We start from the raw sequence: 60,768 nt of genomic DNA, 5'->3' as shown, positions 1-60,768 counted from the left end.
TTTAACATCTTCAGGTTGCATTTAACAATGACTCTTCTTGCAGGGTCATCCTCTAACAGAGCTGCTGCTGTTAGCTAACCCTGCCTCAGCCAGGTCCTTAGAGAGTTCAGGTTGCAGCAAAGCCACCACGTCTCGAGGCAATTAGTGGACAAAGCACCTCATTCTATAATAGATGACCAAAACTCTTGGCTGTCGATGTATGACAACTGATCCCTCTTTTATCCACTTCAGAGATGATGCGGCTGTTGTGGCTCACAAAGACCAAGATTATAGCTGGGTTTTTTAGAAGAAACCAGAAATTGAAAAACTACACAGGTTTGGAATAAAATCCAACTGGCCATAATGATGGGTTGGAAGTCTAATTATAATGCAGTTTTTTCAGGTTTCAGTGAAGCATACAGACTGAAAAAATTCATAAATCCACAAAGATTTCTTTGCAGTACAGCAGAAATGAATGATGTGGAAAATATGAGATGTCAGTGTACCAAGGAAATAAAAACAGACACTTCCATTCTTGGGAAAAAAAAAACATGTAATAATTATCCACATGAAAACTGTAGTGTGAAGTTACAAATCAAAAAAAAAAAAATTAGGGTTCTTAATCAGTTCACTACAAAAATATATTCTAGGCTGACACTAAATTACCCAGCATTCTGAGAGACAGTACCAAAATATTTCCTTGTACGATCTAAATAGCAGCCAACCCCGTTACAACAGGCCCACAGGTACAGTCACATACATACTGTATATATATATTAAAAACATTTCACTACAATAGCTTACAATTACATTCCTAAATTACATTATCCATTGCTGGCATTAAAAAAAAAAAAAAGGTTTACATAAAAATAATTAAAAACCAAACCCCATAGAAAGCTGTTCCCCAAAAAAAGTACAGCATTGTGATCTCCGCAGTAGTGGAGAAGTACCTATGGCCGGTTACAAAGTTACAGAGTGGACGGGAGGGGGCAGGGTTGTGTTAGCAGTATACACTTTGTAATGCTATTACTAATTTAACAAATGTTGACTGAAAAAAAATAATAAAATAAAACATGTTAACATGAGTGTGGTTCGACATATACAAAACAACTTTTTTCTTTTTTCTGGGGCATCACTGATAATGTTTTGCCTTAACAGTTCATCTGAAAAGTATGGAAGCTCATTTATGCAAAAAAATGAAAAGGTAAGGAAAAAAGTAAGGAATGACAAAAATAAAAATCTTGATGCCAAGTCAAAGTTTTGACTTGTCAAGATAATGAAATTGCAATGTCTGAAGTCAAAATTTTAGATTTTTTAGATCAAACATTGCAATATTAAAAAACATAAGGAGATATTATTATACTAAATAAAGTAATACAAAGTATCAGTATTATACTTAGTATTATCAGAGTCCAAATTTAGTCTTAATATTTCATAATTGCACCTTTTTAACCCCCTTTAAAAAAAAGAATAAAAATAAAAATTATCAAATAAATTTTGACCACAATACATTTTTTTTTTCCATTCCTAACTTTTCATCAATTTTTTCCTTTTTCCTAGCAGAAATGGGCTTTCACAGTATAAATCTGAGGTTTCTTCAAATAAAATAATCAGGCACAAATCACAAAATTTGAGATACAAAATATTTCCATCAACATCATTCAAATCATCCCCCACATTTCTCCAAGCTGTATGTCCATGTGGGGAGATGAACTGCCAGTGAGACTGCACGGCAGAGACTGTTGACTGGACCGACCGTTCCACATGAAAAGGCTTGTGGTGATAAAGGCTTTCAAGATGAAGCGGGTGTGGATGCTACGTGAGTCAAAACAGCTTCAACAAGCGGCATCTATGGCAGATTTGAGATGCTGGTGTGATGCTGGCATTGATCTTGGTGTAATGAATTATGGCATTGGTCACATGTCGGCAATGTGCTTCATGTAGCTTTGGGTAAAATGGTTGTGACCATGTTCAGATGATCTGTGTACAGCTTGTGGTCTTTAGGCACAGTGGTGTCTCTTCCTTCACCTTCTGTCTGCACCGTTAGTGAGCCTTCAAACAGCCACAGGGTGCTCTGGCAGCACTACTGCCAAGAGGCTTTTGGTGTCTCTATGAGGGGCCATTGTGAACTGAGAGTAGGGAGGTCCGTCACTGAGGCGAGGGGTCGGGGGTCAGTAGTGGTTGTGTCGGCTGAGCAGGAGGTGAGTGCTGCTACAGGACTGCAGTATGCTTCACACACATCAACATGCCAGTTCATTCTGGGGACACACAGCAGAAAAACACTGTGAACAGTCAGACATCAGTGATGACAAAACGGTCAATGACGTTTCACTTCTTAGTACCAAAAGTAAAAATGTGCCTGCGATGTGCAGCTCACAAGAAAATATCTTTGGTTCAGGCAGGTGGGTTGAGTTCAGAGTAAGTTATTGATAACTCACAGAATAACTTAAGGAAACATTAAGCTCAATAGTTCACCTTCTAACTTCTCTTTCCTCTGTAGCACATCGCTGTGGTGTGATAAGAGAAAGAGGGGTGAAAAAAGAAAGACAAGAGTTCATGTCTTTAATGAAGGGTGGCTTGTTTTGCCTCTACTGAAAAATAAGGAACAATGGAACAAGTTGAAAGAGTAAAAGAGAAAGAGGGTTCCGCTGCTCTCAGTAACAAGATCAGCACCGTGGGGAGTAGCTCAGCGCTCAGTCCTGAAAACAGCTAACATACTGCATATGGATGATAGACTGCTGGTCGGATTCTAGAGGCTGATGAGAGCATATTTTTGGAGGTCAGGTGCAGACTGGCCGCCGTGATGGGTCGAGAGGGCGTTGAGAATTAAAAAAAAAAAAAAAAAAAAATCTCGCCCGGCTCACAACTAATGTTAGCATACAGCTTACCTCACCTCAACTGTCCAGAGATGTCTCTCAAGCTACAGCACTCTTCACATTATTCTCCAAGAATGACCTGCGGCAAACGGACAAAACAGCTTCCATCAACGTGACGAATTAAAGCTTTAAGAGGTTGGACTGTTTCCAACTTTACACCGATTTCACATCAAAATCCAAGTCAAACGGGTGTCTAAAAACAAACAAATGTGTCAGCCAAAGCCTGTAGTTTAAAGAAAATAAATGTTCATTTAGTCGCTGTAGTGCTGTGAAGCTGACTATCACCATTCATGTTCAAATTATACTTCACAGATTTAAATGCAGTGTTTTATGAGCAAATAATTTGTTTACTAGACAATATTACTAGGATATGTATATTTCAAAAATACATTAAATGATTTTTGGCCAAATGAAGGCAGCAGAACAAGCTAAAAAAAAAAAAAAGCCAACATTTTCACACTTTATGCGACTGAATGTGAAGTTGTGAACACATTAGCCTGTTGAAAACAGCGCCCTGCTGCTGTTAAACGTGAGGTTAATGCGAGCAGCGTTAATGAGAGTTGGTGATTCTTCTCCATCCTCTTATCTATCTATCTATCTTTGTTTCTCTGTCTTTGAACAGAAACAGGGGTTATGATCCCGACCCCATACAAGAAAAAATATTGAGCCTGGAAAGTTAAGGAATAAATATGTAAAATGTACTGCACTTAAGATATAAAGAATTTAAAACTGCTGCCATGTGATGACAACTGAGGCATGATGCACCTGAGAGCTCCCTTTTCTGGGGGATTACCAGCTTGTAAGTGAACCCGGAGTTATGAATTCTTTTTGTCAGATATTCAACACTAGTATTAAATCTTTTTGCTATGCTCTCAGCCCTGTTGGGATATCTTTTATGATGTGGTGATATAAATCGGGGGCAGTCATGGCCTAGAGGTTGGAGAAGCAGCTTGTGATCGGACGGTCACTGGTTCGATTCCCCCTCCGGACGGGCAGGAAAAATTTGGGTGTGGTGGAGGGCACTTAAGGGCAAGGCACTTAATGTGTGTGTTCAACTAAGGATGGGTCAAATGCAGAAGACAAATTCAGTGTGTGTATGTAAAAATATATATACTGTCAATAAAGCTGACATAATCTGCTTTTAGAAAAGGACAACCCCTCTCACTGAATTAGCAGTGGCTGATACTTACGTCTGGTCTCCTTCTAGTGACTTCTGGATCTCCTGAAGTACTTCTGAAAGGAAACAAAACATGATTGTTACTGCTCTCTAAACAACACATGACACTACAGAAGAGACCAGTAGCAGCAGTTCAGTCACATTAGGATACAGCTGGGATCAGGGAAGTTACACAAATCATGCGATGGAATGAAGTTTGGTAAACGCTGCGGGGTTCCCAAGCTGCTGCTGCAGGCGTGTCTGATGACAATGGGAGCAGAAAGCCGACATAACCGGAGAGGCGGCACATGGTGCTAATGCAGCCGAAGCCACGCTTGGAGGGTTCAAACATGGTAACAGAGCGGCATCGTGAATGATCTTCTACTTGATAGACTCAATACATTCCCCTCTCTGTCTCTTTCTCTCAGAGTACTCACTCTCGTCATTCAGCAAAGCATGCTCCATAACGCGTCTAGCTGCACTTTCTGGAACACACAGGCAGCAGGCAGAGGACAGGTCAGTACAGTTAGCCACAAACAAGGTGTGTGTGTTTGTGCGTGTGTGTGTAAAACAGACAGCACAAGCACAGACATCAAACACCACTACATCTGGACATGTAGTGTTCTCACAGCCACTGGCACATGCATGTTTAAGTTTTATGAGGTTTTGTTTTTTTAAACTTAGAGGTCTGAAACATTTTACCTGCATCCTCACTGTCTTGTCTGGCATTTCTAGAAGAACAGAGAGGACAAATGAGCACTAAAAAGAAACGGAGTTTCTCGAGTGAAATAGAGAAAATTGTATATACCTATGAGCAGAAGAAGCTCCATCAGGCTGCGACCTGTGTTGGTTGGAGGAGCCTGAACGGAGGGGAACCTCCACCAGACAGCGAGGCTCCACCAGGCAGCGGGTGGACAGAGAGAAGCGTTCAAACTCAGATGGAGAGATCAGGTAGAAGCCTGAAGGAAGACAACAGTGCAGGTTAGAATTAAATTTAGGTTAGAGTAAATTTCAGGGTTATGTGTGTAGTTGTGATGGTCAAGGCTGTAGTTTAAGAAATAGATTTTATCATTGAGGGTCCTAAGAAGTTTAGTACAAATGAGCGTTGGCATGTCCTCACCCTGTCCGTGCTTTGTGAAGACACAGGAAGCAATGCCGCTAACATCCTCTCGGCGGATGCAGGGGTACTGAACCTGCATCTTGACTGTCGGCAGCGACACCACGTGGAGGTCTCCCTGATTGGTCAGAACCACTAGGCCGCTCTCGCCGTAGTCTTCTGATCGACTGCTGCCGAACCAGGCCACGCCTACCCTCCGCACTCTGGAGCCGTCGATGGCCGTCAGCTTCAGCTTCATCTTAGCGCTCACCTTCGGCAGGGTGAAGACCTGGACACACAGCAACACGGTCACCTCGAGAGCTATCAGTGTGTATGGCTTAAAAATCATTATATTACATTACTGGTAGGAAAAAATAAACATTTTAACAAATTAACTGTTTAAACATCTTAGTTTTAAATTATCATCTTCCGTCTTAAATAGGTCTTTCAAAATATCTTCATTTAAAGGCTCCACAGGTATGAAATAAATAATTTATCTTCTTGTCCTGTTACAGGAGTTAGCTGGTAAAAGAAACCTAGACAAACAACCATTAACCCGTTAAATGAGCGTGTACATCAAAGCAACAATGTGTGTTTTGATGACTCAGCAGTTCCCATGTTAAAATGCAAACTCTGCCACAAATTATCATGGTCCAATGTAAGCTGCAAGCAAGTGATATTTTGTGCGAATATTCAACGTCTTGATTATAACATTATATGGGGGTTTGTGTGTGTGTGTGTCTCTTACCTTGAACTGTTCCTCAGATATGACCAGGAGGTGGTGTGAGCCCTGCATGTCCGGTGAGCGAGCCAGGTCGTGGGCCACCTCCAGAGGCTCAGGGAGGGGGGCTCCGTGGCCATCCAGCACCACTATGCCAACAACAGGAGCCCGGTGCATCAGCTGGATCTCCTTAGCTGGAATAACAGAGGAGAAGAAACAACGTTACAGCAAAGAGGAAAGTGAAAACAGCCCGCCCGCCCCCCCCAGTCAAAAACTGCTTCTCACCCTGCTGGGCTGTGACTGGTTCGTCTGCTCGTTGCTCTACAGGAGGAAGGCGGAGCATGTATGCAAACACGCAGCCCCCATTGGTCCCTGCCCATAGGGAGGGTGTGCTATGTGAACCTGCAAAAAATAAACAAAAAGACGTGTAAAAAGCCAGGGCTATGGCTAATGTTTTTATGGGCTACCTTTAGTGTTTGAAGGCGTGACTCACTGTCAGAGAGGAAGGTGTCTGCAAAATAGAGCGTCCGTACAAGACCAGTGAAGGAGTCATCCGAGGAGCGAGCCTCGATCTTCCTCTGGACAGGGGCCAGCTCCATCTCTGCGAGTTCGGCCTCCAGACGAGCGTTCGCCTCCTGGAGCTTCACAAAGAGACGTGCGATGAGGAACAGTAAGATTTGAGAGGAAGCCGAGGTTACTCCCCTCTTTTGTCCCCGTGGTGCTCTGATTCACTGTGAGAGAGCTGGAGATGTACCTTGGCAGCGTTGTTGACGTGATGTTTCCTTAGCGAAACTCGGCTGCGTCTGATTCTCCTGAAGGACTGTCGGAGGGACTTCTTTATGCTCTTCACCCTGGACAGAGGACCCTCCATGGCCAGCTGGTCACTGGGGTTCAGGGTGCACCTACATTTGGGGAAAAAAACAGTGTTAACAAGCGTTATGGAATTATGTATTTGTCAATATAATCAAACAAAAATAACAATTTGAAGATGAAAACAACTGAACTGAAACAAACAAAAAAAAGTCATCTTAAAAGTAAAACTTAGAATTGGCTAACAAATTATCTGTGTAATCATGTACAGCTTCTTTTTCACTCATCAGAGTTAAAGTGTCAGCTTTCTTGTTTGCGTTGCCTGGCTTCTTGTTTGCAGTTCTGATGTGAACCTCCTTGGTGAGCAGGTTTTTGTTTGTTGTTGTTTCTCGCCCAAGGGTGCGTCCCCGTTTTTATTTTTTCTTTCAGTCTTATTTTTGATGAATATTTATTTGTTTGATCATCTTGGCAACACAAGTGAGTCCATAAACGAACCGCTTCATGTAATTCCTGTAAACTAAAGTGAACTTCACTGAGCCGTGAAGCCAGCACTTTGAGAGAGATGGCCCCAAGTGAAATCCCTTTGTCAGAACAATTAAATAACTACTCCTGAAATCCTGCAAGTTGGAAATAATTGCTTTAAGTTTTGTTGCATGTTTGTTTTGAGCCTATAAAGGTTGAAAAACCAACTTGTTTGAACCGATTCCCTTTCAAGCTTCATGTGCTTCTCTTCTGACCGCATGCATCCGAAAACACCACGACTTAAGTGGTGCAGAAGGAACAGTAAAACCCTGTATCAAAACTCAATCAGCGAGTGAATCAAACTCTTTGTTCCCCCCATCTTGTATGTATGTAGATGCTGTATTATCCTGCACACATTACTTCTTCTCTTTTTAAAACCTCACTTGTCACTCCCAAGGTCTATAGTCATTTTTGGCTTATTTTTTTTAAAACTCTAGATAGCAGGTACAAAGTAACTCATTGTAGAATAACATCATGATTTATTTACTCACAATAATCATAGTTAACACCATACTGGAGCAGGTATGGTGATATCTGTGCTTCATTCAAAAAGTCCTAAGGCTGAGAAAGGGTTCAGTGTATAACAATCAGCCTAAACAAAGAAAGTAGATATGGATGTGTGTCACCGAGTCACAATATAATGCTTAAGCAAGGTTTGTCTCGACTGATATGCACTGCGTTTTAACCTGGTTCGTTTTCTCAAGTTCTTTGAAAAGATGTGTTTATATGCGCTTTGGTACGACAGTCTCGGGGGAACTGTGACTTCGAGCAAACACTGGATCCACAAACCTGCTTAGAAAACTAGCATGCAACTTCTAGATACAAGATATAGATAATCCCTAGAATGTGAGAACCAAATTAAAGCTGTATTTGTACTCTTTCTTGGCATTTGCTTACTTGATGAGGACGGTGTTCTTCTGTTGGTAGTCGTATAGGCCAAAGCCATGGCTGGTGCCAAAAGCTACCAGCTTCCACTCTGAGTGCAGGGTGAGGGCTGTGACCACAGCAGGAGGCTGGCACTGCACCAGAGAAAAGGGCTGGAAGCCTGGAGGAAACAGCACCGGATCCTCTCTCACGTCCAGCCGAGCGTGACCCTGATCAACAAGAAAACCAACGGTGTACTGAGCGCATCACTTTAACCCTGCGCCGCTGCTGGCACAGTTCTCTGTTGTTGGGTTATGTTACAAAATGATGACTCGAGAGAAGCAGCAGGAAGGTAATATACACTGTAACACACACTGTAAGATACTACAGACTTCAGGGAGTGATGAGTAAAGCATTACGTATGAGTTAAGTTATGAGTAATGTATTTGCTCATTACTTTCCAGCGGAAGCCCTCTTGACCCTGCAGCAAATCCACAACTTTAGCCTCCACTGTCTGCTCTGCTGCCTCATCGTTCAGCTCCAGCACCAGGATCTGGAAAGACGGACATGAGTGGAATACTGGCAAATTCAAAGCAGAACAAACCTCTGTGGAAACTGATAAAGATTCAAGATCATTGAAGAAAAGGAGAAAAGTTCAGTGGCACTGTGGCCCCCACATCCTCAATCTGTTAGCTCCGCCCATGTATGTGGCAACCGTGTTTTCTTTTCAGTGAGTGCCATTTCAGACGAGTCAGTGGGAGTCACGTCGACAATTAAACATTCCAAAGTTGAGTGTGTGCCAGACGGACTTCTCACGCTTGAAAGACAAGCACACATTCCAGAGAACTGAGGAAACATGTAAGTTTCCTCTTCATACTTCAAATGTTTGTTTTTTTGTTTGTTTGTTTTTTTTTTTGCTCAAGAGTATACTGGAGCTGCAACAATTAGTCAAAAGAAAAATTGGTTGCTATTCTACTATTCTATTCTTTATGTTACTATTCTGATAACTTGATACTCATTTAAGTCATTTTTCAAAAACATTTACTCATTCAAGCTTCTTAAATGAAAGGATTTGTTTCTTTGGGCTTGGGTTCTGGACTGTTGGTTGGACAAAAGAAGCAATTTGAGGACATAATTTTACATTACATTTTACAAACTAAATAACTTATCAATTAAATGCAAAACTACGTGTCATCAAATAATTGTTAGTTGCAGCCCTAGTGCGTACATATCCCTCAAAGTGTCATTTCATTGGTGGAAAAGACTATTTTTAAGAGATATTTGTGGAACTTTGTCATATTTCAAGTTAAATCATCATTTCATTTGTTATTTTATAATTATTCTATTTTATTGTTATTTTTATATTCAATTTAAACAAGGGGAAACATAACTTTGTCTTCTGCTTCCATATATACATAACCCAAACTGTCCATTTCACAGAACATGTTGTCTTGAGGGATGGATTTACAAGTTCACAACACAACGTGGAATAACAGCCCTTAACAGCTCTGAACATGACTTCATGTAGAGTAACACTGATGTGGTATTGTTACACAGTTCGACAAAGCTTTAGTACGTCATCCATGTTACAAATTACTGTCAGTGTTGAGAAATGTTCGGTGGGCTCACCTGTCCGGCAGTGCCAGCCACAGTCAGATAACCGCTGTATTTACAAAGGTGGATCTTCTGAATGCCGAGCCTCGGGTCATCACTGTATGGGTCGAAACAACCAACCTGGACAACAGGCACACCAGTGATTAGCGAGGAAAATCATCGGGGTTATGTTCTCTGACAAAGCCTCCAGATCCTCAGAAGACACTGTACAACTGTCTCCACAGACTGAGCAGTACTACTGTGAATAGCAAACTGATCTTTATGTCTAACATTGGTGAACAGGCTCTTTAAAATATACACTTGGTATGTGTGAAGCGACTCTAGTGTTTTTTCAAGCTCAGTTGTAGTTGAAAGCTCCAGAAAATGTTTGTAAGATGACCTTGAGATTACATCTTTTGTCAAACCACCTTAGCTTTTTATGTGGTTTGGGTTATTAATAGGATTATACAAGTTCACACAAAAGGCACTTTGGTGCAGACTGCATCACTTGCACACCTTCCTGAATGGTGGCCACTCTCCTTCAGTGCCTTGGTTCATGTTGTCATTGGGGTCAGCATCTGTGTGGAAGACTCCAGCTGTGCTTAACTTGTACATGGGATACAGACAGACTCCCGATGCATCCCAGAAACGCACCGTCCCATCCTCATGCCTGTGCGCACAAACAGGATATTGTTAAATCTGACAAATGGCTGTTCCAATAGAGATTTCCAAAGTTCAGATGAACTGACCCCGTAAGAAGCAGGTCTCTCTGCGGAGGATCTGAGGCCAGGTTCTGTCCTCCAGTTATTGGCCATGGCTGCATGGAGGGAGAGGAAATTCGAGTTTAACAGTAATACAAACCATCTGTTCAGGGTACAACATACCATATATGATGAACAGCTTTAGAGTTTTCAGAGTCAAATACAAGTTTTGTACTTTGGGTGCTGTGCCAAACTCCCTCATCAGACGTACCATTATACTGTACTTCAGACTGCAGTACACAAACATGTATTTTAACAAAATGTTAGAGATCACTATAATCTTACACTCAGATGGAAAATCAAAATGTCTATTTACAGCCATGGTTCTAGTCAGAACATGAGCAAAACTGACAAATTCACTGGAACTATTTTTTTTGGAACTCTTTCCCCCACCCGCCCCGATCAAGAGATCTACTTTCAAGTCCACTGTTATTTGATAAGATAATGATGCTGGTGTGTACCCTTTTGGAGTAGTGTGTTTTCTGCAGGTCTCCAGCAGCAATGACCCTTTCCCACAATTTGAGGGGGATAGCAGAGACGTGGTGGGAGCAGGTGATGGCTGAGCTGTGAAGGGGAACCAAGTATGGCGTCTGAATGACCGGCCAGCCCTCTGTCTGCAAGTCGATCACTACCAGCTCTTCCTCTACCAAGACCACCAGTGCACTGGGATCTCCTGCACAGGACAGGACAGAGAAATAACAGTACTTTGAGATATATATGAATGACCTGGGATAATTAGCCTCATTTGTCCAGACTTCACAGTACTATTCCAGTGTCTGAGGTTGCAGTCTAGCAAAGCACATGAAATTAAGGACTGAATTTAAATGATATAAAACATCTCTTTGAAAGTAAAATGTCTGCTCTAACAGATTTCACATTTCCAGGCTTTTAAACACTCTCCCCCAGGACGATCGAGTTACAGAAGGCATTGTGCGTTCACATGTCAGAACACAAACCCTCTCGTGATCTTATAAATCCAGCTGCACTGCAAGGAAGAATGAACTGGACAGCAAGACTGCTTACCACACTGTCATGAGACATAAGGACAGTTGGTGGTGGGAATGAATTTTATTTTTTATTGTGTTGACTGAGGAGAGGCTGGCATTTATTTGTCCCAGTTGACCTTAAAGCACTTAAAAATATTCTTATATGAACCTAAAGCATCCTTTCAAAAAGATTCAGTGTGTAGTTTTACTGCCTGTTGTCTTTAACCAAAGGGTTATCTCAGGTGAGGCTGGATTACTGCAGAAATAACTTCAATCACAGGAATCACAGGAGGAATACAAAGGACATCTGAATCTGACTTCTTTAGTAATAACTTTGTGAATAGCTTCCTTTCCATAACTGTACATGTGAGCCATATTCCAGTTTTGTGTTGGTGTGTTTCCCCTGCCTGTGTGCTGAGGCCCTTCTCTGATGGCGAAGAAGTCGATAATTCTGGAGGTGAAATCCAGAGCCACATGCGTTTTACTGTGGATCACTGTAATACAGTGTCTGTCCCCGTAACTGGCCCTGGGCATACCACCACTGAACAGCAGGAACGGAGGCCTGAGACACAAACACAAACACACACACACACACACACACACACACACACAGGTTCAAGTTCAGTTCAGCTCAGTTTACACAGAGATTAATGTGTAACAATGGGTCATGTGACGCATCTGGGAAATAAAGTTAAACATCAGAGCTACTTCCACTGAGGGAGGACAAATAACAGATGTCACATGTTGATCTCACTGGTCAAACAAGTGAACTCACCCTTCTTTCGTAGGAAGCTGAATTATTTTAGAAATGGCCTTGCAGGGGAAATGTCCTGCAGCGGTAAAAAGACACCTTGGTGAAAACAGTCCTCATACTGACAGGAAAGACAAATGTGCAGGGTGAAGGAGAGCTGTTTATCCTCACCGTAAGGAATGTCTGATTTCTCCTCCTCCTCCTCCTCGTTCATGTCCTCTCCACCCACCATCCATCGACAGTAACTTCCATCACTGTGCGAACTGAGAATGTAGCGTCCGTCCTCTGTCCACCACACACTCTCCAGTTGCTACAGTGACACCACGTCACATGGAAAGGCAAATATTCAGATTTGTGCTCGTTAGAATCGTGTTTTGGACTGGTGTGTGTGTTGCGTTCAGGTCACTGAGCTACAGTGCAGTTACCTGTGTGGCAGGGATGTGCTGGAGGGCACACTGTTTCTCCAGATCCCAGATAACCATAAGACCTCGTCCATAGCCAATAACAACCTGGTTCGGGTTGACTGGATTCTCCTGTAAGGCCTCTACGTGTTCTAGATTCCTGCGGCCGATGTAGTCATCTGGCACACTGTAGGAGACAGCAGAGTGAGGAAAGAATGTGTGAGAGACAACGGAAAGACTGGAGACAGAAAAATCAACCTCATTATTGATCTGTGTGGGCTGTGAGGCAGCGTGCACAGAACTGATTTGTTGATGACACAGTGATGCATTGTGTGTGTGTGGTGTGAGACAGCTGTTTAGTCCAAAAGATCAATACACATTTACGTTGTTTATGGTCAATCCATCTGAGACAAAAAAAAAAAAAACACCAGATGATACAAAAAGCCAAGCTACCAAGTATCAATATAAGCTTGTGGTGTTTTTCAAGCCTGTGCATTTAAGTTGAGTGCATCTCGTTGTAAATCACTGACTTGTAAGTCCAACAATTTAAAGCCAGCAAGAAAAGATTTGTCTGAACAAACCGTAAAAAGCTCCACCATTAACTGGAATCTACTCTGGAGGTACACACCGTTCGGGGATCGTAAAATACAAGAGACCTCGTATCTCATTCTTGGGAAAACATGCTGTCACCAAGATTGGATTAACCAGACTCTCAGTGGGCTTTGACACCTAAAGCACGTGTTTAACATTGCCAAGAGCCAGGCCATAATTTCCAATGAAGAGAGCAACGAGCTAGAACAGCCCGAGTTGAGAGCTGAACTTTGAGCCCAAATACACATTTGCGGGTCTCTGAATTTCAGTTATGTAACTCTACTATCCCATTCTACGATTACTCTGGGAAAAAAAATCTCTGGTTTGGCAGACAGTATCACCAGATTATACTGTGCCTGTTTACTTTCCAGTGTAGTCTGCACCCTCCTACTTAGCTGCTACATGCTCATGTCTCTTGAGGTACTGTCTTATTGAGGGGACTGTGTCAAACTCAAAGTTTGGTTAGAATTTTGCTTGATGCTTTGCAAATTTTAACTACATAATCTGAATAAATTGTATAATCAACCAAGATAAATTACCCTTCCCTGTGTCAGAGCTTCAACTCCCTGACCAGAAAAATAAATAGAAAAATTCACAATCAGTGCCTACAAAAGGACTTCATTCCTCTTTTACGTTGCAGTCTCTTACAAATTTGAACTAAAATAGATGCAATTAAGCTTGACGATGATCAGTATCAAATGTAAAACTCTATAAACTGATCTCAATTAATTAGTGTTGGTGTGTTGTTATTTGCATACCTGTTGGCCACTTGGTCGAGACTGATGTTTCTCTCTTCAAGCTCTCTAAAGCCCGGGACTTCAACTATGAAGACATGTCCTCCTTCTGTCCCCAGCAGCAGCAGCTCCCCTGAGGAGTGGGCCAGCACTGCCGTCACCCTGGTCACACTTGGAGGGGCGCTGAGGTGGAGAACATGAGAGAAGTGAGATCAACTGGCGGAATGACGGGCAGCTACTGTTTGTTTAGAGTAGTGCTGCAGCCATATGGATTGTAGTTGTAATTAGTCTGTAAAATGTCAAAAATACTGAAAAAAAAAAAACGTTCATTATAATATATTTATTTCACATTTATTTCAGCATAATGTCCCAAGCCCAAGCATATTTAGGTTAACCAGTATACTCAGATTTAGGAAGCTGAGCCAGGAAATTTTTTTTTTTTGATTAATTTTATGACAATCAACTAATCAATTAATTGTTGCAGCTGCTGTGTCGAGAATGTCTATTTGGTATTTATAAAACTGGGTTCGGTATGTACTAATATGGAAACCCATTTCCCCCAGTGTGATGAAAGAAAGATCTTCTAAGTCATCAGACTGAGAAGCTTTCTCAAAAATAATGAATCAGTAGCTCAATAAAGTGATAATTAATTCACTTTTAGAAAGTGTATCATTATTTTGAGATACTAAGTAATTATGTAACAAAAGCTTGTCATCATAATAAGTTAAAGGATCTTTTTTCATTTTTATCCCATCTCTTGTGAAAATGGGATTCCAAAAAGGGCCAAGAAAAAAAATAAAAATAAAGTAGCACCAGGAACTCAATTACCAAAATACCCCCATTCCAAATCTTAATACTAATAAAGGCAACAAGCAGTGTCTGACAGTGTTCCTATCATTCCAGGCTGGAGGTTTGATCAGCTCAGACTGAAAAGACTTTTGGATCAGAGACTTCTGGGAGGAAAGAAACTACAGCCCAGAGATCACAACTAATATGCTTTGGTTGACACATAAAATGTTAAAAACGAGAAAATTCTCAACTTCTCAAGGATTCCTTAAAACTATCTGCTCTTGAAAAGCATCAGGTGGATGTGTGCATCAGTGTGTTTTACCCAGGTGGTCCAGTGAGAGAGAAGCGTCCTATCTCCAGAAGTTCAGAGAGTCCCTGGTGGGCTCTTAAAGTCCACATGTGCAGACTGTTGTCATCCAGCAGAGTAACAAGTTCAACCTGAACATTAGCCACAATTAAAATCAATGACTAACAAGTGTGGCTACTTTAAAAAGCAGAAACGCTGATGGGAGTGTGTTGTGAAAGCTCTCAGACTGTACCTGGTGAGGGAGGAAGTGCACCTGTGTAACAGCAGCATTCTCATCGTGCAGACCCATGAACTCCACACCTGGAGCTCCATATCTGACCACTGGTCAAGGAGAGACGGGATTTATCATAGACAGTCCGAGTCCTATTAGACACACTCACAGCAAGTGCTAAAAGACACCAGATGGTACAAGGACGGAAATCCAACTTTATCACTGACTCCAACAGTGGCGATACTGGTGGATGACGGGCAGCAGCCAGCAGGTTACTGGTTCGCTTGACTTTCGGTTTTCCTATCAAGCCATGAGCAGGCTCACATTAAAGAGGCTGCATTTTTGCTTAGAAGCTAATCACAGTGCGTGATTGGCTGAGTACAGTGACATAATATCACACGGTATGAAACGGTGACACAATGCTGCGATGGCATGTGATAAAAAGACAAACAGCGAAGTGCTCATATTAGCTCTTCTCTTCTCTCCTTCCTCGACCATCGTGCTAGCTAACCTCGCAGTCATCATCAAACGGACATTAGTTAATGTGAAGGTAGCTCATGGCTAGCTGAGGCCTCGTCTCTATTTGTAAAATAAGACAAGCAAACAAGTGTGAATGCATAGCCCATGTATCCAGGGCTCTATCTGACAGGACAAATGTTCACGCAGCGAGTGTGAATGCATGGTGTGTGTAAATAAAAAAAAAGACTTAATTCATTACACATTTCTTTTCTTTTCAGTCTTCTGCAGCGTGTTCATAAAGCAATGACAATGAAAATATGATTTACTGACAAGTACTAATTTACAGATGGCTGTAATGCAGAAATGTGCCAACAAAGGCAGTGAAGAAGACTGCAGGCAAGTATACATGAATGATAACGGCGCTGGATTTAAACACATGGACACATAGCTGTCTATGGGTAGCTTTCTCTCTTACATTATTATTGAAAGCAATTTTACTGATCTGCAAAAATGTTTCAACTATTTTGTAATACTTTTCACTTTATTGTAAACTCATGACTTTTGTCCATGTCAGATCCTGTAGAAATGATGACTTAATTTTTCCAGTGATCTGATTAGTCAGTCTCAGGACGGACGATTGCTGTTCCATCAAAAATCACAACTTGAAAGAGCAGTTTCAGATATAACAGATAAACGTATTGGCATGAATAACATTGTCTTGTAACAGGTTGATCTTCTGAAGTAAACATGCTAAAACTTAAAGACAGCTAGCTATTAATATAATATGCTTAAGTGTTGATGAGCAAATCACTGACCCCGACCTCCCTGTGGAGAAACAACAGCGTCTCCATGGACACTGATTCAAGCCTCATTATTAAATGATTTGCGAGCTACATGGAAACAACAGAAGCTGCTCTGTTCTTTGAAGCACCCTGCACTTTGACTCATAATGTTCACTCACAGATTCTCCTTTCTCTGTGGCCTCTGTGCCTGAACAATCTGCTGCCCTGTATGAATGGCTTAGCCTAGTGAGGGAAGGTACCGTGGTTATCAAAACCAGCGAGTGTCTCTGTGTCAAAGAGGAGTAGTGTACCGACTGGCTCCGCAGCACTGTCAACAAGCACAATTGCGTGAAAAGCTACGGTGACACAGACTCCACCGCCTAACAATGCCAGGCGGTGTTGAGCAACAGCGTGGGAAAATGAAATACCTGAACCAGATGCCCATGCGAACCGCAGACAAGGATTTAGCAGAGTCAGAGCCGTTCATTACCTCTGCCTGGCTCAAGTTCAAACACGACACCCAGATTCCTCCTGACAACCATTTACACACAGGTACAGTGAAGGATACAGTTTGATGGCCCCGGAGCGGGTGCCAATGGCCAGCAGCTGCAGGGAGGGACTGTAGCTCAGAGCACTGGGCTGGTGGGGGAATCCATGCTCCACCGTCTGAGGAGGACACAGAGGACAAACGGAGGATTGGGGTGAGACGGGGCTGTGATAGCAGAGACAATGACAGGATAGGATAGAGACAGGAGACTGCAGCAAAACACAGTGCAGATAACAGCAGGTGGACAAGAATTAGGAAGGATGACAGATAAGATTGAATGCTGTCTCGAATGCACCCTCTGTCATCATTCGAGTGAAAATGTACAGTACTATTCATGTGATGCAGCTGTGTATTGCAGGAGAACTTAGTTAGTTAAAATAATCATCAATAATAATCAAGATTTCAGTTCTTTTATAGCGCGTTCAGCTGTTTGCACACAGAGTAGGGCTGTTCCTGACCGCAGTACGCCGTTTCTGCACACGTGTAATATACTCCAGGGTGGGGAGGTGGCAGTGTACCACTGAACTGATGGTTAAAAAAAAAAGAAAAAGAAAAAAAAAAAGATATGTATGTCAAGTTTGTATGAGTTTCATGTCTCTCAGGCCACAATGCTTTGTGAAATTAAAATAAAGCGTTTGTTCAAGCAAAATCCCCCCCTTTGTTTTTATTCTTCTATACCTTATACAGTGAAATTGTGATACTTTTGGAAAAGGTTAACGTACCATAAAAATCTAATGCTGCAACCCTACTCCGGGGACCAGGTGTATGAACCTCTGTGTGTCTAAAAGCATATGCTCCTTGTCAGATTTCTAAAGCTGCCCATAAAGCATCTCTCAGCCCTTCTGGCCAGAAACAGATGTAGACACAGCCTTGATCACGTCTGTGTATCAATAACTCTGAGCGATACTCTGCCAAGAAGGAGGAGGAGTGCACTTTAATCAACTGTGTTTGTCCTCCAACGAGGCAAGAGCCGCTGCCATTACACATGACTGTAACCCACAGCTTAGACTATTTATAGCATTCGATTCATCATTAATTCACTGCATGGACGTCTAAAGCATTATCAGCTGTGACACCACACCCCATCATCAAAGTCAGAAAGGTAATCAGTGCCTTAGTTTATAGCACAGCACATCAAGGCCTAAAGGAAAATCCATACACAACTAGCAAAATTAGTTGACAACCTTCATTGCTCATCATCAAGGCCTCAGATTGTTCTTGAAAACTGTGTGTATATTTGGGCTAAAGTGCACGCAATCTTAGTTCAGAGAGTGTATATTTTTTGTGCGTATGTATTTGCACATCCGGGCCCTGGATTCAGCCATGATTGCAGTAACAGTGCTTAGCAATTAAAGCAGGGCCATCCAAAGTTTGCTCATGGTGGAGCACTGAATCTGGTCCTACACCTTACACAAAATCTCTCTTTTTCCACACGCAACTGTAGCTCACATAAACGAGGTGCACCGAATTGTATTTAATTTCAATTTCAATTTAGCATGTCAGCATATTTAGCATGTCTTAGACACACTATAGTTGTAGTGAGGTTATAAACAGAGGACTCAATAAAACAGGAGCTGAGGAAACGCTATTCTAATATGCAGGAAACGCTACAAGTAGCATGATTAAAAATAAAAAATGTAGAATAAATTTCAAAATGCAAAATAATGAGAAATAATACAGAAGAAACAAGTAAGGTATAAATAACTCCTAAGACAATAGCTTGATTAATACAATACTAAATACAACCATAAAATAAATATGCCAATTGAAATCCCGGGCCAATACTGGTGTTGAGAACAACAACAACTGATTTGGTGAAAGGCCAATAGCAGACTGCTAAATTGGTGCATCCTCACATGTGACCACAGTCTCTTTCTTTGTTTCTTTAAACAGGCCAAAGTAGGCGTGTAGGTGTAAACACAAAATGACAAAAACAGTAGCTTGAGAGGCCACTGCTAAACACCAGCTAACTTAGTCAACCCTGTTCAGACTGTGACAAAGCCCTTTAGCTTTCTGCACTGCAAATGCAAACACTGAGGAACAGCTCAAGTACGCTGACGTCATGATGAAGATGTTGGTTGTAGAGCAATTGAATGGCAAACATGGCAAAACTATAATTAGGCCAGATGAACTCTTGGAGAGTCTGCTGATACGATCTTTGCCTTCACTTTCTTTCCTGTCCTGTCTGTCAGCTAGCGTGACGTGTTCAGCTCCACTTGCCTTGTTGAAGTGGAAGAGCTCCTGTTTGAGTCGATCTCTCTGGGACTCCTGGCCGTGTCGCCTGAACCTCTTCATCCTGTCTCAGCACCAGCGTGGAGCCTGTGGGCCCACTGACGGACGCTGCAGGGACAAAGACAGAGGACACGATGAGCAGTGTTATAATGCGAGTCTTCCAGTTCACCTTTTATTTTGTCTAATGGCACTTATCAAAAGTTTGGTTTTTTTTTTCCCCTTGAAGATGTGTTTAATAGTCGATTTTGACGTGTACAGCTTTTGTGTGGATGAGTATGAGACGAGGAGTTGAAAAGACCTACACACTTTAACTCTAGGGACATCAATTAGTTACAGTCAAAGAACAAGAAAATGAAAGGTCTAGATATTAAAACAGAACCTTTAGTTTATATTGTTCCAATTTCATAACTTGTATTAAAGCCTCAATTATACATGTTGATCGCGAGTATGAAATATGCAGAGGGAGATTAAACGTAGATCTCGTTTCGCTTTCTAAAAAGAACACAGTAATTATTTACAGTGTGGTGTAGCCAATTTGAATTTCCCCTTTGTGGATCAACAAAGGATTACCTTATCTTATTAATGTGTCACTCAACTGTTGTGGTCATCAAAATTTGGATTATTTTTATTGTCTCTTTCAGGTCACTGTAGTGGAGAGGAGGCTTTATGGTGTTAGCACCACTTGGTGACACACTGCTCTCCTACATTCATATTCTTCACATGTACTTTATTGTCTTCATGCATCAGAAATGTCGTCACTGTAATGTGATCATTCTGCGCTTTTGACAGTCTACTCCGTACACACGAGGTCTATTTCACGTGCGTTTGGTTCTGGGAGAGGCATTGCTCCTCAGTGACTGTTCCTGTGGATTACTTCAGGAAGGACTTCTTCTTCACTCACATCAAACGAGTAGGATGCTGATATCAGAGAACACATGGCTAAAAAATTTAAACGACTAGGCAATTATCAGAATAAAAAAAATAAAAGTTGCTTATTACTTCTCTGTCAGTCAATTAATCGATAAATAAAGCGTCGCAGCTCTAACCTCAAGGTGTAAAAACCCATCACGGCAAGATAAAATTTTTAAATTCTCTGCTCACCCATTGTCAGTCAAGTGAGACAGCAGCCGCAACACTAAAGAACAAAGAACTTCAGTTTTATGTTTAGGATTAGTCCTTTGAGTGGAGGGATAAATGTGTGCCCGCCTCAGCACTCACACCAAGACTCGGTGGAAAGCAGGGCCACAGACTGTACGGAGCCTCAGGTAGCTGACTGTGTGTTTTCTCTGACGAGTCTGCCACTTCATCCCTAGTCATGGAACAAACCAGAGAACCCCCCCCTTTCCACACACACAAACAATAGATAAGGGACAGAGGTCAGTCAGGGCACAACTAAGAATCCATTGTTTGGCTGCTCAGACACACACAAGCTGATGAAAACACCTGTCACACATGCAGATAGTTTCCACAGAGGCCACTTCAGAGAAAGAAAGACATGGAAGGAAATGGGCAGGAGGAAAACAATGGCAAAAATAATAAAAAAAAAATAACGTCTTTGCATTCTTTCTTGAAGTAATACAGAGAAAATCACTGACAAGACTGAATATTGTAAGACCAGTTGTGGTAAACGGGTAGCTGCACACGTTGTACAGAGAGAGTGACTCACTAAGCTCCACCACGTGAAGGAAAGGTTCAACCACAGAGCAGCAGAAAGGCCTCCGTCTGTGTGCTGTGTCTGCTCGAATGCCAGGCCCTCAGCTCTCTGGCTCCTTCACTGACACTAAGCTATGTCAAAAAAAAAAAAAAGGAAAAACCTCCGAGCACAATGTTTCAGACAGAGGGACAGGAAAACTCATAACTGCAGTCAGACATACGATCTCCAGTGTCACAAGTCCATGACAAAGGCCTGCGCCGTGAGTCACAGTTTTCCGTCTGAAGCAGCTCAACTGCCTGGGTCCAAATCGAGACATAGTTCTGTCATTACCCTCATATCAGCAGAGCTGTCCTGAATCACTGCCCGGGCTGCGTCACACGTTTCCAACTCCGGCTTCCTCAAAGAAAAAGGCAACACCGCTCTGGGACAGCAGGCCCACTGAACTCAAACTGGACAAGTTTCTCAAGTGGACAAAGAGATTTGTTGCATCACTTGATGGTTATTTTCACCTTTACAATGCATTTATGTACCATGTGTAGCTTTCTGTTTGAGTTTGTCAGATATATTTGAATTTTACTGCTCTTCAAGAGAAACCTTTAGGCAAACAGTGAGTTGGAGTTTCTCATGAAATCAGCTGACTCAATGCCGAGATCAGGTGTTACTAGGAAATCACTCAGAATAACTTGCTAACATTAGTGGTGACCACGACCACGGATTTAAAAAAAAAAAAAAAAAAGCTGAAGCTTTGTAAAACATCAACAAAAACAGAAAGCAACCTTTCTTGTGAACAACTGAGCCTTCCACGGATGCCCCTTTCATAACCAATCATGATACTATCACCTATCACCAATGAAACTGTTTACATGTGGAATGTTCCAAACAGGTGGTTTTAGAGCAGTGCACATGCTTCCTAGTCTTTTGTTTGACCCTGTCACAACTTATTTGTAATGTGTTGCTGCCACCAAATTCTGAGCTAAAACTTATATATATTGTAAATTTGCTGTTTTCCCCTCTGAGACAAACGCATTAGAAAATTATCATGTTTTACACAGCATCCTAACTTATTTGGAATTTTGGATTTTACATAACTCTGACATAGAGCTGACACTAATTGGTGCTAAGAAGATATCTTAAAACAGTAGAAAACACCTCATCTTTTGGATTTTTTTCACCCTCGGTTTCATCTTCACATCAGGTGAGCCATGTGTGAAAGATTCCTGTTGTTAATGATATAGCAAAATGATCTAAACAGGAGTGGTACCAGCATCTTTTACCAAATAAATAAATAAATAAACACAAAAATGTACATTATCAAAAATAAAAACTACTCGTGATGATGGCTCAGTGTTATATCAAAGTATATATTATTCTGTCAATGTTATATAAATACCTGTAAGCACATTTTCATGTTATAGTTTGTCAATGTCAGACCAGTTTTAGATGATTTCCCCCTCTGTCCAGATGTGCCACATAGAGGGGGGATAATCGCCTCACCTCAGGGGAGATTGCCCCACCGCTATTTAGATTTAAATTAGCTTTATTCATATATTATAAACATGATAAGGTTGTTGAACACATTATGACGACATTAATGTATGCAAACACAGTCGCTAAAATTTGGCAAGATGTAAATACAAGCTCAATATAACTATGGGCCAATAGCCATGATGTGATCAATGAGACAATTATGACCCTCACTGGTAAAATACAAACAACTAGAGGTTCCTTAACAAGTAACATGCTTGTTGTTGCAGCAGGTGTGTAAGTGTGTGTGTAAGTGTGTGTGTGTGTGTGTGTGTGTGTGTGTGTGTGTGTGTGTGTGTGTGTGTGTGTGTGTGAGAGAGAGAGAGAGAGAGAGAGAGAGAAACAGTCCCCAGAGAAGCAATGGAGCAGAAAGAGGAGCTCAAACCATAAGCTCTGCTGACAATGGCAGGGTGGGAGGTCTCCTTCACAACCACAACGGCTTCTAAGGGCTACGAAAGGAATCTGCTGATGGAAAACGAGAGCAGGAGTACAGCCCTCACATATGCATGCATGTAAACACTGAAGCCAACAACCAGTATGGAAAGCTTGGGCTCCATCAATACAAACTACATGTCTAGTGTGAGTTTCTCTCTGCATTTTTCAGACATCTTAATCCCACAGTTGTTTCTCTCAAACCAGATTAATTGTGGCCTTTCAAGTAACCTGACAGACATTAGAGCACAAATTACCCATTCATTAAACACACTCCAGTGTTATTTCTAAACCAGCTACTTATCAAGGGCCAAGGATGGGAATGAACATCACAATTACGTGAACTGCAGTGATGTTTAAGGCTGTGTTCAGACAGAGAGATTAAACTCCCCCTCTCGCAATCTTGCAGAGTCTGGCTGTGACCAAAAGAAGAAACAACTGAATGCTCAACAAGCCAAGTCAACAATTAGCACTTCAAAACAATGCACACCAGCCCACTTGGATCACGATTCAACAATATGCACTGAATAGATGTCCTTTCTATCCTCAATGAGACACATGCAAGGCTTCTGTCAGAGACCAGGTCACCACGTTAGCAGGCGGGAGTTCTGCCGCACGGGGACAGGGATGGAACTGATGGTATTGACACCAAATTCCTGGTCAGATTCATTACACTTAAACCAATACTTTCAGGTATGTAGGGTTTTAAAAAAATCATAATTTTACCATTTTGTCACCATTTTATCTGGGCCAAGTTCTTGTCTATGTTTTCTTACCGTTACCAAATGGCCACAAGCTAACAATTATTCAGTGCTGCAACTGAATGATTTTATTATCCATTTATACTTCAGTAATTTTTTTATTGTGACCATCTCAATGACAAGATTTCTCTTAGCCATATATAACCCTGTAAAATTAAACAAACAAGATATAATGGGTTAAATAGTGAGCTTTAGATGTCTTTGTAGGCAGATTTTTTTTTTTTTACATTTGGATAGACAGGACAACTGTTTTCCCTGTTTCAACTCTTTATGCTAAGCTCAGCTCAGCTAAGCTAACCATCTTGGACAGATATGAATTTGGTGCTGAACCTTTCATCCAATTATCAGCAAAAACACAAAAAAGGTGAATGTCTCAAAATGTGGAATTAACCCCTTAAAGATTCAAGATCTTTAGTTGGAACTGGTTAGCTTGGCACCATGTCTCAAAAAATATGTCCAAAAACAATGTTTTGGAAGACATACATCACATTACGTTCAAGTTCATCACAACGCTAAACTCGCTAAACTCTAAACTCTGCTTTGTTTTCATATAAAGTTATATGCTGACTGGTGCTTAGTGTTTTTAAAAAGGTTCCATTTAAGCTCATCGTAGATTAACAGAAAACTTCCCCATCATTCCCCAAATGATGGCAAATTAACATAGTCAAGGCTGAACAAGAATTGTCAGGGAAGTACCTGTTAGTATCAGGTTAATCAGGAGAACAAAGGCAGATAAAAAGTGACACAGAAACACAACTAATCAGGCCAGTTTCAGCAGAGCACAGCACTGTTACATGCCCTAATTCGACATCACATATGGATTTTCCCTGGAATTTCACTTGGCAGGACAAAAGCAATGAACTTGTATTGAGCATCAACGGTAAATGACTGAACTTTCGTCACACTGTTTGGACTGCAGTGAGCTCATCTCTAAGCAAGATAAGGCAACATTTCAGTATTTACCTAGCAAATTCCCCTGGCTTATTGACTCTTGTCACAAAGTCACATTCAGCAACACAGACAGTCCTAAATGTGCTGTCTCTGCTGTCTAATATACCATCCCAAATGTCCTTCGTTTAAAGTTTGTGCACGTTAACTCGGATGCCATGCGTTATCTTTCCCGGTTCAGTGGCGTCATCAAATTCCCAGCATATCATCTGAGCCATCTAAGCTGAGAAGCGATTCAATGGAGGACAAAAAAAAAATCCATAAACGTGCCTGGACACGACAATAACAACCAAGAGAAGGTGGATCAACCAGTACAGCTGCTACATGGACTGCATCTCTCCAAGACATAGCTAGAGTAGTACCTCAGCCTCAGTAAGAATGAATGACCAGGAAATTCCTGGCATCCAAAACATTCTACTTATGGACTTATGCAATCATCAGCTATGCCACCACTTGCTGCAAGACAGGAAAAAAAAAAACAAAAAGGAAGACAATCAGCTCCTCCCTGACTGACATCTGATCATAAACTTGAAGCACACAGAGTCACATTCATGATGACAGAAAATGCTGCTAGAAAGTAAACCATATTCAGACGGGTGGAGCTGAACCTGTTTGACAGCTGCTGTTAGACTGTCGAGCCTGAGAGAACTGGCTTGCACACATGGCTTGATCACACTGATGAAAACACTTGTGACTACACCTCCCGCACACGCTCACACGGTTAATAAGGCACCGAATAAAACCCCTCTGTGAGCTTGAGGTGGACGTCACTGAGCTATTCTCCGTTGTGGTGATGTAAACGAGTCCTCACAAGTCAGGGTTTGACGGTGCGCTGCGGGTTAGTATGTGATTGGTGTCAAGTCAGTGTTGTGAGAAAGGAGGGTGGCGGCATCGGAGCAGCAGGAAACAGGAACCATCAGGTGTGTCACGCTGACACTGGGCTAAGACCGAGCACTGGTGAACACACATGAGAGTGTTTTCCTGTATATTTTGATCTAAGAATGCAGCTAACAAAGATAGAGCAGTAGGAGGAGCCTGTCATATCCACTACAGAAAACATTAGAGATGCTTCCTTCCACAAACAAAACAGAAACGAGATCTTGTCAGTTTTGGGTGTGGTTGGCAGGATATCATGTCTCCCACCAATTCACTCCCGTTTTCCTGTAATCAGAGACAGGGACACAGGGGGGAGGAGGGAGGAGGGGGCAAAACGCTTACTGTCACTGACACTGAGGAATCACTAGGCCATTTTTGACCTGAGCCTAACCGCACTGCACTCATAACCCTCATGACAGGACAGCTAACATAAGGAGAATTTAATGGTAGTCCCTTGCCCAGTTTCTATGTTTCCTTTACCAAAACATTCCCATAGAGGAATAAAAACAAAACCCATATCAAGAGCGTTGTGTTTAATGCATCCCTGCAAACTGTAACTGGGGTGGCAGAAATGGCGCGTTCTCATTATCAGCAAGATGTGGTACACATGACAGCTTAGACAAATAATACAGGACAGCTACTGCTGCTGCTGCTGGAGAATACAGATGACGGGAGAGTCAGAGCACTGATGTTATGGATCGGTTAGTGCCCCACTTAAATGGTGACTGGTCAAAATGTGTAACAACATGAGTTCCGAGAACATGATGGCAATGTACAATGTAAAGGTGTTCTTGTGAATAATTTTGCATATTTTCATTCAAATTTCAACCTAAACACGTATACAAATGGTTGATTTTATGGTCAAATATTAAATGTGTTTACTGAGCTTCAAAGGGGAGTCAGCAATTCTAGAAAAAGAAAAAAAAAAAAAAAAAGATTGTCGTCACCATCATCCCCAGGTCTGAGAATACTTGACAGGCGTGTATAAAAACGAGGCGAGGCTGCACACTGAGGAACTGTATCACGTAACATAAATAGAGTTATTAAGGAACGTGCTCGTTTCTCGCCGCTGCCTGCGCCAGTGTTTGATATACAGGGATTCTGTGGTGAATTCTGGCACAAAATTTACTACTACTGCAAAAACAGATGAGGTCTGTAAAATAAGTAATGTTTTAATTTGGCCACTTTGAAGTCATTTCCTTAATAGTGAGGACCAATTTACTGTAATTTAATTTAGTTCAAGCAGCTACATTGCAAAGGCGTCAACAGCAGCAATATGTAACTTGCCAGCAACTTGTCACTATTACCATAATGGAACAACTATACTGCCAGTATCAATAAACATAACACCACTTCTGAATATCATTTTAAATTTAAATTCTGAATTTAAAACTAATATGGAAAGTACAAGGACTACGGATACAGGCTGTCAACCAATTAATAGTTTGCTATTTAAGTTATAAGAACATAGTGAAAACAAAAAGTTGCTTTCAGTACAGATTTTTTAAGAATAATTTTTAAAGCTTCCTATGCTTCTATACCCTGGGTACTGCAAAGAACATAATATAATTAATAGCGTACACTATATGTATTCTCTTTAATGTCTTTATAAGCTATGAGATTCCTTTTTTCCTTTTTAGCTATGAGATACATTTGCTCTGATGAAGGTCTAAAGATCAAAACCATTTTTTGTGGCAGATCTGCTTCGAACCCGAATGTGCACAGCTCTTCTGAAGATTTAGGGGACCACCTGAGTTTTGTTTTGAGTTAGGACAAAACCTGGAACAAGATGCAACATTGGCAGCTTGCACGGCTTTATCGAGACAAATATTAGAACCCTATTCAAAAAGACATCATGACATGTTTTTACTGACCTGTTAGGGGGGGGAAAAAACCCCAATTCATTCATTACTCATAATAACCATGATGAGCAGACAGACATTTTATAGCATTTCTACTTGCTATACCATCCCACTTGCAAACCACAGAAAAAGCTTATTCTCCTGCCTGAAAATGTGTTGCACATTGGGAGAGGTAAAACAGGAATCAAGTTAACAGTTAACAGCGCTAAACACAGCGTGACAGTCTGAGCCAAGTGGTGTTTGAAGTTTACAAGCAAAATACGCCTCTTGGACATCTCATCCGGGTAAGGTTAGACAAATTAACTTTCCTGTTCAAAGTTCAAAAAAGGAAGCCGTTGAAGACAACACTGACGGTCTTGCACATGTATTCACATGTTTGTACAACTAAGATGGCTTAAAATGCTATTTTTTTCCCCCACTCTAACAAACTCCACTAAAATAAAGTGGAAACTCGGCAGGAGACAGCATCTTTCCGACTTGCCCTACATTTTGGAGGGGCCATTTATTTTGCCTCCATAATAGTTTCAGGTGGACTTTACCGTGCAGGTGGAATAGCACTAAGTCCACTGAGAACAAAGGCTTTTTGTTTGGCTAGTCCTGCCCTGATGCAGGTGAAGTGGGAAGGACGCAGATTGTGTGTCCTTTGGCTTTATCCTGTCCAGATTGTGGGACTGCTTGGCTGGTCTGATTTCTGCACCGTCTTTCAAAATTATTCATACTATGATTTAATGAAGTAGACAACTAAACTATATTTACAGAGGTTAGCACGTTGTTGACACAAGGCAACTCCCGTGTATCTCACAGTTCTGCAGTATTAATAACACTAAGCTAATAGCTTTGGTTAAATGGATACTATGCGAGCGGAGATGTCTAATGTTTTTTACTGTTATATTCAGCTTGTTATAATGAAGCTGGGAATATTCCTGAAAACTAGCCAAACCAGCGAAACGCTTCTTCTTCATACACACACCCCCTCCCCAAATGCACCCATTACTCATACTTGAAACCAGACCGTTGACTCAAAGGGCTTACCAACATACCTGTTGGGGAGACACACCTAAGTTCTACGTTTCCGTAATTATGCAACACTATCTACAACTACTACTCACCTGGCTACACATGAAGTTTTAGCAAGAAACGACACGCTTTCTTCGATATGACAGACATCATAGGTTTACCACTAAACATTTCCCTGCTAATTTTCGGTTTTCTGCTGCTAAATGAGCAGTTTCAAGCTGATATGATTATGCCCAAGGGTGTGTGAACGCCTGCTTAAGATAGTTATTTTAGCCTGGACGCATTGTTTACTGTGGGTTTATAACCAATGACAAGCTAGCTAGCAGTTAAGTCAGCTGACCAAAAGACGAGGTTGGATTAAAATTCATCTTTACCTGTCCCTGTACAAAAAAATACGAATAAATGTTGGCGTCATCGTGGACAGACCCACTTTTTTCATAAATGACTGATCAGTTATATGAATCCTTCAGGTATTGTAACTACATTCGGCATAAAAGTTATCCACGAAGCGAATCATTCAAGCACAAGCACAATGATACAATAAAACAAATTATTAGCGTTGGTTACCAACCATTTAACGTTATACTAGCGGCGGAATATGATTGTGAGATAGCAGGTAGATTAACACAACTGATGAAACTTAACCATGTAGGCAAACAACCTTTTGTTGATTAACAATACACAACGTATGTGGAGAACAATGTACGAAATCAGCTTAAGTGATACAAAAGCAACAACACTAAGTTACTTGATTTTTGGGTAGCATATCAGGAGTAGAAATTAGCCAGCTAGCCAGTTAACAAATAGAAAAATGATGTCTGGCTAAACATGCAACTTTAGCTAGCCTGAGTTTGAGCCGTTCATGTGTTGAACAGAAAGCAGGTGGCTTAGATGAACAGGGCAGTTCAATCATTAGCCAACTGGCTCACAAGCAAACACCTGTGGGCACCAGATCTCTGTAAACGTGGAATGCGGGCCATCCTCCTAACCCACCTGATTCCAAACGGCCGTTGCTCAGCCGATGTCCACTGATAATAAACGCTGGTTAAGATTCCACCTCCAGCCAGCGTCCGGTGCTTTAGTTGACTTGGAGTGCTCTCCTCATACAAACTCAAGGAAAATGTGACCGGACTGAAAACGACTACTTCTTAGATCCAAACGACAGCGTATTTGCCGAGGAAACAGCAGGTCTGAGCACCAATTTAAAACTAAAAACTGCTCCTTCTTTTTCCACCGCTACGGCGATAGCCTCAGTGTTTCCTGCTAGGCTAAACTTCAGTGCTTTGTTAACTCCTCCCTTATGATGCCTTCAAGTGCACCTTGTAAACTATTGTAAACTCCTATCTAAAGAGCAAGTCCCGCCCTACTTCCGCGTTAGCTTCCGCTCCGAAAGCTTTCTTGGCCGACTGCAGTTTTTAATTTAAGTGGCTTCTTTTATCATTCTTAAAATAAATATAATGCTGTCTTTTCAGGAAAATTGGTATTCTCTTCTGCATGGCTTATGGGATTTAAACAAAAGAGCAAATATTTGGATAATAATTTCACAATTACAGTTCTCATGAGGTTTTGAGCTTGTCTGCTGGGAAATTAGGTCATTATTTGTTAAAATGATAAGGTGGTTACATTTTTGTAACAATTAAGATGTAGACCCTCAGACAACTTACAATATGAATAGAAAATGGCTGTATGATATCAAAAAGAAATGTAGACTTTTACTTTCTGTTGTGAAATTCTTATACTACACTACAGCAGTAGCCTACCATTATCTCATTATACCTTTAATTTAATTTCAGTCTGCTTATAATTGTTGCATTCCAAGTATAATGCAGTAGAGAAATATATAACTTATTACTTTGTTAGTCTGTCCAGTTATATCTCTGTTTTGAACATTTTTAAGCAGCTAATAATCGATCGATGCCAATAAACAACAGTTAACTGTTGCTAGTTAATAGTTAACTGTTAAACAACAGCTAACTGTTGCTTATTAGCATCAATGCTACCAGGATGGTTGGTTCCCTCAATGTTTAGGGAACTTTGGACTTCAGTAGGTTTCTGTATAACCATTAGGGAACATTCCCTTAACGTAAGTTCTTGGTTAGGTTCTAACTAACCTTCAGAGAACTATAGGCTAACGTTATATATATATGTTCTGTGTTACTAGGGTTGCATGTAACCACAATGTAATCACAATGTATGCTTACATTACACTACAGTCAGGTAGAAAACCCATGTCTACAGGTTTAAATTCAAAAATATATTTATTGAAATGTTGCATATATTTATAAGAAAAAAGCCACATAACAGTTTCACATGTTTTATTCCATGGAAGTAATAAAAATTTAGGCTGTATATGATCAGATATACGGTTGCCACAAGTTATCTAGACAAGCACTGGGTTAAAATGTTATCAGAAAACAGTTTTATTGTGAAGGCACTTTTCCCTACATTAGCTAAATGATTTTTTTAAATCTGCTACAGTCTGTAACATAAAATTTTATTTTTCTGACAAAAACAGAAACATAACCAAGTAGTAAAGCCTGTAAAGAGGAATAAATGTAACATGCTCATATGGCAGAGATGTGCTGACTGAGGTCAGGACAGACTGAGAGCCCGCGCTCCCTCTGAAGGAGTTGTCACATAAAAAGTTGGGGTTCCACTGTATCGCTCCTATTGAGGAAAAATACACAAACGATTAATAATTACAACAATGGTAACCATCAACCAATAATGAATCTGAAACAAATCACTAAACATGGGATTTAAGCATTAAAGCTACTTGTGAGCATACTGATGACATGATGTGAACCATAAAGCACACTGTCCATCCAAAATGGCTGTGGAACCATTCATTCTTACAGTACTAGGAAGGAAGTTCAGAGAGGGAGCAAGAGGAAAGAACCACTGGCTTTGTTTTCGCAACTAGACACCTTTCCTCCTCAGCCGAGACACATCTTTTCCTTCTTCAAACTTCCTTTACTACTGCTTCCTCCGGACTAAAATTACACACACACTGTTTATAACTCATCTGACTCCCTCTGTGAGTCATTCAAAGGGCAGACAGATACAGAAAACACAGCTGAATTAATCATGAAATATTATCAATGAGCAATTTCAATATGTAGGTGCGGATTTTAGTAGGTGGCAAAAGAAAAAAAGTGTTTAACTGAATTTTTATCTATTCTTTCCATGACAACAACATGGAAAACCTAGGAAAAAACGTACACTTTGAAGTTGAGTGTCAATAAAACAGGAGGTAAATGAGAGAGGTTACAGTAGCCACTGAGCCTATGTGTGGAGGGCATAACAAAAGTAGAAGATTTTCAAAAAGTTCCAGATCTTACTGGGAAACCAACAGAAAGCAGAACCAAGTTTTATCCCACACCTATCAATGGCTCCAGTTAAGCTATGCCAATGAACACTCATTCAACTGCTATGCTACAAGTTTCATAATCAGTTACTCATGCAGCCTGTGAGAGTCCTGACAACATTATTATTCCCAAAAATATATTGATATATACTCTATATCCACTATACAAGCCATATATTGGCACATGGCTGACAAAAGACAGGGACATTTACGTACTGCTGAAAAACATTCCACTGGTAAACAGGTTCATTGTTAACAGGTGACAGTATCATGATTGGGTATGAAAGGGACATCCTCGAAAGGCTAAATTGTTCACAAGTAAGGACAAGCCAAAGGTTCACCACTTTGTGAAACACATGGTTGTATAAAGGATATTACTTCATGGGCTCAGGAACACTTTGTTGAAATGGCTGTCAGTAAATACAGTTTGTTTGTAAATGATTGCGTTCTGTTTTTATTTACATTTCAAGCACAGTGTCCCACCTTCTTCGGGATTGTATGTCCAAATCACTGCAGTTTTCCTGTAGTACTGGCACAGCACTGTACTGTAGTTCTTTGTTTGTAACAGTCTTGTACACAGAGTCTATGTCTACTTTATCCAAAGCAGACATACATGTTTGACAGCCCAAAAACCATCAAGTTCATGTATATATGATGCTAGTAATGTTTTAGATTATAGTTATATGTACATCTAACTAAGTATCAGCGTTTGTAGGGTTTTTTTTTGGTAGTTAAACATACAATACATAGGATTTCCACAATGTCTATAAATGACTAGAACTTACACTGTCCTAAATGTTTTCAGCAATCTTCAAGCCAGAGAAATATATACTTTTATTAAAGATTACATTTCATATGGTTTCCATATGAAAGCCAGCTCATCACTCTATTGTATATTATAATTTGTATTACTCACTTGTCATTTGCTGCATGCTTTGTTTCACAATTAATTCCCATGATCCCTTGATACCTCGCGGTGTTATCAAATGTGATCTTTTGTTACTGTTTTTACTGAAAGACCCTCAGCGGCAGAAATTACATACTGTGCATTTAATGCACTTTAATTTTGGTAAACTGTTCAGTGATCTCCTAGGCATAATCTCTATCCTTTAGATTTTCAAAGTTAGCTCTAACCCTAAACGATTTGATTAAACATTTATAGTTCTCAAGATAATGAGCTCATTCGAGGGAATAATAATCTACAGTTCATCAGCTTGGCATGTTCTGCTGTTCTTTGCCTAGGGCTCAGCGCTTGACAAGTCTAAGTGAGGTGCAGTTAAGAATTTCCGCTGGGTCAGGAGTCACCAGATCAACCTTGAATCCTTCAGCCAGAGACACCTTCAGCAGCTCCTCGACAAAGCCCTGCATGTCTGTGATTTCACAGGGACTCCAGTGCATTTTCATAATGTCATCCGACTGTGCGACCTCAGGGTTAGAGACAGACAGTCCCCGGTAGCGCTGCTTGTCGTACTGATCCTGCGGCAGTTCATCAGGTCTCGGCACCCACTCCAGTTTCAGCCTGTTCTGCCTCGGGTTGCATGGATGTGGGCTAGTGAGACCCTGGGATGTTATGTAGGAGAAGCGCTCGCAAAGCAGTGCCAGGAAGGCTCTCCAGGTACAAAAGAGGTCAACTGTGAGAGCTCGCACAGAGCACGTACGAAGCTCATAGTTTTCTGGCCCGTGGCGTAAGTTAAAGTGGAGAACACGGACCTGGAATGAGAGGGCAGAATATGCTGACGACACCTCCTCCAGGGTGTACACAAACAAAGAACTGGTCTTTCCACACACGCATCCTTTGCTCATACACTATTTACATGCTAAACAACATGCTCCAAAGGCCAAAATTTTCCACTGAAAGGCAGTCAAATTTTCAGTTCAGGTCAAAAGAAGCTTTGACATTTTGAGAAAGGTGCTTATTCGCTTTCTTACGAAGCGTTAGATGAGAATGCTGACAGCATCCTGATGACTGTGTGCAAAAGACATCAACACTAAGCACAGAGTCTGGCACTGTCCAAATGTCCAACCCCTTAGTGTGCTGAAAGATCACGAATTAAGATGTTATTTCTCATTGGTTGTACTGCTTTAAACTGGTTTACCAGATCTGATTGTACCAGCTGTAGCTTCTACAGGCAACTCATTCATTTTACAATAAACCTGAAATCGTGCATCATAACAGTCAGGCTAAATCTAAACTTAATTTAAAATCAAATAATGGGCCTCATGCAAGAGAACATTTTCTTATTCTTATCTTTCATCTTATCTTTTTGTTTTGCTCATACCAGTGTTTTAAATAACATTCAACAAATTCTCCTAACAGGGCAAAAAAATGCTATAAATTGCTACTTTCAACCTGATGAATGTCATCATGTGGTCATGAGGAGGTGCATGTTCATGTAATTTCATCATCATCATAATCGGCGCATCTAAGTTGCAGTAGGTGAGCTAGTTTCATTCAGAATTTCATACTACAGAGCTTTAAGACCCGCCATACAGTGGGCACAAACCAAACAAAGCTGTGTCAGCACTCTTTTTACACGACCCCCTCTCCCCTAAAAAAAAAATTGAAAATATTAATGCAGTTGTCAAGCACGTGTTGTCAGAGCAGCACTGTACTGTGACAGATATAAAGACAATACGTGATGTCACACTGTGAGCTGTTACAGTGATTTATCACGCCCTGACGGCCATCTCCATCGACGCCCTGAGACAGTTGTTGGAGTGACAGATTTTTCTAAATCATTAAGTTATATCCTTTAAGTCGTACCATGAAAAATTCAATTGGCCAGTCATGATGGTATATGGTAAACAGTATATTAATTAATTGTATTTTTACAATTAAAGTTTGATTTTTTTGTGTTATTTTTACTTGATTGCTTGATATTTAAACTCCAAATTCACTGGGATGAAAGCTTTAGAATTCATTTTCAGTCGGTGTTTTCCTACTGTAGCTTCTCTGAGTGTCTCTCTCAGCTCTGAAACGCTCATTTGTTTAAATCACTTAAATCACTCGTACGTGCCACTTTTGTTCCTACATGTCGCTCTTGCATGAGGGCCATTTGCTTGATTCACTGCAAGACTGACCTGTTGGTCCAACTTTAAAATGCGTACCTTGGAATCAACATTCACCATAATCATGGCTCCCAGTGGCCCTCCTCTAAGGCTGAGAGGCACTGATGCTTCGTAATGGCGAATCTCCTCCAGCAGGGGGCGTATCTGGAAGAAATCGGCCTCTCTCCGCAGTAGTGCCAGCTCTGAAAAGCCATTGGGTAGGTCCAGGGAGCTGGAGCGTAGGTAATTAAGAATGTACCTGAACACCTTTCCATCACGGTCTATGAAAACATTCCCTCTGTTATCTCTAAGCACAGGCATTTGTCCGGTGAACATAGCACCTAACATGGAGTCACGGCAGCGCGTCAGAGTGTCCAGGGTTGTTGTGTAAATTTCTCCACCGACGTTCAAGGAAACTGGGTCCTGGAGAGAGTTCCTGTTGCTGTTGTCGTCCGGTGAGTTGAGGTTCAGCATCTTGGAGGGTTAGCAGTGATTTCTGTGACCCAGTAAAGTTTTCTCTGATGTTGCTGTTGGGAGCCCAAGGATCCTTCTGCTCTGGTTCTCAGGAATGCTGAGGACTGAGGGAAATTTCGAGGGTTTCTATTGTGTCCCAGAAAAACTTGTCTCCACTGACAGTGAGCAAGCCACAGTAGTAGCCGGGAAAAGGCCAAGTGAGGAAAGATGCGAGGAAATCTGCCAAGTCTGCTTCCAAAGCTGGAGATTTATAAAAGCCTATAAAAGTCTGCTGGTCTTCTCCTTGTCACTTTTCCTCATAGGAAACATCCTTATGAATGCAGGTGTTCCCCGTGTTTTTTCTGTGGCTAAGTTTAAATTGTTGTTGATGTATCTCCTGCAGGATTCTGAATGGTGTCAGCCAACAGCAAGGCCTTCACTCTGACTGCACTGAGGCAGAAAGGCAGCGGGGCCACAGTGACCAGACCAGCATGCTAATCACTGGACACTTCTGGCTCCGTCGCCACGAAGCTCGCTTTTATTCTCAGCTCATACCCCCGATCTCTCGCTCTCGCTCTCTCACACACACACACACACACACACACACACACACTGGAGCTGTCTGAGCAAGACACGGGGGACTGGGCAATTTGTCTGAAATGCCCCCCCTTAAAGTGACAGCCTGAACACTGAGAAGTGCTTTTTATCCCCAGAGAACAAATGAACAATGTCCTCAGAAACTTTTCATTTTAAATACCCTTCGGAATGCAAAGATCTCCAGAAAAACAGACTCATAAAAACGGCTTTGTCGCACCTGCCGTATAATGTCGCAGGATGACAATAATGAAGTCTGTAACTACTGCTGCAGACATGAAACAAAACAGAATGCAATCATTTACAAATCGATTTCAACCTATACTGCGAAGACATCTGAGACATTCAGCCATACCTCAGTCACACCCAGACTTCTGTGCACCAACATCGGGTCACTATTCATCAGAATGCTAAGTGTAGTCGTGTGATTTTGTTATCTTCCAATGAGCCTTGCATATCCACAGAGGGCGCAGGTTCTCTTGCACTGCATTGTTTCTACCGTAGAACAAACCAAACACCAACCATGTGCTGTCTGAGCTGCCGTTCATTTTGTCAACAAAAACATACACATCACAAAATAGTCATTTAAAACCAGCTTCATGAAAAATCTAATGCAAAGGCCAACCTGCATCTGCAGAAACAAATTCAGTGGCTGTTGATGAGTAAAACACTTTCCTCTGCCACCCAAACTACTGGTTTCTCAGAGGTTGATTCAGTGGTCTGTTTGCATCAGTAATATTATCTGATGGTTTTGAAAGAAACAGATTTATGGACTAAATTAATCTATAGTGGATTAGAAAAGAAGGGACAAAACAGCTGAGACAAACTATGAAAACATGCAGAACGCTGACATTTATAAAAAGGTACGTTAATGTAGCATCAGGTGCTCACAGATGTACATGTAAAGTTATCAGAAGAAAGAAGAGTGTGTTCCATGGTTGTTTTCATCTGTTAACCATCCAAATCCTCCCTGGATGTTTGAAATATCACCACATTATCTGTGAAATGTACCTTTAATAAAGGCAGCTTCAGCTTTCCATATGTGGATTCAAAAGAAAAACTTCACTTGGACTTACACTCTTTACAATGGACTTAATAATGACAATCCTGCCCTTTAACATATAGTGCACATGATCTCTCTTGTAAATAATACATGAGCTCCTGAATGTGCGTGTGTGTTTGTGTGTGTTTTAACCTGAATGTGCAGTATAGTCCTGTCAATGGCGTGGGCCTGCAGCAGAGTCACAGTGCATCCCCCGAAGCCTCCACCTGTCATTCGGCTACCAAACACCCCCTCCACCTCCATGGCTGCAGACACCAGCTCATCCAGCTCCCTGCAGCTCACCTCGTACAGGTCTCTGACAGAGGGACACCAGGTTACCTGCCTCAGTCTGTCTTGAACAGTGACTCTACATTCAACAGATGCACCACAGCTGCTTTGACTGTACCTAAGTGAGCTGTGGCTCTCCACCATAAGCTTTCCAAACTCTTTGTAGGCTCCTCTCTTCAGGGCTTCAGCAGCACGGACAGTTCTTTCTATCTCCTCAATCACATGACGAGCTCTTCGATAGGTTACGTCATCCAGTCTATCCTTCATCTCTGAAATGATAGATGAGGTTAAATATACACATTAAGTCAACCTCCAGTGGACATATCGGCTGTTAGAGCTCTCGGAATTAACTTGCATATTAATTTTTACAGTCTAAAGATTAATTGTTGTGTGTCATCCTTTTGAAGAAAGCAAGGGAGAAGTTGTTTTTTTGCATACAGACTATCAGAACCTGTACTTGAACTAGCGATGAACAATATTTACTGGGCCAGTAAATTATCAGCCTGACAGCAAAATTTCTAATTTAATAATGATGGCTGATAAAAGGAGCTGAAATTACGAAGGCAAATTTCTTTCACTGGCTTAACGCTGATCATTCACTCAGTAGGTTGGGGTATGCACTACAAGCTTTGAACTTCTTTTTTAAAGTAAAGTGTGATGTTATCACTTATCTTAGGTATCAGCCATGAGAGGCAGGTAATGATCGCTTATCGTATCAGCTGGAAAATAAATAGGTAAATAGTAATCATGACTCTTCTGTTGTTGATGAGGTCTGGCTGATGAGCAGAGAGCTCAGAAGAGCAGAGGAGATCATCAGGGTCTCTCTGTCCTCCATCAGGGACATTCTCACCACATGCTGCAGCCATCAGCATTGTGGATGCCCGTGCACACCCATCACACAAACTCTTCTTAAACTGTGCATGTTATTCTGTTTGTACTGTTTACATTAAATACATTTCCTTTGTCCTTCCTGCACTTTGTGCTCCTTTTGTGTTTAGCGTTTTCTCTGTTTGCTCTATGCATCGTCTTTGTGATCTGGAGGATCTCATCTGGTTGTGTTTTTTAAGTGTAATTCTTTTAAAAAGCTAACAAAAACATCCTGGTGGGGACAAAGTAAGCTTCTTAATGGTACTTTTGCAGGCTGTATAGCTAGAGAGCCATTCAGTGGCAGCACAATTGTACAGCATAAAGCAGAAAATGTCGCTTTTGATGCAGAACTTAATAAGACACAGTTCTGAGAGCAAGTCAGTCGGTTGCCACGGTCACCTTAGCTATCAGCAAAACAGAAATATGATTCTATAGAATCCATAGCCTGGAGGCTAAAGGGACATTTCTGACTGCATCTCAACAAATATTAAAAGCTAGTTTAAAAGTGTTGTTAAGACTGTTTTAGAACTTGGGACAGAGTCAGGCTAGTTGCCCCAACCTGCTTCCAGTCATTATGCTAAGCTAGGCTAACTACATCATCTCTGAATGAGAGACTGAATGATTTTTCTCATCTCCCCGTTGGAAAATAAGATAAACATATTTCCAAAGATTCTGAAAGAAAAGAAAAGAAAAAGGACAGCAGAATGACACTGATGGATTGAAAGATGATATGATGGGACAGGAATCAGGACAGTAAAGGACAGGACAGTGCTGGACAGGGGACAATAAGATAAGACAGTGGGCCAGTGACAAAATGGATCAGCATAAATGAATAAAAATATAGCCTTCACACCCTCCAGGTCCTTCATAGTTGCATCTCTGAGACTTTCCTTTCCCAGGATGGAGGCAGCCTCTTCACACTGTCTGCGTCTCGTGGGATACTCGCTGCCGGTCAGAGAATGTTTCACATTGGAGTTGGTGATGAGAATGACCAGGCCTGGATCTGTCAGAGGTACAGGGGTGGCCTCCAGGGACCTGCGTCAAACCACACATACGCAACTGATAAAGGTGCAGTATACGGAATTTCCTCAGTGTTTGGAAAAGGTAGCCAAAAACTGTACATTTATGCGACTTTGATTAAACAATCCACAAATATGGACCACGAACCACAAAAATTCACTATCTACGGACATAGAATTCTATCCATGAAACATGGAGTTAAATCCCTAAAGATAAAATATGTACCTTAATTTCACATAAAAGGGGTATGGGCTTTACATATTTGCAGATCAAAATTACTAAAACATATAGAAGGGAAGTTACAAATGTCACATGGTCTGACAGGAAGTGATCCATAAATGTGCAAATATGACTCTACATTTGGGTATTTACATTTGTAAAACATATATCATTTCTATGTTAAATTAAAACATGTGTTTACAAGGAAATAAACCTATACGTACAAAACACAAATAAAAATATACATGTTTGTGGATAATAAAATTTATGTGGATCATGATAATTTGTGGATTAACTAGCGTGGGTTACAAAACATTAAAGCCCAATAAAATCTGCCATACAAAACAAGAGCAAGCAAAGCAAATTGTAACAAAGAAGAAAGGAACCAGACATCTTGATGTTACCAAAGACTCTTGGATTAATCGACTCTCTTTGGATGTTTACCTGCAGTCAAGGAGCAAAGCATGGCCCTCCCTGCCGAGCACAGACACAAACTGATCCATAATACCACAGGGTACACCGGCGTGAGTGTGTTCTGCCTGCTGACAAGCTAATGCTTTGGATATCTTGTCTCCATCATCTGTAGAAAAATGTCAAATGGATACTAAAAATCCACAGTCATATACCTAAAGAAGAAAAGTGGTTTTGTTTTTTTCGGGGTTTTTTTTTTTTTTTGCATTTTGAGCATCAGTTTAGAAATCATTGCTCATCATCTATCTCTATTATAAAGAAGGTTCCTGACTGTACACATATTGAAGTCTGTATAAAAAAAAAAAAAACAAACAAAAAAAAACAACTGACCTGGCTTAAGTTGCTGCAGGAATGTATAGAAAGCCACCTCCAGGGAGGCAGAGCTGGACAGACCTCCTCCCAGGGGGACACTGCTGGTTATCACTGCCCGGAAACCCGGGACGGGAGGAGCTGAAGCGTAGCAGGACGCACAGAAAGTACACATTTAATAAATATCATGTGGTGTCCAAACAGTGTAGGATAATAGAACCTTTGTGACATCTGATCTCATTCAGTTTGACAGTACATGCTTCATGAGGTAACTTAATATAATCTATTTTCTATTAATAATCTGAATCTGCAACTAATTACTAGTTAAGTTATTTAATGAGTGCAGTGGAGTGAAAAGTATGAAGTAGCAGAAAATGGAACTAATCAAGTATAATTTTAAGGTGCTGGTACTTAGTGCATTTTAAGTATAGTACTTGAGTAAATGTATTTAGTTACAATCTAAAACTTGTATTCTAAATTTTGAAACTAATATTTTTGATTTTTACTGTGAATGTACTGTATACCAGGTCCAAATATTGCTTACTGGTCCTCTTAATTAGTAATAACCGGTATGGACCCTGACAAAAACACAGTTGATTCCTAGCTTTTACAGCTGTATACATTGCTCATTTGTTTACCCCTGTAATGCTGTATAACACCCTTCACGTAGTTTGCCCAGCTGGGTAACCCTGGGGACAGCGGTGATCCATCAGTGGGCAGGCTGAAGTCCATCCTCCGAGGCTCACCAGCATCCTTAGTTGCTGTCACCACGGTAACATCATGTCCAGAAGTTTGACTCCCCACCACCACAGTCACCAGAGGCAAGGCCTGATTCAACAAACACAAGCAAAGCCGCAAAGCAAACTGAGTGGTTGTCTTTGTCGGAGGGGTCAAACTCCATTAATAAACAAACAAAAAGTATAACATTTCATTCTCATTAGTGGTACACAGAAGCATAGTCCACTTGCTAATCCTTGGTTCTGCTTTTCTGCTAAATGTGTCATGCTAGTGACCCACCCTAAAGGAGATTAAAAACTGCTGTTAATGCAAGATTACAGAACTGGCTGATCATTGAATCATTGAAAAAAGCTGTATTTTTCATTTGTGTGTGTGTGTTGTGGTGTGTGTGTGTGTGTGTGGGGGGGGGGGGGGGGGGGTTGTAGACTAAAGAGCTAAATCCAACTTTATACTGATATGGCGAAGGGTAGAAAATGACAGAAAATGAATTTCTAGTCAGGAATCAATTAAGTCTTCTCAATCTATAATATTACATTTCATACTGATACACTAAATTAAGTAATGTAACTAGTATCTTAAGCTGTTAAACAACTGCAGTATAGTAAACTTAACTAATATCTAACTCTGAATTAGTATGGAGTAGAAAGGAGTAGCAGAAAATGGAAATACTCAAGTATTTCGAAATTGGAAGGAGAGTCTCCACGGCCGAACAGCAGAGAGACTCCTTGTAACGTGTTTCAAGAGAGCCAAAGTTATGTCATGAAAAACGTGTTCGCAAAACAAGCAAGGGAACATTTAAATTCCACATTTTTGAATGACATTTGGTGGCACAGATGCTGATGTTATCATTTCACCCAAATCACCATTGGCAAGCTGTGTGCAACCGATTGAACAGTCAAACTGTTACCATTGGAAGTACAAATCCCTGGTTGTAGTCAGTGTGCTCCCCGATCAGGTTGACTCGTCCAGGAGCGCACACCGCCATCAGAGGAGCCTCTTCCCCGAACATGTCACCGTACAAACGCCGAGCCTCCGCAACAAGCTCGGACACACTTGGAAAGGAACTGGCCATTGAGCAATACACGATTTCTACCTCTACTTTAAACAAAAAGTCTATCAATGAAACGTGTGCGGGAAATTCATTGAGATGATATTATCAACCTACAGGACAACAAATCGCTAAGAGTCTATGGCATGTAATCGTACTGCTGGAATCTTTTGGCCATGGATGTGTCAGGTGCCTTTTACTTCCTGGTGGTGTGACCAAAGACTTTGTTGTGAGGCTATGATTGGTGAGAAGCCGTCACGTGACAGGGCAGACGAAACGAAAGGTGAAAAATTTGAAGTTCTTGATTGAGAGATTGACTTTTCTAACAGCCCTCGCACTTCTCTGTACCGTAGCAATTCATGCTTTTATTGTGAAATCGGTTTGAACTCGCTATTACCATAGTGTCTCACATACGGGGGCACTCGAAAACATTGGGGAGGCTGGCTTGACCGCGTTTTGGAATCGCAGGCTGGCTTGACCGCAGTAAATGACTGGTGGTGTGGGGTCCCCCGCACCCCCCTTTTATTGTACTAACCCTGGCGTCGTCACTGTTACTGTCTGTTTGCTCCTATAGATTCATAACACTGTATACATTATGCCACATGTTATGCGCAAAATAGTAAGAGAGAACGCATGTGTCTTCCCACAGCATAGCCTTGTCAAATATATGTAGGTCACATTGCAAATAACCTGTTTTCATCACTCCAGATCAGTCAGTTTTGGCAATGTGCATGGATGTCGAATGACAAGAGAAAAATAAAAGACACAATCAGAGCGCATATTCACATACAACAAAAATATTTTTTCCTTTATTTTATTATTCTAGTATATGTGTAACAAAACATCATTCTGTGTTAATGAATAGGTGATGACTGCGTCACAGTCTGTCACAGGGAGACATGAATACACGTGTGTTTGAGTTTGTGCTTAAAATATTAATTATCCAAATGACTTAAAGCTATGCATTTCATTCTAGGTGCATGAAGTTTTCTGTCAGTAATTCAACAACAGGTATGTATTTCACTTACAATATACAGTACACAGTATACTATTATGTTACATTTCACATACAGTATGTGCAAGGGTTTGTTCATTGTTTTGCAATACCATGTTGATAACTTCATAACTTCATAACTTATAAAAAACAACCTTTGCTGGTTAAGCAAATTTGCTACACTTTAGATCATCAGTGATGGTCAAAACCTGAAGTTCCAACCTGAAGTTGAAATGAAAGCAGCATAAAATATAGAAAACGCTTTTCATAGATACAATTAAGAAGAAGAATAATAAGAATCAGCTTTATTGACAGTATATATATTTTTACATACACACACTGAATTCGTCTTCTGCATTTGACCCATCCTTAGTTGAACACACACATGCAACACCCGTCAAAATACATGCAGTGAAACACACACAGGAGCAGTGGGCAGCATGGGGGGTTAAGTGCCTTGAAAAAGGCTGTGCGGTGTGGCAGCTGCGGACTCTCTGCCTCCTCCCACCGGCCGCCCCTGGGCTCTGGCTGCTGGGAAACTTCCACGGTCAAAAAAAAAAAAAACCCAGTTTGGCCCCGCCACCAGGAAGAATTAAATTATGATGAGACTTGATTTGGACATATCTTTTTGTGAACTTTCATAAATGGCAGACAAGAACTATTTAAATGTATATGACTGAAAAAGAACCAACACTAAAATCAAAGGTCCTCAGTTTTACTAATGAAGTAGTTTACTATTTATGCAGTTATCCTGTGTACAAGTTAATAGGACTTTCTTTTCTCACTAGTTTAGGTTTATGCCTATGGGATGGCAGTGTAAGATCTGCAAGTCTTCTACAAAAGGGAACCTACTAAAACATTACAGACTACAGCATGCAACATTTGGTCGTGGGCAATCTCAGCCATGTCTCTATGGTAGTTGCCCTTGCACATTCAAAACGCAGAGTGCGCTTCACACACATTTGTCCAGTTACCATGCAGCTGAGGACAGTCTTCAGCCAAATATCACCTCCACTTTTAAGTCAAGTCAAGTCAAGTCAACTTTATTTGTATAGCCCATTTTTACAAGCAGTTTGTCTCAAAGGGCTTAACATAACATCAGCAACATCCCCTGCCCTTCGACCCTCACATCGACTAAGGAAAAACTCCCAGAAAAACCTTTAACAGGAAAAAATGGAAGAAACCTCAGGGTGAGCAACAGAGGAGGGATCCCTCACCCAGGACGGGCAGACGTGCAATGGATGTTGTACAGGCAGGAAAGCAATTTGCAACATGAGAAATGACATTACTAAAAAGATAAGCAAAACAAAATCTCAACGGTTTAGTTTCACTTTTTGCTACCACCTCAATATGATTTTAACATTTCACAAGTTATAGGAAATTTATAGTATTGAAAATTATAATGAACTGCTGTAATATTCATGTATTCTTTTTTTTTTTTTTTTATGTGATGTTGAGAATCACTATCCTATCAGTTCGATTTCGGCCCGTAGGGAGAACCACCCCGCCCATAGTCGGTACATAGAGGAATGACAGGCAGATGTCAACAATACACATTGGGTTGGTCATAGAGCCGGCTACAGTTCAACTTGAAGATCTGGATGGAGAGATACCTGAGGAAAGATACAGAGAGAGAGAGAGAGAGAGGGAGGGAGAGACACAAGACTACGAGGAGCACTGGACACACAGTTAGTGACATACAATAATGAACTGCATGTTAATCTGACGAGGGGAGAGGATAGAAGAGGAGAAGGAGGAGGGGAAACTGCTTGGTGGATCATGTTTGTGTCCCCCGGCAGCATAGGCCTATAGCAGCTTAGCTATGATAGAGATTTAAAGATTAACAGTTAGTCAGACCTATTCTACCTGTGGCTATATATCATGAGGTGGGTGAAACTATGCCCTACACACTTTATTTGGTGCTAACTATATGCTTTACTAAACAGAAAGGTTTTAAGTTTAGTCTTAAAAGTGGAGGTGGTGTCTGCCTGTCGAACCCAGGTTGGCAACTGGTTCCACAGCAGGGGTGCCTGATAGCTAAAGGCTCGTCCTCCCGTTCTACTTTTATAAATTCTGGGAACTGTAAGTAAACCTGCACTCTGTGATCTGAGTGTTCTATTGGGAATATATGGGACTATTAGATCCTGCAGGTATGATGGGGCAAGTCCATTTAGGGCCTTATATGTAAGTAGGAGAATTTTAAAGTCTATTCTGAATTTTACCGGAAGCCAGTGAAGAGAAGCTAAGATGGGGGAGATATGATCCCTTTTACTGATTCCTGTTAAAACTCTAGCTGCTGCATTTTGGATCAGCTGCAGGTTATTAATAGAATAATTTGGACATCCTGACAATAGTGAGTTGCAGTAGTCCAGCCTAGAAGTAACAAAAGCATGAACAAGTTTTTCAGCATCACTCTGAGAGAGGACACTCCTAATCTTAGCGATATTACGGAGGTGAAAGAAGGCGGTCTTAGAGGTCTGTTTAATGTGATGAATAAATGACACATCTTGATCAAAGATAACGCCGAGGTTCCTTGCAGTCGTACTGGAGGCCAAAGTAATGCCGTCCAGAGAGAGAATATTATCAGCTATTCTATTTCTAAGGTGTTTGGGGCCTAGAACAATGATCTCAGTTTTGTCTGAGTTTAATAATAAAAAATTGGAGGTCATCCAGTCCTTTATGTCCTTAAGACATGCCTGGAGTCTGGCTAACGGCTCTGTTTCTTCAGGCTTTAAGGATAAGTACAGCTGAGTGTCATCAGCATAACAATGAAAGTTTATGCCATGTTTCTGAATAATATTTCCTAGAGGGAGCATGTATAAGGTGAACAGGATCGGCCCAAGCACTGAACCTTGTGGAACACCGAGGCTAACCCTTATATATGAAGAGGAAACATTATTAACTTGAGCAAAGTGAAATCTATCTGTTAAATATGATTTGAACCAGCATAGCGCAGTCCCTGTGATCCTAGTCTCATGTTCTAATCTGTGTAATAAAATGCTGTGATCTACAGTGTCGAAAGCAGCACTGAGATCTAGCAAAACAAGTATGGAGACAAGCCCGCGGTCTGATGCCATGAGGAGGTCATTTGTGACTTTAACCAGTGCTGTTTCTGTGCTGTGATGGGCTCTAAAACCAGACTGAAATATCTCAAAGAGACTGTACCTGTGTAGGTAATCAATCAACTGATTTGCAACCACTCTTTCGAGTATTTTAGATAAGAACGGGAGGTTGGATATCGGCCTATAGTTTGCTAAGATGTCTGGGTCAAGTGAAGGTTTTTTAAGTAAAGGTCTAATAACAGCGGTTTTAAACGCCTGTGGTACATAACCTGTTGTTAAGGATAAGTTTATCTGATCTAAGAGGGAAACGCCAATCAAGGGAAAGACGTCCTTGAGGAGCTTAGTTGGGATGGGGTCTAAGAGACATGTAGTTGGGTTAGATTTGTTAATGCTGGAGGTCAGCTCGGGGAGGTCTATGGGCAGGAACCTGTCCAGAGATGGAGTAGGATTAAAAGAGATTACTAGAGATGGCACCATATTGGCTATTCTGGGAAGATCTTTATTGATTATTTCTCTAATGTTATTGATTTTATTGGTGAAGAAACTCATGAAGTCTTCACTGCTAAGAGCTGCAGGAATACAAGGTTCAACAGAGCTGTGACTCTTGGTCAGCCTGGCTACAGTGTTAAAGAGAAAACGTGGGTTGTTCTTGTTTTTCTCTATTAATGTTGAATAATAGGCAGTTCTGGCTTCACGAAGGGCCTTTTTGTATGTCAATAGACTGTCTTTCCAGGCCCTCTGGGATTCAGCTGATTTGGAGGAGTACCACTTCCTCTCCATCCGTCTTGATGTTTGTTTAAGTGTTCTTAAATTTGAATTATACCAAGGAGCTAGCCTCCTATGATTTCTAACCTTCTTTCTCAGTGGGGCAACCATATCTAAAACTGTGTGCAACGTGGCTGCAGTGTTGTTGACAAAGGAATCAATTACTGCAGGAGTAACGTTTAAATCAGTACGGTCTGTTGTACTGGTACATGGAGCTGAGGGGAGCTGTGATGGGATTGCATCCCTAAATCTTCAGAGAGGCATCTGCTGTAATAGACCTTTTTGTTGTGTGCTGTAAAGTCTTCTAAAGTTAGTTCAAAAACTACAAGCGAATGGTCTGAAAGGAGGGGGTTTTGAGGGGCAACTGACAGGTTCTTAGTTTCTAGGCCATAGGTGAGAACCAGATCGAGTGTGTGATTGTGGCAGTGTGTTGGTTCATTCACTATCTGAAGGAAACCTATTGAATCTAAGAGTGAACTAAAGGCTGTTTTAAGACTGTCAGAGTCAACATCCATATGAATGTTGAAGTCACCTACTATAATGACTTTATCTGTACTGAGCACTAAACTAGATAAGAAGTCAGAAAACTCAGACAGGAACTCTGAGTAAGCAGCAGCAGGTGGGCGATACACAACAACTAATAAAACTGGCTTTTCTGACTTCCAGTTTTGGTGAGACAGACTGAGAGTGAGACTCTCAAATGAGCTATAGATGGATTTAGGTTTGGGGTTAATCTGAAGACTGGAGTGGTAGATTGCTGCCACTCCTCCTCCTCGGCCTTTAAGTGTTTAGTTTGTGATTCTAGTTGTTCTGCTGAGAAGGACTTCTTCCAACATATTGGCAATCATTTGAAAGGCCATGAAACTGTCTTTTGTGAAACATTTACAATACATTTCTGAAACACAAAAGCAGAAGACATCAACAATATCCTTTGACACAGATTTTAACACAGATTAAAATTTGCTCTATATGTGTTTTACATGTGGTACTCTCCTCTTACCAGTGTATCTTCTGTATAAATGTAAACATCTGACTATTTTCCAGCTGCTTACATGTCAACAGTTTGCGAAATAGCCAATTTTTGCAATCTTTGTTAAGTTACATTTTTAGAATTATATCGCTACCGTAAATTTGAATGTACAACCAGTAATGTATGTTATCAGAAAATGTAGCAGCTAGTTTATGCAAAGGTGACAAAACTCACCTCTCTGCTCACCATAAGTTCAATGATAGTCATATTTCCTTTTCCAGGACCGGTGACTTCCTGAAGTTCTAGTTGGTCCTCTGGAAACCTCAGTTACCACAAGGAGAGTTTCATAAGACTGGTGGTCAATGCCAGTGGTCAGTGTTTACCTCCTGGTATTAAAAACTGCACAATGACTTTGAGTAATATTAATTTGTGTTATTTCAGGCACCTAGCAATCCCGCCATCAATATAGCCAGAGATGTTGTCATCCGGTGTTTGAAGTTGTACCTTGGGGAATATGCTGAGCACCTCTTTAAAGAATATGATGTAAGTTAAAATATATATTAAAATATACAGAAGTGATCTCTCTCTCTCTCTCTCTTTTATCTCTGTTTATTTAGGACCTTTTCCTATAGCTGTATAGTCTGAAATACACAATGTTCTTGCTATTTTAGGATGTAGATGAGGACAGTGTTGCACAGGACCTTGCTGTACAAGGGATGAAAATCTACAGCATCCAGACTAATCCGTCAGAGGGTAGAGAGGACATCGGAATTGTGATAGAAGGAACAAAGGGCCTGACTGGTCTGGGTAAATTTCCAAGGGCTGGTGCCATGCTCATGGGATTGACGTATGCAGTGGATCTTGCCTATCCCAAGGAACTCAGGTACACTTCTGAAGCCTTTCAGAAACTTTTCCTCGAGCTGGATTGTTCAAAGCTTTCCCCAAAAGTGAACAGCCTCAAGAACAAGCTGCTGGCTTAAAAAGGGACCCCTAAATACGTTGGAGTGCTCCATAATTCTGTACTGCAGTTAAGTATTCAAGTCTTATTCAGAAAAAACACCTTATCCATACTCACTTGAAGCGTGTGATGTTATACTTTGGACTTATAATCGACACGACTCGAAGAAACTGTTTTTGTAGCTTGGTATGGACAGTGAGAGTTGCACTATGAAAACACAGAGCTTCTTGATGGACTATGAACACTCAGCCACCAGCTTATGGATGCCAGTGACACAGTCCACTTTCATAGAGGCAAAACCGGACTCTTTTGTTTTTCATGATTCTTCTGGTTGTTCTTGTAACGCCACCTCACAGCTTCATTATGAAGGCGGAAAATATTCTGCTGAGTCTTTACCTGTGTTTTTGTGCCACTGCTAGTTGTGAGCATAAGCTGTATATGTTGATCTGACGCAGAGGAGGCTACCTGTGTGAGTGGTCAACCTCAAATAGCAAGTGCCTTTGTTTTTTTTTTCCAGAATATTTGATCACTCTGCTTGCAGGCCCCAAACCTCCCTGCCTTTCTGGGAAAAATAGTTTTGAAATATGCACACACAGTTTTAACTGATGTAGTTGTTGATGTTTCACTGATTGTGCGTTTTCTGTAGGAATTGTTAAGTCACTGCCACATGGTTTACTTCGAAGCTCAAAGTTGCAGTACTGTAGTTAACTGCTGTTCAGGTGTTTGTTCAGAAAAATCCAATTAGTCATTTGAGGAGAGGGGCACCCCTTTTAGGACTTAATATTGGCACTGGGTTAGCTGCTGCTGTGATTCTGTTGTGTACATCAGGGATACATATGTATACATATGTTTCATAGAGAAGCTGGAATTTGCACAAATAAATGATTTGAGTTCCACTGTAGTAGTGAAGAACTAAACCAAATGAAGGACCTGACCTTTATCCCAGACTTGAGTCAGTGAGCATGGGATGTTTTTCTTTTAATTGTTTAGAAACATATTGACCTTAACAATTTCAGTTTATACAGAAAAAAATGTATTTATTTTTGTTTATATTGTTGCCATGATTTTTGTCAGATTGAATGAAAGTTTGATTTGCTTTTGTTCTTCTGGGCTTTCAGGGAGACAAAGTTGGCTGTCACGTGACCTTAGAATTCTCCCACTAACACAACAGTCTGATGAGAGGTTTCTTGTGACAGTTGTCTATTGAAAACCATGTGCACATTCCCATGTTTCAGTAACTGTAATTTCACGTCATGCACACTCATGACTGACTCTCAGCCTGAGTCTGACACACACATATACACACACCTTTTTACATTATGGTGTCATGAAGATACATGACTTTTCGTCAGCTTTCAAGGAGCACTGTGGAGAGACTCATTATGTCCTACACTGAAGTAAAGCAGTGTAAGACACTCTCACCTGTCTCTTCTTAATGGAAAGCCCTCTGCTCTAAAAACATGAAATCTGTGAGTAAAAACATTTAAGACTTACTCAATATGAACTGCCAACTTACGTAACCATTTAATGTAGCACTGATGGAAGAATCTATGCTTCATTAGTAAATAAATGTTTATCTCTGTGGCTTTGGCTGACGAGGTTTGACAGTGTTTATTGAAACTCTGCTTCATACAATTTTACACATTCACAACCATGTGAGTGGTCGGCTAATGTGTAGCTCATCTGGAACATTTTTGAAGTTCTCTGCTTTGTTCAAGGACATCACAAGCTTAGTATCTTAAAACATTTGTGCTTCTAGTCCTGCTCTCTGATTTTGTATTAATGATTATTGTCAGTGCTTCAGAACAATAGTCACTTCTCTTAGGGCTTAAAAGAGCTGCATGATTCCCTTACAGTTTCGTAACAAGGAAATAAAATTCAACATTGGAAAACATTTCAGTAAAATTAAAATCAGAAACACACTGAATTAAAAAATTCACAGTATTTATTATTTATCTTTTTTTTCCTAGAATGAACTGACTCAATTTCTTAACTGACTTGACTTCTGAGTCGAGATGCAGTGAGTTGGTGGCAACTTCCGATGTGCAGATCTGTGAGGAGCATCCCAAACCCACCAGCACAGAAGAAGTGAATGGAAACAACAGCATCCCCTGTGCTGGTCGGGCCCGGGCGGCCCTCGTCGTCTGGACAGGTGTAGAGGGTGGGGTCAGGGGTTGCTGTATATAACAGAAATAGGACAGAATATGAGAATTTTCTAACTACTCAACTACTTATTTTTACAATCACAGTTCCAAAATGATTGGGACACTGTGCAAAACAAAACAGAATGTGATCATTTGTTAATCCTTTTTGACATATATTCAGTTGAAAACAGCACAAAGGCAATACAACCGCACCACCCTCCAGATGGTCCTGCAGTAATCCCTGTCATCTGGTCCATATCTTTGTGCTTGTGGAAATCCAAGGCTTGCACTTCTCAGGTCAGCATCTGTGGAAACAAAAAAAAAAAGAAAAAACGGAAACTACAAAAACAAAACAACAAAAAAACAAAAAAACAACAAAAATTATTAAATTAATTGGAAAAATTGCAGGAGAATTTCACTGACATTTTTCTGCATTTTTTACTTACCTCTAAGCGTAACCATCAATACCTCAGGAATACAAAAGATCAAAACAGTGATTAAAAAAAATAATCAATTTTCACTGGAAAGATTCACTGGAGACTTTCACTTCAGTTCAATGTAATTCAATTCAATTTTATTTAAACTCTGGCGTAGCTTGGGAAGCTGCTGGACCCAGCCCTGGAACTGTGAGCTGCGGCCCCTCAGCTGGAACGTGGGACTCTGGCGTAGCCTTGGGAGCTGGCGGACCCAGCCCTGGAACTGTGAGCTGCAGTCCATCAGCCGAAGCCTGGAGCCCTGGCGTAGCGTGGGGTGCTGGCGGACCCAGCCCTGGAACTGTGGGCTGCGGCCTCTCAGCTGGAACGTGGAACTCTGCCGTTGCTTGGGAACCTGCTGGACCCAGCCCTGGAACAATGGGCTGCGGCCCCTCAGCTGGAACGTGGGACTCTGCCGTTGCTTGGGAGCTGGCGGACCCAGCCCTGGAACTGTGAGCTGCGGTCCCTCAGCTGGAACGTGGAACTCTGGCGTGGCCTTGGGAGCTGGCGGACCCAGCCCTGGAACTGTGAGCTGCGGCCCCTCAGCTGGAACGTGGAGCCCTGGCGTAGCGTGGGGTGCTGGCGGACCCAGCCCTGGAACAATGGGCTGCGGCCCCTCAGCTGGAACGTGGGACTCTGCCGTTGCTTGGGAAGCTGCTGGACCCAGCCCTGGAACTGTGAGCTGCGGCCCCTCAGCTGGAACGTGGAGCCCTGGCGTAGCGTGGGGTGCTGGCGGACCCAGCCCTGGAACAATGGGCTGCGGCCCCTCAGCTGGAACGTGGGACTCTGCCGTTGCTTGGGAAGCTGCTGGACCCAGCCCTGGAACTGTGAGCTGCGGCCCCTCAGCTGGAACGTGGGACTCTGCCGTTGCTTGGGAAGCTGCTGGACCCAGCCCTGGAACTGTGAGCTGCGGCCCCTCAGCTGGAACGTGGAGCCCTGGCGTAGCGTGGGGTGCTGGCGGACCCAGCCCTGGAACTGTGAGCTGCGGCCCCTCAGCTGGAACGTGGGACTCTGGCGTAGCCTTGGGTGCTGGCGGAACCAGCCCTGGAACTGTGAGCTGCGGTCCATCAGCCGAAGCCTGGAGCCCTGGCGTAGCGTGGGGTGCTGGCGGACCCAGACCTGGAACAGTGGGCTGCGGTCCATCAGCCGAAGCATGGAGCCCTGGCGTAGCGTGGGGTGCTGGCGGACCCAGCCCTGGAACTGTGAGCTGCGGCCCCTCAGCTGGAACGTGGGACTCTGCCGTTGCTTAGGAAGCTGCTGGACCCAGCCCTGGAACTGTGAGCTGCGGCCCCTCAGCTGGAACGTGGAACTCTGGCGTGGCCTTGGGAGCTGGCGGACCCAGCCCTGGAACTGTGAGCTGCGGCCCCTCAGCTGGAACGTAGGACTCTGGAGTAGCTTGGGAAGCTGGCGGACCCAGCCCTGGAACTGTGAGCTGCGGTCCATCACCCGAAGCATGGAGCCCTGGCGTAGCGTGGGGTGCTGGCGGACCCAGCCCTGGAACTGTGAGCTGCGGCCCCTCAGCTGGAACGTGGAGCCCTGGCGTAGCGTGGGGTGCTGGCGGACCCAGCCCTGGAACAATGGGCTGCGGCCCCTCAGCTGGAACGTGGGACTCTGCCGTTGCTTGGGAAGCTGCTGGACCCAGCCCTGGAACTGTGAGCTGCGGCCCCTCAGCTGGAACGTGGGACTCTGCCGTTGCTTGGGAAGTTGCTGGACCCAGCCCTGGAACTGTGAGCTGCGGCCCCTCAGCTGGAACGTGGAGCCCTGGCGTAGCGTGGGGTGCTGGCGGACCCAGCCCTGGAACTGTGAGCTGCGGCCCCTCAGCTGGAACGTGGGACTCTGCCGTTGCTTGGGAACCTGCTGGACCCAGCCCTGGAACTGTGAGCTGCGGTCCATCAGCCGAAGCCTGGAGCCCTGGCGTAGCGTGGGGTGCTGGCGGACCCAGACCTGGAACAGTGGGCTGCGGTCCATCACCCGAAGCATGGAGCCCTGGCGTAGCGTGGGGTGCTGGCGGACCCAGCCCTGGAACTGTGAGCTGCGGCCCCTCAGCTGGAACGTGGGACTCTGCCGTTGCTTAGGAAGCTGCTGGACCCAGCCCTGGAACTGTGAGCTGCGGCCCCTCAGCTGGAACGTGGAACTCTGGCGTGGCCTTGGGAGCTGGCGGACCCAGCCCTGGAACTGTGAGCTGCGGCCCCTCAGCTGGAACGTAGGACTCTGGTGTAGCTTGGGAAGCTGGCGGACCCAGCCCTGGAACTGTGAGCTGCGGTCCATCACCCGAAGCATGGAGCCCTGGCGTAGCGTGGGGTGCTGGCGGACCCAGCCCTGGAACTGTGAGCTGCGGCCCCTCAGCTGGAACGTGGAGCCCTGGCGTAGCGTGGGGTGCTGGCGGACCCAGCCCTGGAACAATGGGCTGCGGCCCCTCAGCTGGAACGTGGGACTCTGCCGTTGCTTGGGAAGCTGCTGGACCCAGCCCTGGAACTGTGAGCTGCGGCCCCTCAGCTGGAACGTGGGACTCTGCCGTTGCTTGGGAAGTTGCTGGACCCAGCCCTGGAACTGTGAGCTGCGGCCCCTCAGCTGGAACGTGGAGCCCTGGCGTAGCGTGGGGTGCTGGCGGACCCAGCCCTGGAACTGTGAGCTGCGGCCCCTCAGCTGGAACGTGGGACTCTGCCGTTGCTTGGGAACCTGCTGGACCCAGCCCTGGAACTGTGAGCTGCGGCCCCTCAGCTGGAACGTGGAACTCTGGCGTGGCCTTGGGAGCTGGCGGACCCAGCCCTGGAACTGTGAGCTGCGGCCCCTCAGCTGGAACGTAGGACTCTGTAGGCCTTGGGAGCTGGCGGACCCAGCCCTGGAACTGTGAGCTGCGGCCCCTCAGCTGGAACGTAGGACTCTGGTGTAGCTTGGGAAGCTGGCGGACCCAGCCCTGGAACTGTGAGCTGCGGTCCATCACCCGAAGCATGGAGCCCTGGCGTAGCGTGGGGTGCTGGCGGACCCAGCCCTGGAACTGTGAGCTGCGGCCCCTCAGCTGGAACGTGGAGCCCTGGCGTAGCGTGGGGTGCTGGCGGACCCAGCCCTGGAACAATGGGCTGCGGCCCCTCAGCTGGAACGTGGGACTCTGCCGTTGCTTGGGAAGCTGCTGGACCCAGCCCTGGAACTGTGAGCTGCGGCCCCTCAGCTGGAACGTGGGACTCTGCCGTTGCTTGGGAAGTTGCTGGACCCAGCCCTGGAACTGTGAGCTGCGGCCCCTCAGCTGGAACGTGGAGCCCTGGCGTAGCGTGGGGTGCTGGCGGACCCAGCCCTGGAACTGTGAGCTGCGGCCCCTCAGCTGGAACGTGGGACTCTGCCGTTGCTTGGGAACCTGCTGGACCCAGCCCTGGAACTGTGAGCTGCGGCCCCTCAGCTGGAACGTGGAACTCTGGCGTGGCCTTGGGAGCTGGCGGACCCAGCCCTGGAACTGTGAGCTGCGGCCCCTCAGCTGGAACGTAGGACTCTGGTGTAGCTTGGGAAGCTGGCGGACCCAGCCCTGGAACTGTGAGCTGCGGTCCATCACCCGAAGCCTGGAGCCCTGGCGTAGCGTGGGGTGCTGGCGGACCCAGACCTGGAACAGTGGGCTGCGGTCCATCAGTCGAAGCATGGAGCCCTGGCGTAGCCTGGGGTGCTGGCGGACCCAGACCTGGAACAGTGGGCTGCGGTCCATCAGTCGAAGCATGGAGCCCTGGCGTAGCCTGGGGTGCTGGCGGATCCAGACCTGGAACAGTGGGCTGCGGTCCATCAGCCGAAGCATGGAGCCCTGGCGTAGCGTGGGGTGCTGGCGGACCCAGCCCTGGAACAATGGGCTGCGGCCCCTCAGCTGGAACGTGGGACTCTGCCGTTGCTTGGGAAGCTGCTGGACCCAGCCCTGGAACTGTGAGCTGCGGCCCCTCAGCTGGAACGTGGGACTCTGCCGTTGCTTGGGAAGTTGCTGGACCCAGCCCTGGAACTGTGAGCTGCGGCCCCTCAGCTGGAACGTGGAGCCCTGGCGTAGCGTGGGGTGCTGGCGGACCCAACCCTGGAACTGTGAGCTGCGGCCCCTCAGCTGGAACGTGGGACTCTGCCGTTGCTTGGGAACCTGCTGGACCCAGCCCTGGAACTGTGAGCTGCGGCCCCTCAGCTGGAACGTGGAACTCTGGCGTGGCCTTGGGAGCTGGCGGACCCAGCCCTGGAACTGTGAGCTGCGGCCCCTCAGCTGGAACGTGGGACTCTGCCGTTGCTTGGGAAGTTGCTGGACCCAGCCCTGGAACTGTGAGCTGCGGTCCATCACCCGAAGCCTGGAGCCCTGGCGTAGCGTGGGGTGCTGGCGGACCCAGACCTGGAACAGTGGGCTGCGGTCCATCAGTCGAAGCATGGAGCCCTGGCGTAGCCTGGGGTGCTGGCGGATCCAGACCTGGAACAGTGGGCTGCGGTCCATCAGCCGAAGCATGGAGCCCTGGCGTAGCGTGGGGTGCTGGCGGACCCAGCCCTGGAACTGTGAGCTGCGGCCCCTCAGCTGGAACGTGGAGCCCTGGCGTAGCGTGGGGTGCTGGCGGACCCAGCCCTGGAACAATGGGCTGCGGCCCCTCAGCTGGAACGTGGGACTCTGCCGTTGCTTGGGAAGCTGCTGGACCCAGCCCTGGAACTGTGAGCTGCGGCCCCTCAGCTGGAACGTGGGACTCTGCCGTTGCTTGGGAAGTTGCTGGACCCAGCCCTGGAACTGTGAGCTGCGGCCCCTCAGCTGGAACGTGGAGCCCTGGCGTAGCGTGGGGTGCTGGCGGACCCAGCCCTGGAACTGTGAGCTGCGGCCCCTCAGCTGGAACGTGGGACTCTGCCGTTGCTTGGGAACCTGCTGGACCCAGCCCTGGAACTGTGAGCTGCGGCCCCTTAGCTGGAACGTGGAACTCTGGCGTGGCCTTGGGAGCTGGCGGACCCAGCCCTGGAACTGTGAGCTGCGGCCCCTCAGCTGGAACGTAGGACTCTGGTGTAGCTTGGGAAGCTGGCGGACCCAGCCCTGGAACTGTGAGCTGCGGTCCATCACCCGAAGCATGGAGCCCTGGCGTAGCGTGGGGTGCTGGCGGACCCAGACCTGGAACAGTGGGCTGCGGTCCATCAGCCGAAGCATGGAGCCCTGGCGTAGCCTGGGGTGCTGGCGGACCCAGACCTGGAACAGTGGGCTGCGGTCCATCAGCCGAAGCATGGAGCCCTGGCGTAGCGTGGGGTGCTGGCGGACCCAGCCCTGGAACTGTGAGCTGCGGCCCCTCAGCTGGAACGTGGAGCCCTGGCGTAGCGTGGGGTGCTGGCGGACCCAGCCCTGGAACAGTGGGCTGCGGCCCCTCAGCTGGAACGTGGGACTCTGCCGTTGCTTGGGAAGCTGCTGGACCCAGCCCTGGAACTGTGAGCTGCGGCCCCTCAGCTGGAACGTGGAACTCTGGCGTGGCCTTGGGAGCTGGCGGACCCAGCCCTGGAACTGTGAGCTGCGGCCCCTCAGTGGGAACGTGGGACTCTGGCGTAGCCTTGGGTGCTGGCGGAACCAGCCCTGGAACTGTGAGCTGCGGTCCATCAGCCGAAGCCTGGAGCCCTGGCGTAGCGTGGGGTGCTGGCGGACCCAGACCTGGAACAGTGGGCTCCGGTCCATCAGCCGAAGCATGGAGCCCTGGCGTAGCGTGGGGTGCTGGCGGACCCAGCCCTGGAACAGTGGGCTGCGGCCCCTCAGCTGGAACGTGGAGCTCTGCCGATGCTTGGGAAGCTGCTGGACCCAGCCCTGGAACTGTGAGCTGCGGCCCCTCAGCTGGAACGTGGGACTCTGCCGTTGCTTGGGAAGCTGCTGGACCCAGCCCTGGAACTGTGAGCTGCGGCCCCTCAGCTGGAACGTGGGACTCTGCCGTTGCTTGGGAAGTTGCTGGACCCAGCCCTGGAACTGTGAGCTGCGGCCCCTCAGCTGGAACGTGGAGCCCTGGCGTAGCGTGGGGTGCTGGCGGACCCAACCCTGGAACTGTGAGCTGCGGCCCCTCAGCTGGAACGTGGGACTCTGCCGTTGCTTGGGAACCTGCTGGACCCAGCCCTGGAACTGTGAGCTGCGGCCCCTCAGCTGGAACGTGGAACTCTGGCGTGGCCTTGGGAGCTGGCGGACCCAGCCCTGGAACTGTGAGCTGCGGCCCCTCAGCTGGAACGTAGGACTCTGGTGTAGCTTGGGAAGCTGGCGGACCCAGCCCTGGAACTGTGAGCTGCGGTCCATCACCCGAAGCCTGGAGCCCTGGCGTAGCGTGGGGTGCTGGCGGACCCAGCCCTGGAACAATGGGCTGCGGCCCCTCAGCTGGAACGTGGGACTCTGCCGTTGCTTGGGAAGCTGCTGGACCCAGCCCTGGAACTGTGAGCTGCGGCCCCTCAGCTGGAACGTGGGACTCTGCCGTTGCTTGGGAAGCTGCTGGACCCAGCCCTGGAACTGTGAGCTGCGGCCCCTCAGCTGGAACGTGGAGCCCTGGCGTAGCGTGGGGTGCTGGCGGACCCAGACCTGGAACAGTGGGCTGCGGTCCATCAGCCGAAGCATGGAGCCCTGGCGTAGCCTGGGGTGCTGGCGGACCCAGACCTGGAACAGTGGGCTGCGGTCCATCAGCCGAAGCATGGAGCCCTGGCGTAGCGTGGGGTGCTGGCGGACCCAGCCCTGGAACTGTGAGCTGCGGCCCCTCAGCTGGAACGTGGAGCCCTGGCGTAGCGTGGGGTGCTGGCGGACCCAGCCCTGGAACACTGGGCTGCGGCCCCTCAGCTGGAACGTGGGACTCTGCCGTTGCTTGGGAAGCTGCTGGACCCAGCCCTGGAACTGTGAGCTGCGGCCCCTCAGCTGGAACGTGGGACTCTGCCGTTGCTTGGGAAGTTGCTGGACCCAGCCCTGGAACTGTGAGCTGCGGCCCCTCAGCTGGAACGTGGAGCCCTGGCGTAGCGTGGGGTGCTGGCGGACCCAGCCCTGGAACTGTGAGCTGCGGCCCCTCAGCTGGAACGTGGGACTCTGCCGTTGCTTGGGAACCTGCTGGACCCAGCCCTGGAACTGTGAGCTGCGGCCCCTCAGCTGGAACGTGGAACTCTGGCGTGGCCTTGGGAGCTGGCGGACCCAGCCCTGGAACTGTGAGCTGCGGCCCCTCAGCTGGAACGTAGGACTCTGGTGTAGCTTGGGAAGCTGGCGGACCCAGCCCTGGAACTGTGAGCTGCGGTCCATCAGCCGAAGCATGGAGCCCTGGCGTAGCGTGGGGTGCTGGCGGACCCAGACCTGGAACAGTGGGCTGCGGTCCATCAGCCGAAGCATGGAGCCCTGGCGTAGCCTGGGGTGCTGGCGGACCCAGACCTGGAACAGTGGGCTGCGGTCCATCAGCCGAAGCATGGAGCCCTGGCGTAGCGTGGGGTGCTGGCGGACCCAGCCCTGGAACTGTGAGCTGCGGCCCCTCAGCTGGAACGTGGAGCCCTGGCGTAGCGTGGGGTGCTGGCGGACCCAGCCCTGGAACAATGGGCTGCGGCCCCTCAGCTGGAACGTGGGACTCTGCCGTTGCTTGGGAAGCTGCTGGACCCAGCCCTGGAACTGTGAGCTGCGGCCCCTCAGCTGGAACGTGGAACTCTGGCGTGGCCTTGGGAGCTGGCGGACCCAGCCCTGGAACTGTGAGCTGCGGCCCCTCAGTGGGAACGTGGGACTCTGGCGTAGCCTTGGGTGCTGGCGGAACCAGCCCTGGAACTGTGAGCTGCGGTCCATCAGCCGAAGCCTGGAGCCCTGGCGTAGCGTGGGGTGCTGGCGGACCCAGACCTGGAACAGTGGGCTCCGGTCCATCAGCCGAAGCATGGAGCCCTGGCGTAGCGTGGGGTGCTGGCGGACCCAGCCCTGGAACAGTGGGCTGCGGCCCCTCAGCTGGAACGTGGAGCTCTGCCGATGCTTGGGAAGCTGCTGGACCCAGCCCTGGAACTGTGAGCTGCGGCCCCTCAGCTGGAACATGGAACTCTGCCGTGGCCTTGGGAACTGGCGGACCCAGCCCTGGAACTGTGAGCTGCGGCCCCTCAGCTGGAACGTGGAGCCCTGGCGTAGCGTGGGGTGCTGGCGGACCCAGCCCTGGAACAATGGGCTGCGGCCCCTCAGCTGGAACGTGGGACTCTGCCGTTGCTTGGGAAGCTGCGGGACCCAGCCCTGGAACTGTGAGCTGCGGCCCCTCAGCTGGAATGTGGGACTCTGGCGTAGCCTTGGGAGCTGGCGGACCCAGCCCTGGAACTGTGAGCTGCAGTCCATCAGCCGAAGCCTGGAGCCCTGGCGTAGCGTGGGGTGCTGGCGGACCCTGCCCTGGAACTGTGGGCTGCGGCCTCTCAGCTGGAACGTGGAACTCTGCCGTTGCTTGGGAACCTGCTGGACCCAGCCCTGGAACAATGGGCTGCGGCCCCTCAGCTGGAACGTGGGACTCTGCCGTTGCTTGGGAGCTGGCGGACCCAGCCCTGGAACTGTGAGCTGCGGCCCCTCAGCTGGAACGTAGGACTCTGGTGTAGCTTGGGAAGCTGGCGGACCCAGCCCTGGAACTGTGAGCTGCGGTCCATCACCCGAAGCATGGAGCCCTGGCGTAGCGTGGGGTGCTGGCGGACCCAGACCTGGAACAGTGGGCTGCGGTCCATCAGCCGAAGCATGGAGCCCTGGCGTAGCCTGGGGTGCTGGCGGACCCAGACCTGGAACAGTGGGCTGCGGTCCATCAGCCGAAGCATGGAGCCCTGGCGTAGCGTGGGGTGCTGGCGGACCCAGCCCTGGAACTGTGAGCTGCGGCCCCTCAGCTGGAACGTGGAGCCCTGGCGTAGCGTGGGGTGCTGGCGGACCCAGCCCTGGAACAATGGGCTGCGGCCCCTCAGCTGGAACGTGGGACTCTGCCGTTGCTTGGGAAGCTGCGGGACCCAGCCCTGGAACTGTGAGCTGCGGCCCCTCAGCTGGAACGTGGAGCCCTGGCGTAGCGTGGGGTGCTGGCGGACCCAGCCCTGGAACTGTGAGCTGCGGCCCCTCAGCTGGAACGTGGAACTCTGCCATGGCCTTGGGAGCAGGCGGACCCAGCCCTGGAACTGTGAGCTGCGGCCCCTCAGCTGGAACGTGGAACTCTGCCGTGGCCTTGGGAGCTGGCGGACCCAGCCCTGGAACTGTGAGCTGCGGCCCCTCAGCTGGAACGTGGAACTCTGGCGTAGCTTGGGAAGCTGCTGGACCCAGCCCTGGAACTGTGAGCTGCGGCCCCTCAGCCGGAACGTGGGACTCTGGCGTAGCCTGGGGTGCTGGCGGACCCAGCCCTGGAACTGTGAGCTGTGGTCCATCAGCCGAAGCCTGGAGCCCTGGCGTAGCGTGGGGTGCTGGCGGACCCAGACCTGGAACAGTGGGCTGCGGTCCATCAGCCGAAGCATGGAGCCCTGGCGTAGCCTGGGGTGCTGGCGGACCCAGACCTGGAACAGTGGGCTGCGGTCCATCAGCCGAAGCATGGAGCCCTGGCGTAGCGTGAGGTGCTGGCGGACCCAGCCCTGGAACAATGGGCTGCAGCCCCTCAGCTGGAACGTGGAACTCTGCCGTTGCTTGGGAAGCTGCCTGACCCAGCCCTGGAACTGTGAGCTGCGGCCCCTCAGCTGGAACGTGGAACTCTGCCGTGGCCTTGGGAGCTGGCGGACCCAGCCCTGGAACTGTGAGCTGCGGCCCCTCAGCTG

At 45.0% G+C, this 60,768-nt stretch overlaps 3 protein-coding genes and 1 long non-coding RNA gene across 8 annotated transcripts; all 4 read right to left on the bottom strand.

Moving 5' to 3' along the window:
- Positions 1–343: 343 nt before the first annotated feature.
- Positions 344–29,563, bottom strand: llgl2 (LLGL scribble cell polarity complex component 2). Of its 5 annotated transcripts, none has more exons than XM_046377958.1 (27): positions 29,236–29,563; positions 19,157–19,285; positions 16,958–17,055; positions 15,170–15,251; positions 14,953–15,068; positions 13,866–14,024; positions 12,541–12,703; positions 12,287–12,425; positions 12,140–12,194; positions 11,772–11,926; positions 10,840–11,051; positions 10,367–10,434; positions 10,134–10,287; positions 9,654–9,758; positions 8,482–8,577; positions 8,058–8,254; positions 6,583–6,730; positions 6,322–6,469; positions 6,114–6,230; positions 5,856–6,022; positions 5,132–5,396; positions 4,820–4,970; positions 4,714–4,742; positions 4,449–4,496; positions 4,046–4,088; positions 2,868–2,934; positions 344–2,237 (listed from the first exon to the last, which is right to left on the bottom strand). In XM_046377958.1, the coding sequence occupies exons 2-26, from the start codon at positions 19,229–19,231 to the stop codon at positions 2,895–2,897; spliced, it is 3,030 nt and encodes a 1,009-aa protein (XP_046233914.1). In that variant the 5' UTR covers positions 19,232–19,285; positions 29,236–29,563; the 3' UTR covers positions 344–2,237; positions 2,868–2,894. The 5 variants fall into 5 exon arrangements, with proteins under 5 accessions (XP_046233914.1, XP_046233913.1, XP_046233915.1 ...); XM_046377957.1 differs by having other exon boundaries at positions 19,157–19,276; XM_046377959.1 differs by having other exon boundaries at positions 2,873–2,934; positions 19,157–19,276.
- Positions 29,564–30,542: 979 nt separating this feature from the next.
- Positions 30,543–41,930, bottom strand: galk1 (galactokinase 1). The gene is made up of 8 exons (XM_046377962.1): positions 41,566–41,930; positions 40,559–40,748; positions 39,942–40,061; positions 39,585–39,720; positions 38,755–38,936; positions 37,153–37,303; positions 36,900–37,062; positions 30,543–30,909 (listed from the first exon to the last, which is right to left on the bottom strand). Exons 1-8 carry the CDS (start codon positions 41,728–41,730, stop codon positions 30,835–30,837), a joined length of 1,182 nt encoding a protein of 393 aa, XP_046233918.1. The 5' UTR covers positions 41,731–41,930; the 3' UTR covers positions 30,543–30,834.
- On the bottom strand, positions 30,916–36,038 carry LOC124053036 (BTB/POZ domain-containing protein KCTD21-like). The gene is made up of 2 exons (XM_046377963.1): positions 34,718–36,038; positions 30,916–33,319 (listed from the first exon to the last, which is right to left on the bottom strand). Exons 1-2 carry the CDS (start codon positions 35,129–35,131, stop codon positions 32,855–32,857), a joined length of 879 nt encoding a protein of 292 aa, XP_046233919.1. The 5' UTR covers positions 35,132–36,038; the 3' UTR covers positions 30,916–32,854.
- An 8,111-nt stretch (positions 41,931–50,041) lies between the features above and the next one.
- LOC124052759 lies at positions 50,042–51,091 on the bottom strand. Its single transcript, XR_006842051.1, has 2 exons — positions 51,046–51,091; positions 50,042–50,938 (listed from the first exon to the last, which is right to left on the bottom strand). It is a non-coding gene; the product is annotated as an uncharacterized LOC124052759 (long non-coding RNA).
- Between the last annotated feature and the right edge of the window lie 9,677 nt (positions 51,092–60,768).

The sequence above is a fragment of the Scatophagus argus genome, chromosome 21, assembly GCF_020382885.2.
Source record: "Scatophagus argus isolate fScaArg1 chromosome 21, fScaArg1.pri, whole genome shotgun sequence".
NCBI classification, from domain to species: Eukaryota; Metazoa; Chordata; class Actinopteri; family Scatophagidae; genus Scatophagus; species Scatophagus argus.
The sequence above is the reverse complement of the archived record's forward strand: the minus strand, read 5'-3'. Positions and strand labels throughout refer to the sequence as shown.

What these genes read in the sequence shown, in the direction of transcription:
- galk1 (XM_046377962.1), bottom strand. Translation starts at nt 41,730, where the DNA reads ATGGCCAGTTCCTTTCCAAGTGTGTCCGAGCTTGTTGCGGAGGCTCGG. An exon ending in AGGGATTTGTACTTCCAATG is followed by an intron (nt 40,749 to 41,565) that starts GTAACAGTTTGA and finishes TTGTTGAATCAG; the next exon opens with GCCTTGCCTCTGGTGACTGT. An exon ending in AACTATGAAGGACCTGGAGG is followed by an intron (nt 37,304 to 38,754) that starts GTGTGAAGGCTA and finishes CTATCATTTCAG; the next exon opens with AGATGAAGGATAGACTGGAT.
- LOC124053036 (XM_046377963.1), bottom strand. Translation starts at nt 35,131, where the DNA reads ATGCTGAACCTCAACTCACCGGACGACAACAGCAACAGGAACTCTCTC. An exon ending in TGGTGAATGTTGATTCCAAG is followed by an intron (nt 33,320 to 34,717) that starts GTACGCATTTTA and finishes CTCTCATTCCAG; the next exon opens with GTCCGTGTTCTCCACTTTAA.
- llgl2 (XM_046377958.1), bottom strand. Translation starts at nt 19,231, where the DNA reads ATGAAGAGGTTCAGGCGACACGGCCAGGAGTCCCAGAGAGATCGACTC. An exon ending in TCTCTCACTGGACCACCTGG is followed by an intron (nt 14,025 to 14,952) that starts GTAAAACACACT and finishes TCTCCACCTCAG; the next exon opens with CGCCCCTCCAAGTGTGACCA. An exon ending in AGCACATCCCTGCCACACAG is followed by an intron (nt 12,426 to 12,540) that starts GTAACTGCACTG and finishes GTGTCACTGTAG; the next exon opens with CAACTGGAGAGTGTGTGGTG.